The 72,089-nt window shown below is 34.4% G+C and overlaps 3 protein-coding genes and 1 pseudogene across 3 annotated transcripts in view; 2 read left to right on the top strand and 2 right to left on the bottom strand.

Moving 5' to 3' along the window:
- Positions 1 to 12,733, top strand: part of SWC2 (DNA binding protein SWC2) — a 14,251-nt gene extending 1,518 nt beyond the window's left edge. The window contains exons 6-9 of the mRNA XM_047293637.2: positions 1 to 13; positions 3,075 to 3,117; positions 3,544 to 3,609; positions 12,262 to 12,733. The exon at positions 1 to 13 is cut by the window's left edge and continues 56 nt beyond it. Coding sequence (XP_047149593.1) covers positions 1 to 13; positions 3,075 to 3,117; positions 3,544 to 3,609; positions 12,262 to 12,451 — 312 coding nt within the window. The 3' untranslated portion in view covers positions 12,452 to 12,733. The remainder of the gene's footprint in view (positions 14 to 3,074; positions 3,118 to 3,543; positions 3,610 to 12,261) is intronic.
- Positions 8,912 to 12,247, bottom strand: LOC148205960 (uncharacterized; annotated as a pseudogene).
- A 29,756-nt stretch (positions 12,734 to 42,489) lies between the features above and the next one.
- On the top strand, positions 42,490 to 48,015 carry TOM3 (tobamovirus multiplication protein 3). Its single transcript, XM_047293632.2, has 11 exons — positions 42,490 to 42,901; positions 43,029 to 43,119; positions 43,248 to 43,300; positions 43,392 to 43,484; positions 43,588 to 43,659; positions 44,951 to 45,023; positions 45,127 to 45,172; positions 46,556 to 46,619; positions 46,726 to 46,779; positions 46,859 to 46,936; positions 47,530 to 48,015. The coding sequence occupies exons 1-11, from the start codon at positions 42,737 to 42,739 to the stop codon at positions 47,620 to 47,622; spliced, it is 882 nt and encodes a 293-aa protein (XP_047149588.1). The 5' UTR covers positions 42,490 to 42,736; the 3' UTR covers positions 47,623 to 48,015.
- A 13,560-nt stretch (positions 48,016 to 61,575) lies between these two features.
- On the bottom strand, positions 61,576 to 65,577 carry LOC124821706 (CCCH-type zinc finger family protein). Its single transcript, XM_047293631.2, has 3 exons — positions 65,187 to 65,577; positions 63,922 to 64,032; positions 61,576 to 63,793 (listed from the first exon to the last, which is right to left on the bottom strand). The coding sequence occupies exons 1-3, from the start codon at positions 65,310 to 65,312 to the stop codon at positions 61,907 to 61,909; spliced, it is 2,124 nt and encodes a 707-aa protein (XP_047149587.2). The 5' UTR covers positions 65,313 to 65,577; the 3' UTR covers positions 61,576 to 61,906.
- Between the last annotated feature and the right edge of the window lie 6,512 nt (positions 65,578 to 72,089).

Here is a 72,089-nt window from a genome sequence, read left to right as displayed (position 1 = left end):
GGGCCTGTACAATGTGAGTCCCTCTAAACACGTGTTGAAATAAGATTGACAATTTGGTTTACTTTTATGTTGAAAAATATTGTATATAATGTTCCTTTATGCATTAATGTTGCAGTGAGTGAAAATTAAATTTCCAGCGAAATTGTTAAAGCATTGTTTTCATACTACATTGACCAATTAATAGTGTTTTTCTTTTTCTGATTCAATCTAATTTAGTTACTGATGACAACATCTACATGCATTGAGGTTTGAATCGTTACCCATACAATTTTTTGCTGTAATAGAGAAAACTCTCTGGAATTTTGCTGGTGATATCATTTTAATAGTTTAGATTAGAGAGATAGTAAATGCTATGTTGGAGTTGCGAAGAAATGTTTTGGTTATTTGGAGACCAGTGGATTTTGATTCAGTAGCTCAAAGACAAAATATGTGGAGTTTAATCATGATTGGGATAGTGGATGGTAGTATAGCAGTACCAAAAACAGAGTGCTTTAGATGTAATTCAGTTGTAAAATAATCCAAATAGAATATATGAACAAGAGAAACGTTTAAGGTGTTTCTACGACCCTAAAAAGCCTTACGTTGACATTGAAGATTTGCCAAATTATAGTTAAATATGCAATTTTGTATGTAGATCAGAAACCTGGGCAATAAAGTGCAATCATAAACAAAAGTCAAGGTTGAAAAAATGAGAATGAAGCGGTGGATGAGTGGATATATCAATTTGAATAGGTTAGGGAATGAGTTCATTTGGAAGAAGTTGGTGGTGTAACTTCTATAAATAAAAATGATGGCTTCATTAGTGGGAAAATTGGTATGGCAACTAAATAGGGTAATGGACAGTTGATGAAGATAGTTCTGGGATGTGAGAGCAGACGACTGCCACCCACCCCAGGTAAAATGTGAAGTTAAGATAAGATGACACCAATTTATAAATGGGTAGGAGGAGGTCAGAAACAGTGTGATGAGACTTGAAAAACTGTTAAGAAGAATTTTAAGGTACACAGCTTTGTGAATATATGATATAATACGATAGAAATTCAGAAAAAAAAAAGATGGAAACTGCAGAATAGAATCAAAAGAATAGACCTGTATTGAAGAACAAAACAGATATGAAGAACGTAATTCTCCCCAAGGGCTTCTCCTTCCCAAAAGATCATTTGATTCACTCACTGTAACTGTCAAATTCAAAGAATACCCTCCCAAAATTTTGATTCCCTTATAGTTATAAGTGAGCTCTTCTAGCTAACTAAGTAGTCCAACACTCTAACAAACTAATGGGCTAACTAACTAACAGCTTTCCTTATACAACTCTCATCATACATCCCAACATGATCAAGGTCAATGATGGAAACAATGTAGCTGACTTCACTCAGCAGGAATCAAGCTTGGGTATTTTTTGTATTATTATTGCAACATACCAAGAGTTCCTACATTCCACATAAAAGATGGCCATATGAGAATATTGACTAAAATTCAGGCATTTGTGTGAATTTTACTTCCTCTACACTTTGTGGTAGAATACTATCTTAAACTATAGGAAATGGAGAGACATACGTTGAAATTATGTGTTTTTGAGACAACATAAATGGTTTATTTATATTGAGAAAAAAAATCAATACAATAAGTAGAGGAGATTTGGTATTTTCTAATAATAAAGATATTATTCAAGAATAAATAAAAATGTTCCTAATAATACATATATAATCTAGATATTCGTGATTATAAAAGATTTGTACCTTCTTTCTATAATTATAATGTAGGATCTTGTGTAATGAACTACTCTCTAGGATGAGAGCATCTAGAGTCTGATAGCTTAGATGATTTGATAGACTATGTTGCTTATAAGAAGTGTCTATTTGGTTATATAATCCAACGGTATTCATGCTTATTAGGTGGTGTACTAACAAGTTTATGTTTGTATAACTATTTTGTGCAGTTAGTTAGGAGCTATTTGGTGCTTCTATCTAACTTGCAATAGTCTCGTAACACTCTATTTGAGTGCTGCTATCTTGTTGATAGCGTAGAGGATGATACGAGACAAATTCTTTCTTTCTATCTTGCTTTGTGTGTTTTGGATCTTCGTCTAGAAGGTGTGTTTTGCAACCAATGTTTCACTCGTTCTTCCACTGTTCCTGGGCTCATTCTGGCACACTGCGCAACATATAATGATAAGATACTGGGTGATAGGATAGAAGGTAGGGGAGCCAAACGGTAGGAGCAAACGGAAGCAAGCCGAACGATGGAAGGCGGTGAAGAGTTAGAGCCGATCGGTTGAAGAGTGACTATCCTAACTAGGACAACAATTAGGATGAGCGGGAAATAATTATAGTAAATAAGGTCATATCCTAGGGAAATATTCAGTATAAGTTAATTATAGTAAATATAGCTATATCCTAGGCAAATATTCAATATAAGTTAATTATAGTAAATAGAACTATATCCGAGGGAAATATTCAGTATAAGTTAATTATAGTAAATAGAATTATATTCTAGGGAAATATTTAATATAAATAAAGCTAGATGCTATTGTTTAGGGCATGCTTTTGATTATTGAGTCTTGTGACAGGCGGCTATGCTCCTGTGAGGGAGGTTATGCTCCTAAGTAATTGAAGGAGGTTATGCTCCCAATTATCCTTGTTTACTTTTGTTTATTCAGATATTACCATCAATAAAAGAAATTCATTCGTTCATTGTCATTCGTTCATTGTTCTGTTTCGTGTTGTGAGTGTGTGAGAGGTTGTTCTGGTTAGGTTTAGTACTCAGGTACGTAACATATAACATACTAAAAGCACCATTAGATATGGAATATAAATAATTAAATAAAACACTCGCATGTGAGGTTAGTCTCTGGTCTGGCGAGTTAAGGGAAACACCTGGTAGGACCAAAAGTATTAAATAAAACAAATATGAAGAATAACGTGCCTGTTCTTTTTTTTTTTTAGTTTCTTCTATTTTGAAGATAAAGCTTCAATGAAGTATTTTTAACCTTCTTTTTTCTTTATGATCAAGCAAAATATGTCTCTATGTAACATTATTTTACAATTTTTTATGATATTTATAACTTTTTTCAGATCCAGAACAACCTGTTTGTGCGATTACTGGTTTGCCTGCCAAGTAAGATCTCGTATATCGATTTGGTAGTTCTTGCTTTTTCCTTTCCTAATGTTGCATTTCTTTGTTAAAATTTCCATTGGATAGCTTGTATTCTTTTTATTTATATGTCATTAGGGACTTTGGTTTTTTTTTTTGGGGGGATGGGAAGTTTAGAGATGCTTTCCTTGCTGGGAACAATCGGTCTTATGAATTATATGGCAAATTGTTTCCACTTTCTTTTTCTGATCAAATTGGGTCAGATTATGCTTTCTTTTTTATTACAACACTGGTGGTTCTTGCTTGAATTTTCAAATTGCATCATTACTATCTACTACTGTTATGAATAATGATTGTCATTGATTATAATCACATCATTTGAAAGATTTTCTTTAGTCTATTCCCACTTTACCGACATATTGTTAAGGAGTTCTCTCTGGAATAATACAGATATCGTGATCCAAAGACTGGCCTGCCATATGCTACAAAAGAGGCTTTTAAAATAATTCGAGAACGGTATGTCTATAATGAGTTGCAAATAGTCTCTCTTTTTTGCTAGTATTTGTCACATTTACCCTTTCCAAATAAGTTTTTTAACAGCATATATTTCAATTTTTTATTCTTTTAGCAAGTCCTCTGTTTAACAAAGTGATTTGACTAAACTAATATATTTTTTAGAATTCAAGCTAATATCCTGCATTTTGCTTTACTAGAGTGATTTGGTCAATCTAGAATAGATGACTTCTAGACCAGATCCTACCCTTGTGAAATTTTGCTACTGAAGTTGCTATAATATAAAATTGTTTAAATTAAGAATTCCCTCTGAACTTGACATTTTTTTGTTACTCTTTATACGAAAAAAATTCTTTAGTTTAGTTGTTAAATGACAAAATGTTTACAAATTGGTCCTTGCTATTTTTGGTTTTATATAGCCTTTAATTTGGTCCCTATGGTTCTTTACTAGTATACTCTACAAAGTCTCTATGTTTACAAAATGTTTACAAATTGGTCCTTGCTATTTTTAGTCTATGCATTTTGATTGTAACACGTCTGTTTTTTTTTTTTTTTGTTTTGATCCCCACTTAAAAGTAAGCTCTAATGTTGTTATAAGTTCATCAAATGGTAGGACCAATTTGTAGATATTTTTTATGTAGGAACCGAATTGAGGAGTATAGAAAGTAAAAGAAAAATGTGTCAAGTATAAGGATTAAAGTCTTGTATGTATAAATTCTATTTACTAAAAATAGTATACTTTCGCATTATAGTGGAAACCAATAGGTACAGTTCAGGTGTGTAATCATAAAGACGAAATAATATGATTGAAAAATTGATGCTTAAGTGTAATAAACCAGTTCTTATATTTATTTTATTTAATATTTTTCTTTTCATCAATCTTGAAGTTGGTATATATAGTAGTATGATTGGAAAACCAATGGGTGGGTGATAGGTTCTTGTGATCAAGAACCTATGGAAAAACACTCGAGAACACACAAAGACAAATTCTCTGAATTATACAGCCTCCTTTTATTGAAAAGAATCAACAAGAATGGTGTTACAACGTAACCCGAGAGCTTAACCTCCCTCCAAAGAACTACAAGAGTTCCCACGAAACAATAACACTCCAAAACTCCCCTCCACCAACCACTAATCCCCCTTTTATATCACTCACTAATAGCACTAACAGAAACTATTCCTAACTGCCTTGGCAGTTAGACTCTGTGACTTTACCCCTCTTCCTATATACAATTAACTCCCTAACATTACTCCCCTCTCCTCCAACAACCTTGTCCCCAAGGTTGAACTCCGGGTATTGCTCTTGTATAGTCACCTCATCATCCCATGTGGCACTCTCTTGTCCCCCTTCTTGCCATTCTATCAAAACTTGGGGTATTTCCTCTGTTCCCAGTTGTCGAGTTCTCCTGTCCAGCACCTTGGCTGGTCTAAACATTGGTCCATCTGCTTGTAACTCAGCTGGAAGCTCTTTTTCCACTTTCTTCTCCCCCACAGCTTTCTTCAATTGGGAAACGTGGAATATGGGATGGATTCTGGCTGCCTCTGGTAATTGCAACCGAAATGCAACTTTCCCTATCTGTTGTAATACTTCAAAGGGTACATAATACCTTGCCGATAGCTTCGGATGTAAGCGAGTTGGCATGGATGATTGTCTATGGGCCCTAATCTTTAAATAGACCCAATCGCCTATCTTAATGTCTGATTCTTTCCTTTTCTTATTTGCCTGATTACTCATCGCCTCTTGTGCTTGCCTTAAATGCATTTTAAGCTGTTTCAAAGCTTCATCCCTTGTCATCAAATCTTGAACCACCGACTCCACCGCTGTCTCCCCAGGAATAAACCGACTCAAAGCTGGAGGTGCTCTTCAATAGACTATTTCAAAAGGGGAACACCTGGCTGCACTTTGATAACTGGTATTATACCAGTACTCAGCCCAAGGAAGCATCAACTTCCAACTCCTCGGTTGCTCTGAGCAAAAACACCTCAAATACCCCTCCAAAATTCTGTTCACCACTTCAGTCTGGCCATCCGACTCAGGATGGTATGCGGTGCTCATACTAAGCTGAGTACCCTGCATCCTGAAGAGCTCTTTCCAAAATATACTTAAAAACAGGGGGTCTCTATCACTGACTACTGACATGGGGATCCCATGTAACCTCACTATTTCTTGAACGAACTTCTCTGCAACCGTGCGAGCCGAATAAGGATGTTTCAAAGCAATAAAGTGGCTATACTTACTCAGCCTGTCAACTACCACCAGTATTGCGTCAGACCCGTGTGACTTGGGTAGCTTAACTATGAAATCAAGGCTTATTTCTTCCCAAATGGCTTGTGGGATCGGTAATGGCTGCAAAAGACCCTGAGGAGAGGCAGCCAGGTACTTGTGCTGTTGACAAATTACACACCCCACGACAAAATCAGTCACCGTCCTCTTCATTCCTGGCCAATATAGTGATTGGGCAATTTTCCGGTAAGTACGAAACACACCCGAATGGCCTCCTGTACTCGTCACATGAAACTCCGCTAGAAGCTTGGGAATCCAACTCGATTTAGCTGATAACACCAATCGTCCTTTATAGTGAAGGCGATCATTCTCCATCGTGTATGCTTCATGGCTCGTTGGGTCCCCTTTGAGATCATCCATAATCTTTCGCAGCATGTCATCTTCTTCTACTTCTTTTAAAACCTCTTGAAAGTCATGCCAATAAGGCCTGGAAAGTGCCCGTAGTTCTCCCTCCTCTGTACCCCTTTCTTCTTTACGAGACAAGGCGTCTGCTACCTTGTTGGAACTTCCTAATTTATAAACTATCTCGAAATCATACCCCATCAATTTGGCTATCCAATTCTGCTGGCTATGCGTCGTTATTCTTTGCTCCAACAAATATTTGAGGCTGCGCTGATCCGTATAAACCACAAACCTCCTCCCCAATAGATATGGTCTCCAATGCTGGATGGCCATAACCAACGCCATTAACTCCTTCTCATAAATTGACTTAGATCGAGACCCCTCAGACAATGCCCTGCTGAAGAAAGCAATGGGCTTCTTATGTTGCATCAATACAGGGCCCACTCCACTCCCAGAAGCATCACACTCCACATGAAATTCCTGTGTAAAGTCGGGCAGTGTTAGCACCGACGCCGTTGTCATTGCCCTCTTTAGAGATCCCATAGCTGCCCGGGCTTCCTCAAACCACTCAAACTTTCCCTTTTTCAACAACTCCGTGAGAGGTTTAGCTAGCTCCCCATACTTCGGCACAAACCTCCTATAATACCCCGTTAAGCCCAAAAACCCTCTCAATGCCTTCAAATTCTGGGGTTCTTCCCACTCCAGCATGGCCCTTATCTTATCCCGATCACCTAAACTCATCGCGTATGTGGCCGTTTCTGTTACCGGAAGCCTCAGTTCCTCCACCACCTTCCGGCTGATGAAATTATGGCTGGCTCCGCTATCGATCAAGACTACCACTCGTTTTTCTCCTATCAGCCCGATCAGTTTCATGGTTTTGGGAGGCGTTAGACCCTCCGCCGAGCAAGCCGAGAGCTCCATAGGTTTCGTCTCAAGGTCAGCGTTTTCCTCCAACTCGCCCTCCTCGTCCTTTGCCAAAAGCAGTACTCTCAAGCCCTTCTCCGCACACCGGTGACCCGGTGCGAACGGCCCTCCGCATCGGAAGCACCTCCCTTCTTCCCTCCTCTTCAGATACTCTGGATAAGGTAAGTTTTTGACCATTCGATTCTTATTTTCTCCTCCGGCCGAGCCATTGGCCCTCGCATTGGTGCTATTAGCCACCGTCACACCTTCTCTCCTGGTCGTACCCGCTCCTTCTAACCCACCAGCCCTCGTCGTGATACTGCGATCTCCATCAGCCCTCACTATCGCCGTCGCAGTTCGATTACCCCTGTGGGTCATCTTGAGCCCGTTCCAACCTCCTCCGCATGCACGGTTTATGGCGTCCTCCACGTCTCTCGCAACTCTGATTGCGACCATCAAATCAGGGGGATTCTGAATTCTAACCTGGCCTTTATTATCTTCACGTAACCCCGCCAGAAAGAAACCCAAAATCAGCTCCTCCGATAGGCCCTGGGTCTGACCTAGTAGCATCTCAAAACTCCTTACAAACTCTTCCAACGCTCCTTCTTGCGTCAAGGTGGCCATCTGTTCGTAAACCGTTCCCCGGAACCCACCACCGAATCGATTGATCAACCCATCCTTCAAACCCATCCACGTCCGATTTCTGGTTTTATCCCGCCAATATTTGAACCAATAACGCGCGCTTCCCTCCATACTAATGTAAGCGAGTTCGACCTTATCCTCCTCGGCTACCTTCTGAATGTCAAAAAATCTTTCAGCCCGATTAATCCAAATGTATGGGTCTCCGCCTTCGAATGATGGCAGTTCCACCTTCTTCCGCCAGTTGCCCGCGATTCCCCCAGTATCGCCCCTCCCTGGGTTCTCGTTCACCGAACTACTACTCCCTTCAGAACCACCTCCTTGATGGTTCGAAACTCCCCCCATCATCCTCATCAATTGTTGCACGTCGCGTCTGATTGCCGCGGTCTCATCTTTGATTCCCTCGACCGTGATCTCCAAGTTATCTAACCTTCCCTCCGTCTCGCTCCCCATTGCTGGCTCCTCCCCTTCGTGATCCGGCAGGTCGGACCAAATGATAGGTTCTTGTGATCAAGAACCTATGGAAAAACACTCGAGAACACACAAAGACAAATTCTCTGAATTATACAGCCTCCTTTTATTGAAAAGAATCAACAAGAATGGTGTTACAACGTAACCCGAGAGCTTAACCTCCCTCCAAAGAACTACAAGAGTTCCCGCGAAACAATAACACTCCAAAACTCCCCTCCACCAACCACTAATCCCCCTTTTATATCACTCACTAACAGCACTAACAGAAACTATTCCTAACTGCCTTGGCAGTTAGACTCTGTGACTTTACCCCTCCTCCTATATACAATTAACTCCCTAACAGTGGATGTTTGATATAAAAATTGTAATAACCAGTGTTATCGATATCTGACAACGAAAAATATTGGCGACCCAATAATCTTTTATAAAATTATAATGAAAACCATGACGGGTTATGACGGAAACATTGCGCTAAAAAGAAATATAATACCACCACATATAATTCTAATGGAAAAGTAATGATATTATGTCTAAAAATTCAAATAATCATAACATCATGTCAAAACACCACAATGGGGTATATCCCTTCTCTTCCCCATCTGAGAGACTCTTGTCAAAGTTAAGTAATCTTTCAAAATTAGAATCAGAGCTATCATGCAATTCATTCTAAACCCCAATTTGAGTCTTCTCTTTACCCTTCCCTGTTGGTTTTGGAGTTGGAGTTGCACCTGGACCTTTCTCATAAGCATGAGAAGATCCAATAACAATGCCACCACTTGATGGTTGCTTTCTTTTATTGGTTGCTTGTCTCCTTGTATAAACTATTGGTTCTCCAATACTTGAAGCTTCTTAAACAGTTGCCTAATTAAGAGTGGGATCATCATCAAAAACCAACTCATTTCCCCCCTCTTCATTATCATTATCATCATCAACTTCTACCACTAACCACTCATTACATTCATCAATGGCATTCAATACAATAGGGTCTATTTCATCCCTAATATTGTATCTTTGAGCAAGTTGTTGATTATACTGTGTAAACCAAATCATGCAACCTTTTGTGGTTCAGCCTATTCCTTTTCTTTGAATGACTTGCATTATGAATAAGTAAAATGTGAATTAATTTCTTTCTACACTTTACAAATAAGATAATAATGAAATGAGTCATGTCTTATTACTTTCTCAAAAACACTCCAATTGCACTCACATCCCGTGAACTACATGTCAAACTTAAAATCTTGATTGCTAGCTTTTGTAAGTTGGGAGCTGCATGCCCATAATTCTTCCACCATTGAGTTACAAAAGCAAAGAAAGTAACTTAGAATGTAACCATTATATCTTACTGTAATTTAGAAAGCATTCTAAGTGGAGTTGTGGTCTTCCATGATTCTTTGGCAAAATCATTACCAGTGAGACTTGCTGCACATCTTACTTGGCACCAACTTGTTGATGCAAGGATATGATCCATTTGTAACCAGATGCATGCAAGGGGTGATGAAGTTGACATGTCCATCTATTATCAATGATTGTAAATACATCATTTATTTACTTTCATTGTTGTTGAATGACTTCATTATTGTTTCCTTGGCTTTCACCATTGCTTCATATATATAGCCCATACTTGCTTTTCTTTCCACATCCACTAGACGAAGCACATGAACAATAAGAACCATGACTTTGAGAGTAAATATCACATGATTCCAAAATGAAGCCATAAGAACAATTTTTGTGGCCTCCCTCCCTTAGCTTCCTTAGATAGCTTGTTATTTGTTACGTATCCGAGTCGGAGATGTAAATTAAACATGGTCACAATAGGTAGAAAAGACAATGACTGAATGAGAATGAATTTCTTTTATTGATGGTAATATCTGAATAAACAAAAGTAAACAAAGATAACTGGGAGCATAACCTCCCTCACAGAACTGTAGCCGCCTGTCACAAAACTCAATAATCAAAAGCATGCCCTAAACAATAGCATCTAGGTTTATTTATATTAAATATTTCCCTAGAATATAATTCTATTTACTATAATTAACTTATATTAAATATTTCCCTAGAATATAATTCTATTTACTATAATTAACTTATACTGAATATTTCCCTAGGATATAGTTCTATTTACTATAATTAACTTATACTAAATATTTCCCTAGGATATGGCCTTATTTACCATAATTATTTTCCACCCATCCTAACTGTTGTCCCAGTTAGGATAGTCACTCTTCAACTGGCTCTAGCTCTTCACCGCCTTCCGTTCAGCTTGCTTCCCCCTGTCTCCTAGTATTCGATTCCAACTCTTCACCACCTTCCACCGCTCGGCTTGCTTCCCCCTGCCTCCTACTGTTTGGCTCCAGCTCTTCACCGCCTCCCACCGTTTGGCTTGCTTCCCTTTTCCTCCTACCGTTCAGCTCCCCTGCCTTCTCTCCTATCACCCAGTATCCTATCATTATTTCTCCATTCATTAGAAGTGAACATCTTTCTCAAAATTTCCCTATTTTTGATGCAATTTGTAATGATAAATGAGAGATAGCAAACCATTTAGAACAGGTGTTAGTCATTGGTGTATAATAATTTTTCTATTCCTAAACTTTAGAATAGGTTTCGTAAGCACGAAACATTTGTTTTAAAGAAGAGTGAATGGTATTCTTAAGGACCATGCATAACTTAGCATCAATTTTCTTCCAACGGGAAAATTCTTCAAGAGGAGTATGAGTCACTCTAAGTAAGATGATTAAGATGCCCCTGACTCTCAAACCAAAGTTTAATGTCTGATGCTCAAGTTGTTTAATTAGTTTCATCTAACTTATCAATAGACAAGTGTACATTGACATATTTAGTACAAACTGATAGGTCAGACACTATGTTGGCTGAAGAGGTATCAGTAGAAGTAGCAGAAGAAGTTATGGTTGAACAGGAGAGAGAAAAACGCTAAAAATTCAAGATTCTCTAATCAAGGCAATAAACATAAATCTTGGAAGAGGAGAATGAGGTGACCCTAGTGTAGGTGATCATTGTTGAAAAGGAACAGGGACGTGCTGCCATGCGCAGTGGGAAAGCATAAGATTGCGAGGGGCATGTGAGGGCGCATGGGAGCTTCGATGAGGATGGTCTCGACGTTAGGATATAGGATGATAGAATAGATGAGTTTAGAAGTTAAGGGTATGGGGGTGTCGGTTGTAAAGGGGGGAGCGGGTGAGAGCTGCTATAAATAGAGCTCTTGTAACTCTGTAGGGGGTATCAAATATACTTTGTGTAAAGTCAGGCGTTTTAGCTTGTAAAGAGGGGTTATGCCCTCAGCCAGGGAGGTTATGCTTCCAACTCATTCTTGTAAAGAGGTCTCTTTTACTGTGAATAATACAGGAAACCCATTCTTTCTTTCTGTCTCCATCTTTTAATTGAGTTCTTGTTAGGTTCCAAACCCAGGAACCTAACAAATTGGTCCGACCTGCCGGATCGAAGGGGGGGGGTGAAGGATCAAGAAGTAATCAAGAAACTGCCGGATCCGAATTGGGTGTGAAGCAAAGATGGAGGGGTGAAGGATCAAGAAGTAATCAATAACATATGAACTGATAAACTGAAAATAAAAGATAAAATATAAGATATCTAATATATCTAACAAATATCAATGTTTTGTTTCTAACAAATTTAGTTTTAAATTTGTGTCATATATCATACATGTTTCTTTAAGTCTCATGAGAATAATTCAATTCAATTTGAGAAGATCAATCTATGAACAATTTAGCTTTTAAAAACTGATCCATAAAGCAATTTAGTTTAGCTTTTACAAAAAGAAAAGGATCAAGTATCTTAGTTAAGTTCAATTGAGTTTAGTTCAGGTATTGTTGAACAGCTCTATTTGGGACCATCCTGTCTAACTGTAAGGCGAAGTGTCAACTTAGATGTTCTTGTTCATTTTGGTATATGTTTTGAATATACTGTAGAGAGCAGGTAATATAGTGATTGTTTACTAATTGGTTTGGATTGATATTAATGGGGGATGAGGGATTGTTTTGCAGCTTTCTGAATGAAAGTGCTAACACCAGAAAGGAGATGAGCATGGGGGGCTTATATGATTCTGTTTCTGGATGTGGTTTTTCAATGAAGCAAAAGAGATCAGTAATGCCAGATAGAAACGTCAATCCAGATGTTCGCTCCTTAGCTCGTTTTCGTAGAATTCCTGTTTTTGAGGATGAAGATTCTGACTAGTTGCCTTGGTAATTAATATTTTTTGCCTGGCATAATGGTCCATCCTGTTAATGTCAGTGCCTCATAGTGAAAGATGTCATAATATTATTTTTTTCCCCAAATGACACTCTTTGGTGTTAAATTTATTCATGTAGCATATTGTATAGAATATTTACATCATTAGCATAGTTATATGTACATTGCCAGAATTTGATTTTTAGGAAGCCAAATTCTGGCAATTTTCTTTGTATTTCCCCCTGGAAAACCAGTCCAATTCAATTCCTAGAAAACTGAATTCTGATCTGGCATTTCTTATTTTATTTTGAAAATTATTTTTAAAGAGGGGAGGAAAATTTTCAAAATTAAAAATTGAAATTAAAATATATAATAGAAAGTGTTTAATATAATTTAAATTTGGATTTGTGGATAATAAAATAAGTAATAGAATAAAGTGTCTTAAACTAGATAAATTTTAAATTGGCTTTGTAAATAATATATAGATTGTTGTTATAATTATTTTAATAAATGTGTATGATGTTAATTAATTTTTTAAATGATGATGGAAATTAAAAGGAGTTCTTAAAGGTTTTAAATAATAAATTGGAAATGTGAATATATTTTAAATAATTGTTAAAATTATTTTATGTCATAAATTTTGTTATAAAAGTTAAAAGAAATTATTAATAATGAATATAATTGGAAAAATATATTTTAGTATAATGATACATTTATGTAATAATATATGGAATGACTTATTTAAATTATATATAAAATTATATTTAATAAATAAATACTTTATTATTTAGTTAAGAGTAATTAAAATTTTATTTATTTGATCGTCAAATATGTATGAAAAGAAAGTACACGAAATTAATAGAACATAATATAATTGAAATAGATAGATACATCTTTGGAATTTAAGATGTTGGATTGGTCAATGTATTATATTGTAGGTCAAAAATCATTTCATCATATGTTGCATCATATAAATATTAAAGTAGTTTAATGTTGTCGCATGATTCTTCAACGTTGTAAGCTTAGGTGAAGAAGTTGAGTCTATTTCCAGTGGTTCATCGTTTGTTCGGTATCATTGTTAATTTTTATTTGTAAGGAATTGTAGATGATGTTTTGATTAACAATTTCAATTAGATGTAATTAGTTGATTTACATTACTTATTTACGGTTTTGTATTGTAGTGCTTTCATTGTGAAACAGTTTATTGAAAGAGTGGTTGTGTTGAATTGTCATTCTTCCATAGTTGTAACATTTGTAGGTTAGATTGTAACTATTTTTATTTTTTTTATTATGGTACCTTGTTAGATAAGTCATTTGGTGTAAAGTATTGTTTTTGTGGAAGTTATAAAGTTAGGATGTGTTGAAGGGCTTGAAGTAGGTGAGTTTACGAGCCTCATAATTTCTTTTGTAGATCTTCTAAACTTAGTGTATAGTTTAATCATTGTATTAAAAGGAAATTAAGACTTATAAGCTATCATTTGACATACATGAACATCTATTAATATTTCAGTAGCATCATACTTAATTAATTAGATCTGTAACTCTAAGCTTAGGTTGGTGGAAGTACAACTTCAACGTTGAGATACTGGGAAGATCCAAAGTAATGCTCATTTTTGCTTCACAACTCAGAGTACAATTATACGATATCTGAAACAATTTAAGAGATAAACACTAAAAGTGGACACCTTCCTCACTTTATGTAATTTGACCATTTGTAAACACATCAGCACAATAAAAATTGGAATAATTTTGTGTTTTCTATACAAAATTGGTTTGTGTGAAAATGAATATGGATGTTGTAAACATAAAGACCATTTTCTCTAGTTAGTGTATGAGATTTGTTTTTTACTCAACGATTTTGTTGTCATAGCTAGAGTCATTGTCATCGTCATTGTCATTATCGTCAAGATATAAGTTTTAATTGGCATCTACGATTTCGCTCGTCTCGACCAAGTGACCACAACGCTATCAAGATCGTTACCATCGAAGTCCATACTCGCTCTCATGATCACTTTCGCCATATTAATCAGAATGTGATAGTTTTTTATTCCAATGCGATACTTGTTGGTTGAAAATTGATGCTTAATTACGAATTGTTCTCAAAGGTACCGTTCACTCCTCTTTAAAACAAATTTTTCGTTCCTACGAAACATGTTTTGAAATCTGGGAACACGCCAAATTATTATATATGATTGATACTCAACATCTTTATGGTGTTTGTCATGATCTTTTCAATGTTGTTGCTCCTCGGCATCAGGACTCTATGACTGATTATGTGGGTAAAATTCATGCTCTTTTTCATGAATGTAATGAAGTAATGCCTCCTGCCTCTACTCCTGCCCAAAAAATAAAGCAACGGTCAAAGTTCTTCGTGTTATTGGCGTTGCACTGCCTTGCTGATGAATATTCTCATATTCGTGATCAAATTTTGGGTTTACCTGTTTTTTCCACTTTGACTTCTACTTGTTCTACTCTTTTTGCTTGTAACTAGTAAACCCATCAATGATATACCTATTTCCTCTATGTTGGCATCTCAACGTCATGATCGTAATCACTCTCGCAAGTCGATAAAAGGACGTTTCAAGTGTGGCCATTGTGGCAAGCTAAGCCACAAGATTGATAGGCGTTATGCATTACATGGTCGCCCTCTTAGATTTGCTGCTACTGTTCAAACTGCTTCTCCCTAACAATCACCTACCAGGGATCCTCCTTCATCCGATATTATCGATGATTGTGTTATCTTTAGTAAATTTCTCAAATTCTTCTTTGTTCTGTGTTTGGACTTGATGCAAAGACTATCGCGAACAGAGGGGTGGGTCTCATGGTCAAAGATGGCCTAGCCGTGGTGGTTTCCATCTTCAGGAAAAATAGTGTGGTGAACACAATTTCTTTTCGGTGACAGTTGGTTTCGATTTTCCTTTGCTCGCGATGAGGAGCCGCGGTGGTTACCGACGACGTTGGACCTTGGGCTGGTTCAGTCTGGTCCTAAATAGCTCGGCCTGCGGGGCCTAAAGTTTGGACCTAGCTTGGTTTGCCGGACTCATAATTTTGACATTAATTAATAAAAAAAAATTGTAAAAGGAGAAAGACGAAAACATTAATTTATAATAATAATTTTTATAATATTGAAAATAAAATTATTATTATTTATTTAGCTAATAATGAAATGAAATTGGAAATAAAATTAATTGGAAATGAAAATGGAAATAAAATTAATTGGGTTTGAAAAGGAAAATAGTGAGGCTATAATGAGTAATTGGATTAATAAGTGATTTATTGTTTTTGACTTGATATTGAGTAATATATTTTTGTGACCTATTGTTTTAGTGGAATCTTATATTGAGATCACATTGGAACATAGATGACTTTTTATATCTTGATGTGTGATTGATAAGAAAGGTGTAGATAATATTTCTTTTAACTATTGTATGTGTCTCGTTGAAGTTGTTATGATTTTAATACTTAAGGGTGAAGTTGAGGTCTTGTTAGTGGTATATACACCTCAGGAGAGGGACATGTCTATCTTGTTCCAAGTAAATCCTGAGTTTGGACTATCTAACATGTGATACGGGATATGTGTTCTCTTTGGCCTTGCGTGCGAAAAGAGAGTGACATTCGAGTGTTGCACCTTCTTTGTATTGGAGAATTGATGTTTTGTCTAGTCTCCGTCTTGTTGCTGAGTATAGGACCTAGTGCACGATGTGCCGACATTTTTACTTGTAAGTCTTTGCGGAGCAGGGAAACATGTTGTTTAGTCGTGAGGGTGGGATGACTTGAACAAACCTATATGGGGAAGCTACAAGTGGCATGGTTATGAGCCTGTTTGGGGAAACTACAAGTGATTTGGTTACGCGCTTTTATGGGGAAGCTACATGTGGTATGGTTGGGTACAACAGATATACCAAGGTTCTTCATGATGAGGTTTGGGATTTGTAACGACAATGTGTTTGTAGACGGTGTTGATAATGATAACATTGTTGGTAGAGTTATGATATGACTGATGAGGATGCTGACGATGATCATGGTTTAGAAATGATTATGTTAGTAAAGATAGCATTATAAATGACAGTTGTTCTTAAGTTGTGCTTACTTGTTATGTATATATTATGGTTATTGGCTGTGTTAATGGTAACTTACCCATATTTGTTTGTGTTTGTAGTTGTGTGTGTCTTGGTTATACAGGAGCATGGGTTGTTGCAAAGGCTCCAGATACATGATAGAGATGCGAGAATAGGGAACAATCTTGGTTTATCTAAAGTTTTGTGCTTTAAATTTTAGAACCATTGTAATTGGGTTTATTTTATTTCTTGGTTTATTTTATAAATTTCTGGATTTTGTAATTGGATAAGTTATTTGGTAAAGTTAGAACCTTCTTTTAATTTCGCACGTTCTAAATGTTGAAATTTTTAATTAGTATTGTGTTTCGTATTAAAAGGATTTTGAGACATTTTACTTTACATACGATTCATGACACCTGATAACGGTTTAAAATACTGTTATCTGTGATGTAATTTTGATACTAAATACACCCTTTTTGACTTAGAAACTTGCTTGGACTCATGCTTTTTCATTAAGTTGTGTGAATAAGAGAGTTGAGGTTAATTTGATGATTTTCTGACTAATTCCCTTTGTTTTGATATAAAATGAGTTAATATAGGAAGCAGAGATGAAGTGCTAAGGATATAGAAAAGCACTAGAAGAGGGAACCGCATGAAGCTTGGGTGACCTGCAGGAGGCTTGAGCGTGGAAAAATCGACGTATGCCGCCTAGGCGCCCTAGGCCGCCCAGGCGTCGGACCTTGAAGCTTGGGCGAAATTGAAGGCTCAAGCCCTACGGAAATCAACGTCCGCCGCCCGGGCGCCCTAAATGGGGCGCCCGAGCGTCGCGCGTTGCTGATCCGACCCAATTTTTGCTTTGTTTCGACTCTTTTGGACCGGACCCTGTTTATACTTTGTTCTAACTCTTCTTAAAGGACCCAGGCGCTCTAGGTTTTGTATCTCTGGCTGGAGCAACACAACAACACACTCTTCTACTATCTGAAGGTAGATCTGGAGGCGCAAGCTTCCTCTTCTACTCTTAGGGTTTTAGTATCTCATGCTTTTCCATTGTTCATATAGTTTCTCCATGTCTATGGGGAACTAAACTCTATTTGTTGTGGGGGAATGGTGTAACCTTGTGAACTCTCATTTATTTGAATTGATTCTTAATCATATATGTTTTATTCATTAATTGTTAGGGAATTCATCTGTTTTAATGCTTGCTCTATTTAACTCATTTAGTCGCATGATTTATGAATTGCATGAGTGCTGGGAGGTTCCTTACAATTCAGGTTCTTGTTGAATTCTCCGAAGGGTAATATTTCTCAGGGATGAGGGTATGAGTACTTGGTCGTCTTAAGCTCTTGATCTTCAAACTTAATTTTCTAGGAACGCTAGGAATTGCACGAACTAGGAATTAAGGCAGACTTATTGCTCCAAGGGATTGGGTTCTAAGTACTTTAGTGAGTGACGTTAACATTAATGCATAAAGAGAAATTCTTATATACATGAGAGGGAACTTGGTGAAATCTAACGCCACCAACATATTCATCTCATATTAAACAACATACGTTCATCTCTGTGTTACTCTACTATTGATCAATTTGCATTCATATTTTATTTTATGCTTTTGCATCTCAAAATGATCTCGTTTATTTTAAGTCTTCATTAATTAATTTATTACACGACTGTTTAGTGCCGAGAGTCCTCTGGGATACGATACTTGGTCTTACCATTTTATATTACTTGTGCGATTTGGTACACTTGTCAATCTGTTAGCAACACCCTAAAATCGGGGCGTTACAATGAATGTCTTCTTCCTCAAACCTTATCTTGAAATAGCTCTCAAGTGGCATAACACCACTAATATTTGGTTGGTGAGCTTTAATGCCTCCCTAAGTGGTGTGGCTTCATCAAGAGCTCCCTCTTCTATCTTCCATTTTTTTCCCATCTTCCTCCTCTTTTATTACTTTTATGTTCATTTACTTTTGGCCATTTACGTTCCTTTGTGTTCTTGTGATAATTTTCCATTAACTGAACTTCTCCTCTTCTCTTTGATCCTTGGAAATGAATCTTCACATCTAGATAACATTAGTTATCTCAAAATCTAGTGGAGATCTTCCTTGTGCTTGTTTAATCAACATCACACCATATATTGCTAATTCTTAAATAGGTCTTTATCATTTGGTATCTAGAGCCTAGGTTATTCTAATATATCATGTTTTCTTATGCTAAATTTTTTTTGGCTTGTGTTTCTTTTCTTGAGAGCTTGAGTGATAGTCTAGCCTATTACAGGTTGTGAGGAAATCCACACACTTGACGTTGTTGTTTTGGTGTAGTTTTTTGTCTTAGTTTTTATCAACTAACCCCCTTTTTGTGTTTGGTTGTCTCGACCTTAAGCTTTTTCTTGTAGGGAATCATGAATTTGAATGATATTATTAGAGAAGTGGAAGAAGAATCACCATTAAATTACACACCTAGCCAAGGAGAAGCCTTGATTTAACAACACAACAATGTATCGACCTTGGTGAAGTTGATTCAACAATTGAAGGTGTCTAGAAGAGAAAACATAAATCAAATCCTAGAAGTTAAGCAAGAAAGTGAAACACAACTCAAGGACCAAATCGAAAGGCTTGAATTAGAGAGGCAACAAAAAGAAACGAGGGACTAGCTAGAGAACAAGATAAAGAGAAGGCTAGAAGGAAGTCCTCAATATGAGGAGTCCTATGGTGGAAGGCAAAGAAGGCATTATCATGGAGATGATAGGAGGCACAATTCTCTACCAAGGAAGCCACCAACATTGATCCATATCCCCAAGTTCAAAGGATATAATGACCCTAATGTTTACCTAGAGTGAGAGCAAAAATTTCACCAATTTTTTGTTATACATCAACTAGAGGATCAAAAGCAAATAGATTTAACATTGGTAGAATTTAAGGGATATGTCATGACTTGATGGCATCAGTTGTGTATGAGCTTACGACGAGTAACTCGTGGCTTTTTGGATGGATAATAAAGGATTAATGTGTGTGAATGACTATGACAAGTTGATGGAGTCTTTTGAAGCTCTACAAGCTTCAACAAAGATCTATGTGTGTGAATGACTATGACAAGTTGATGGAGTCTTTACTCCTCAAAGTGAATTTATAATTTGAAAGTGAAGAGGATAAGGTAGCTAAATTTTTAAGTGGATATAGGAGGGAAATGCAAGATGTAGTAGAGTTTGTAAGAAATGTTATGCTTTGTTTCTCAACACCAAGATAGAGAGAGGAGGGGGGGTTTTGAATTGGTTTTTAATAAAAATGCTTTCTTTTCTATCTTTTTGGAAATATTTAGAATAATCTTTAACACATAACACAATAATGAAAATAATGCAGTAAAGGAGTTTAAGGATAGAAAACAAACACAGTTTTTTATATTGGTTCGGCCTCAATGCCTATATCCAGTCTCTTCCAATCAACCTTAGATTGAAAGACCTTCCACTATAAAGAATTGAGTTTTTACAGCAAGGCTTTTAGAGAACACCTCTCAAATGTAATCTTCTCTCTAACTCACCAATCTAATATAGTAAAAACACACCGTGCAGAGAGAAAAATCCTCTTCTCTGTAGTACTCCTATGAGACCCTTCTCAAAGTCACAAGAACAACAAGTTCTTCTTCCTGGAAACACGCACAAGGACACCATAATCTCTTGATTGCAAAAAAAGTTCTGATCAAGAAAGTAAACACCTTAACGTGTCGTAGTTGATTAACCAATAAACGTCCAAAGCAATTAATGTAATCAATTGCGCATAAATTGTAAGTTAGATTATTTGAAAATATGACCATTGTGACAGTTAGAACATCTCTTAAAAATTGTTTTCAAAGAATACCAGACTTAACCGATTAAGTAAACAGTGTAATCGGTTAAGTATTACACTTAGACAATTCTGAAATCTTTTTCTTCTCAAAACCCATCACAACACATAGCAAACAAGTGTTAGAAAAGACACAAATTTTAATCGATTATACATATAATGTAATCAATTAAAACTTTGTAGTTTGTCATAGTTTAAGCATTAGCTATCTGATGAACTTAATTGATTACATAACCACTGTAATCGATTGCTTCATACAGATCTACTTTGTGAAAGTGGTTTTAAAAAATAAAAACATGAGTATGCATAACAGATGCAAACACTTATATGACCATACAACCCAAACAGTTCAGGCAATATATGTCTTAAACATAAAGAAACATTTATGTTGTTGTCATGGAAACATATATGTGTTGTTATCATCAAAATCCAAACACATAAGGGATTGGGTTTAGCATTCACATTGCTCCCCCTATCAACAATCTTCACCTTTTTTTATTATGCACAACCATAATGTACAACACAACCATGATGCATAACCATAAATTGTTCTACCAGTTATTTCAGTTTTATCAATTTCTAATTTCACTAATTTCTCCTTATTTGGGCATTAACAAAAAATGTATCTTGAATTTGAAAAAAAATAGCATCTAGAGATACATCAATATGTATTTTTACATATCAATATCAGAAATTGATGCTCCCCCTATCATTATGCAATAACTCTAATTTCACTATTTTCCCCCTTAATAGTAGTAGTGCTAACAGTAATGAATGTATCAGGTATGTAACATATTAAGAATTGCTAAATCAGATTCAAGCATATAGCAGATTTACTAAAATGTATCAGAGTAATAAGTAATGCTTGAAGTCAATGGACTTTAGTTCGCAACATTTAGAATACTCAAAATGATTAACAATGGATATGATATAATGAGTATAAGAATGCATGAAATCATATGTCATCAGAATGAATGTGACAGAATATATGATTTAGTAGAAAAGAAATTCAAACCACATTCTCGAGGATTAATCGATTTTACTACTTTTGCAGTCGATTAATATATGCAGAGCCACTTATAGTTCATTTCAGATCAATGCAAATTCATCTAAGTATATTATGTTCAGTAACAAACCTGCATATAAAATTCTTCTCAACTTTGTTGAGTGTTAGTACAAAGATAAAGTACAATTGTGAAATGATAGAATCGTCAATTGAGTATGAGTGTGTAAAGAAGTATTTGATAGTGAATTTTTTAATTTTTCACTCATACAACTCATTCAGCATATATAATCAGTGTTATTTTATGTAGTTTTGATAAAGTATTCCCAGTTCATTCCTTATAGTATAAAATCTCTCTTTATTCAGAGGCTTTGTAAAATTATCAGCTCATTGATGTAAGGTATCCACATATTCAATTTTGATTTCTCCTTTCAAAATGTGATCCCTTATAAAGTGCCTTATTTCAATGTGCTTGGTTTTGGAATGAAGTACATGATTTTTTGTTAAATTTATGGCACCTGTGTTATCACATTTCAAAGGTATATGATTTAAAAGTATGTCATAGTATTCTAGTTGACTCTTTATCCAAAGAGACTAAGCACAACAACTTCCTACTGCAATGTACTCGGCTTCTGTGGTGGACAGTGCCACACAAGAATGTTTCTTTGATTGCCAAGACACTAGAGAACAACCTAGAAGGTGACATATTCCACTGATGCTTTTCCTATCTAGTTTGCAACCACCAAAGTCATAATCACCACAACCTTCTAGAAAAAGATTTGCACCACTAGGGTACCAGAATTCAAGACTTCTAGTTCCCTTTAGGTATTTCAAAATTCTTTTTACAGCAGTAAGGTATGATTCTTTTGGGTTACATTGAAACCTAGCACATAGGCAAATACTATGCATTATATCAGGACGACTGGAAGTGAGATAAAGTGACGAACCAATCATACCTCTGTATAGCTTTTGATCGACAGAATTACCTTTCTCATCCAGGTCTAGATAGCAATTTGTTTCCATCGGTGTGGCTGCTTCTTTGCACTAACTCATTTTAAACTTCTTCAGTATATCAATGCAGTGACTAGTGTATGAAGATGTCATTCTCATCTTGTTTGACTTGTAGTCCAAGAAAGTAGGTCAGTTCTCCCATCATAGACATTTCGAATTCATCCTGCATAATTTTTGAGAAATCCTTGCATAAAAGTGGATTAGTAGATCCAAATATAATGTCATCAACATATATTTGTACATATAATTGATCTTTACCAAAATTTTTAATGAAGAGAGTTGAGTCAACTTTACCCCTTAGGAAACCCTTTTTGATTAAAACTTCACTCGATATCTCGTACTAGGATCTTGGTGCTTGCTTTAATCCATACAAAGCTTTTCTTAGTTTAAACACATGATCTAGAAATTCAAAATCCTGGAAGCCAGGGGATTGTTCAACGAATACTTCTTCCTTGATGTAGCCATTCAGGAAAACACTCTTCACATTCATCTGGTATAACTTGAACTTCATCATTGATGCAATAGCTAAGAGAATTCTCGCAGCTTCCAGTCTAACCACAATAGCATAAGTCTCATCGTAATCGATTCCTTCCTCCTGGAAGTATCCTTTTGCTACTAATATGGCTTTGTTCTTGACAATCTCTCCAAAGTCATCCCTCATGTTGTGAAAAACCCATCTTGTACCAATGACTTGTTGAGTCTTTTCCCTTGGAACAAGTTCCCAAACATTGTTCCTCTAAAATTGATTAAGCTCATCTTGCATTGCAATGAACAAGTTCTCGTCTGATAGTGAACGTTCAATGTTTTTGGGCTCAGTCTGGGACACATAAGCTACATTCATGCAAAACTGGTTGAGTTGTCTTCGAGAAGACACACCTCTAGAAATATCACCTATGATATTCCTCGTTGAAACATTTCTTGGAGTCTTTCATTCCTTCACAGGCTCAGTTCTGGGAGGATATTCAGTGACTTATGGACTTTGATCCATTTGAGTCTCTTCACTTTCCTATTCTTCCCCTGTAGAATCACCTGCATCTATACACTTTCTAGAATGCATTTTGTTAATAGCATTGTCAATATATTCATCAAATGCAACATGTACATATTCCTCAACACATAAGGTTCTTTTATTATATACTCTATAGGCTTTGCTAGAACTAGAGGAACCAATGAAAATAGCCTCATCGGCTTTTGAATCAAATTTACCAAGACTCTCTTTACCATTGTTGAGCACAAAGCACTTGCTGCTAAATCAGATGTGTGATGTTTGGTTTTCTCCCTTTGAACAACTCATAAGGTGTAAGCTTCAATATTGGTCTAATGATTGTCCTGTTGAGCACATAACAAGCAGTGCTGACAGCGTCTGCCTAGAAGCACTTTGGCATATCCCTCTCATTTAGCATAGTCCGCGCAAGCTCCTCCTAGGCTCTATTTTTTCTCTCTACCGAGCCATTTTGCTAAGGAGTTAAGAGAGTCGAGAAGTTGTGAGATATCCCCATTTCAGCACAATAGTTGTCAAAGCTTTCATTTGGGAATTCCTTGCCATGATCACTCCTGATTGACTTGATCTTGAGGTCTTTCTCATTTTGTATCATAGATGCAAACTTCTTGAATATCCTGAAAGTTTCACTTTTGACAGCAAGAAAAAAAGTCCAGATATATACAGAAAAGTCAACTACAATTACCAAATCATAAAGATTTCCACTAAGGCTTTTGATTCTTGAGGGTCCAAACAAATCCATATGAAGCAACTCAAGAGGTCTAGTGGTAGACATTTGTCTCTTAGTTTTAAAGGATGCTTTTGTTTGCTTTCACTTTTGACAAGCATCACAAAGCCTATCAGAAACATATTTTATATTTGGTAGACCAATTACAAGATTCTTAGAGACAAGTTTATTTAACTATACCATATAAATGTGAGCTAACTTTTTATGCTACAACCAAGCATCATCATATTTAGACAACAAGCATACAACCAGTTTCAAGGATGTTTTTCTAAAGTCAATCATATAGATATTGTTACACCTTTTTCTAATCAGTAGAAGTTCATTTGTTGCACCATTACAAATAAAACAATGGTTAGGCTCAAAAGTTATTTTCAGAGCTTTACCATAGAGTTGACTTATACTTAGGGAATTATGTTTTAAACCTTCAACAAGCAACACATTTTCAATCACATAAAAGGATGGTGTTTGGATTTTACTAATTCCAACAACTTTACCCTTATTGTTGTCTCCATATGTAATGTGGCTGCTTGTTTTGTGAGAAAGACTAATGAATTTGGTCGGATCACCTGTCATACGTCTAGAGCACCCACTATTCAGATACCATATCGATTGCTTTTTCTCTTGTTCTGCACATGTTTCAGCAGTGGTTGATTATACCATCATACTAAGACCAGTTCGATGTAGATTTTGGTCCTTGCGCAGCTCTCGAACATCCTTATAATTGATATCAGTTTTCTTTGCCTTCAAGAATCTAGTAAACTTTTCTGCCAACATATTTAATCCCTTATCGTCAGATTTTAGAGTGTTGGTGCTACTTTCTCCTTCTTGAAAAGATTTTCGAGAAGTTCCTATTTTGAAAAACTCACTAGAATTGTTAATGATAGAATTGCATTTATTTTTACAGGTAGCATTAAGGAAATCATCATTAAATTCACTCTTACTTCAGATCAGAGAAACAAAGGCCATCAAAATAAAATTAATTGATTTCATAGAAAACTTAATCGATTCGTTTTCGAGCAATTTTTGAAAACAGCTCTGGTGTCAATTATAAGAAATGTTATGTCTTGTTTCTCAACACCAAGAGGGGGTGAATGGTTTTTAATAAAAATGCTTTCTTTTCTATCTTTTTGGAAATCTTTAGAATAATCTTTAACACATAACACAATAACGAAAATAATCCAGTAAAGGAGTTTAAGGATAGAAAACAAACACAACTTTTTATACTGGTTCGGCCTAAATGCCTACATCTAGTCTCTTCCAATCAACCTTAGATTAAAAGACCTTCCACTATAAAGATTTGAGTTTTTACAGCAAGACTTTACAGAGAACACCTCTCAAATGTAATCTCCTCTCTAACTCACCAATCTAATATAGTAAAAACACACCCTGCAGAAAGAACAATCCTCTTCTCTACAGTACCCCTTTGAGACCCTTCTCAAAGTCACAAGAACAAAAAGTTCTTCTTCCTAGCAACATGCATAGCGAAACCACAATCTCTTGATTGCAAACAAAGTTCTGATCAGGAAAGAAAACACCTTAACGTGCAGTAGTTGATCAGCCAATAAACGTCCAAAGCTATCCTTCAAGAATCCTTCAAAATCTACACATCTTTTGTATCTTCATTCTTGGAGCAATCAGCGCACTTGCAATTCTTTTCTTGACTCACTGATATCAGATATAAAAGTTCAAATGACAAAAGTTGTTAATGTAGAGTGCAACGCGTCATTATATAGATTTTCTTATGCTTGACGCTTTTTAATCGATTACGAAAATAATGTAATCGGTTACACTTTTAATAGAGTTACACCAGAATTACAATGAAACAAATTTAAGTAATTAAGCAATTAATGTAATCGATTGCACATAAACTATAAGTTAGATTATTTGAAAATATGATCGTTGTCATAGTTAGAACATCTCTTAAAAATAGTTTTCAAAGAATACCAGACTTAACCGATTAAGTAAATAGTGTAATCGGTTAAGTATTACACTTAGAAAATTTTGAAAACTTTTTCTTCTCAAAACTCATCATAGCACATAGCAAATAGGAGTTAGCAAAGGCACGAGTTTTAATTGATTATACATATAATGTAATCGGTTAAAACTTTTTAGTTTTCCACAATTTAAGCATTAGTTATCTAATGAACTTAATTGATTACATAACCATTGTAATTGATTACTTCATACAAATCTACTTTGTGCAAGTGGTTTTAATAAATGAAAACATGAGTATGCATACGAAAGATGTAAACACTTATATGACCATAGAAAGTATGCAACCCAAACAGTTCAGGAAATATATGTCTTAAACATAAAGAAACATTAATGTTGTTGTCATGGAAACATATATGTGTTGGAATCATCAAAAACCAAACACATAAAGGATTGGGTTTAGCATTCACATTGCTCCACCTATCAATAGAGTTGTATGAGTATTCTTCCTTGAAAAAGTTTTACACTTTGTTCTCAAAGTTGAAACATGATTGAAAAAGAAAAATGAGGCCAAGAGGTGAGCTATACAATCATCTCAACACACATAAAAAATAAGGGTGAGCTACCATAATAACCACCCAATAAAAGGACATAAACAATAAACATTAGTCACCATAATAATACTATCAACATGACACACCAAACAATGACTACTATATTTGTAAGTTATCCCTAAAAGCGTGCCTTAACCAAACAATTCTAAAACATGTGTCATTTTCTCGTACCCTACCATACAAAACCTGTTCACCAAAGTAGGACATAAGTTCACCAAAACAGGTCAATTCGAGTCGTCCTCTACAGCAACTTTTGACCTATCTTCCTTACTTCTGAAGGACTTAAGAGTAAAAACTCCATTATTGCTCACCATAGGCAGTATACTCTACATAAGTTGGAAACCATTGGACGAGACACCATTCCCTTTCTAATCTCTTATATCGCCTTTTATAAACGAAGAGAACTACCTTTGACTTTACGAAGTACGACAAGAAGACACAACATACATACATCATCACATACATTCAATCAACTCAGCACACAGACCCATACAAGGTAAACAACTCGACAACCACACAGAACATCTCAGTCAGCATCTGTAGGATTTAAAAACACACAAAGACAACTCGACCTTACACACATTATTTTGGCCACCACGAGAAACAACTAGACAATCTCCACTAGAATTTGGGTCATGGTCTAAAACCCTCAGGTCGACCTATAGACCACCTAGAAATCATCTCTTGAGCCCCGAAAACAGGTCCCAAACAACTCGGATAGATAGCCCGATCAACCCATAAACAACTCAGTCAACACCTAAAATAACTCAGCCAACATCACCAGTACCTTAGTTAGGGTCAGAAACCCCTCATACCACTCTTAAACTCACCCAAAAATGAGCTCTAGAACCCCGAAATCGAGGTCCCAAACAACTTAGTTAGTGAATTGTACTATTCACTTAGCTTTTCGCACCAAATTGTATTAGTGAATTGTATTTAATTCTCCATTATTGTTTCATTTTCACTATTTGGGTTTAATTTGACTAATAACTCTTATTTTAATTAATTTCAATATTCAGGCTTAATTATTCCAATTATTATTTGTAGGACAATTTTGAAATTATTATTGAAACTTCAAGAGGGCTGCTACATCATTTAATTTCATTTGTAATTTTTATTATTTTGATTTTGGACTAGATTCGATTTTTGGGCCTATTTTTGGTCAAATTTTTTGTCAAATTTAGGATAAGCCCATATGATGAACATTTTCGTCTAAAGGGGTTTTAAATATCCAAAATCAGATTTTAGGTTCCTCTCTCCCTCACTTTTGTTTTTCTTAGGTCTTAGGAGCTTTGGAACATTTCTAGCCCCCCTCCCCCTCTCTCTCGCCCTCTCCCCCCTCCACCCTTAGGGGTTTAGGTTCTTTCTTTCTTTCTCCTTTATTGTATTGAATCCTGTTTTTAATTACAATTTCATTTTCGTTTTGTGTTCTTCCTTCATTCTCGTTTTCAATTACATGGTCTTCTCTGCAGTTTCGTTTTTCTCACTTTCATTGCTGCCCATTTAGGTTTTCTAATTCCATTTACATTTTCCAATTGAATTTACGTTTTCTATTTGCGTTTTATTTTATATTTTCATTCCGAAATTCCATTGTATTGTTCTATTGTTACTATGTTTCATGAATTCAATTTTGTTTTGGTGTTTTAATCTCGTTGGTGATTAGGGATATTGCTTTGCATCCTTGAGATTTCTAGATTGTATTGATGGTGTTGTTCTTACCTTGCTCAATGTACAATTATGTTTTGTGCTTGCAATTGGGTATACACTAAGTTGCCTAATCTATGTTTAATTTTCTCTTAGTTAATTGGACTGTGGGTGCAGAATTGATTAAACTTGTGCAATCTGTTTGCTTAATTTACGTTTTTGAAGGCCAGATTAACCTTCGCTTAGTTGGTTAATTCGTGTTGGATTAGGGGTAAGAGTAGTGTTTAATTGTTGTTAATCCATGATTGGAAACATTGCAATTGATCTAGAAACCATTTTGTTTTTAATTTGTATTGAATTTGTGTTTTAATTTAGTTAAACTCAAGTCACAAAACTGTCCACAAAAACCCCCACTACGTGTTTGACCTATTACCTGAACCAAAGTTTGGTCCTTGAGAGACGACCTAGGAGTCACTTCTTAATCTATACTGCACTTAATTGTATATTAATTTGATTCAGGTACAACCTCGATCACCAGTCTAGGCTGACCACCTTCCAGCTCAGGCAGCTTGACACCCTAGAGCCTGATCAACCCAGCCTGGACAGCTTGTCCCCGACACAATCAACTTTAACAGCTTGGCCAACGTAGCTCAGACAGCCCGGCCCTGACACAACCATCTCGCACAGCCCGACCAACGAAGCCCGAACAACCCAGCCAACGAAGCCCGAACAGCCCGGCCTTGACACAAACAACTCAGATAGACTCACCTCAACCATAAAACACAAAAACCACTCATTATACATGAAACAACACAATTTGATCATAGATGCATAATCAAAGTATACATAAAGTTCATTTTAACACAACAAGCTTCATAAACACACATTATAAACCATACCAAGCTCTTAAACTCCTTGCCACTTCCCAAGCTCTACTACAAAAACATTCTATTAAGTAAAAATATCCCAACCCAGTCTTTGCTTCACCCACTTGACACCAATCCAATGTATAACTCATCCTCGAATGACAGTAAATAAAATTTCACCTAACTAGATCACTACATCATGTTATAACTAAATCAGTAATACCCATCTTTAAACCTAATTCAAAACTATCCAAACACCATCAACCAGCCACTACCTAATTTAGAAGTCCCTATAATATATAAATATAATACTTCAGTACTGCAAGATTTTGTCCCAACCAATATCAGTCACCACGACCATTGCATTAACCCCAATAATAGGTTACACATAACAATAACTATTAGACTCAAAATCCTACCTCAACCCCGACTATACTAGAAATAGAAACCCCCCATTTCAATCCAAAATAAATAGTGATCATGACCTAATATACAACACGGCTTTTAGTAAAAAAACAAAAAAAAACTAATTTAAACAGTATGGCCTTCAATAAAGGCCAAAGTTAACAACATGACATCATCACATAGTCATTGATTTATATCCTGACATCAAGCACATAACCCTCCCCCAATACACCAATTCCTACAAGCACCCTAGTGAATAAAAAGATCAAGTTCCCTTAAGCTAAAAGGAGTAAACCACTTACTTGGACCAAGCTCTTCATACATTAAACTTAAACATTACCAAATCAAAGTCAAATCATGTCTTACACTAAGGAACATCATGTACTTATATTACTACTCATCACAACCCAATTCACGTATGTCAAGACAGTAAAGAGATAAGCAATATACGATTAACATAGGAACATATATTTGTATCACCACTCATGATCATCATATCAAAATGCACAAGACAAATACAAAGATTAGCTCCCCTCACCTTTAATTTAGCAAAGATTACAACTCCAAAGAGGTTCCAAAAAGCACAACATAAAACTTCTTCTAGCCGACCTCTAAAACACGTTTCTTTCTCACTCTTTGACTGAACAAAGCAATGAAAACAATTATCTCTTTCACTCATGGCAATAGGGTTTTTTGTATAGGACTTACCCTAATGTTATTAATAACTCACATTTGTTCTCACCTCTTAACCTAACTGTCCACTATGATATTTTCCTAAAATCTCTCATGTTCAAAAAAACTATCAACTCTAGAAATTGCCTCGAACATATTTTTGTTTCTCTACTTTAAACTGATTCAACAAACATGCAATATAGAGTAACAATCACATGGCAACTACAAAGATAAAAATCAATACAAGCAAATACATAAAAACATTGGCCAAGGTTTAAACCACGCACCTAGAACACTAATTAACATGCCACACATTTTTCTCAAACCAACTAGTCAATCATATTTATCTGTTGTTACAACCATGCATAATAATTCACATAAGCATATGTTAAATCAATTATCCAATGGAAAAAAATAATTAACTAAAACAAATCATAACATACGTGAGAATAGGACACAAGACCACTAGATCTACAAGGATCTCTCACCAATTGAGCTACACAACCCTTGTGTAAAACATACTTTTCTTATTAAAAAAAATCTAACACGTTCACATCATCCTCTTATTTCATTGAATTTTCCCGAGTCTGACATAGGATATCCGAAAACATTATTTTTTCTCAAGGTTCAAAGTAAAGATCCATAACATGCGTAAAATGTTTAGGGTATGGAGACATAGCTATAAATTATCCTACCAAAAGAACTATGACCATGAACAACAAAGGAGAAGTAGAGAGTGAACACTTTTCCCCCCTTCCTTTAAGAGTTGTAAGAGTTCTTCCTCCCACACTTCTTCTTCCTCTTCAAGTGAGTATGAAATTAAACCAAATGAAGTAGACTTGCTAGTGATAAGGCACATGTTAGGCCAAGTTCCCAAAGAGCTTGAGTCTTCTCAACGAGAAAATATTTTCCATAAAAGGTGCTTTATCAATAACAAGTTATTTTAAACTAATAATAGATGGTGGAAGTTGTGTGAATGTAGCTAGCATAAGAATGGTGGATAAGCCTGACTTAAAAACCATCCCTCATGCCAAACCATATAAGTTATCATGACTTAGTGAGGAAGGTGAAATAAAAGTTTCAAAGCAAGTCCTCATCAACTTCTCAATAAGAAATTATAAAGATGAGGTATTTTTTTATGTTGTGCTTATGGAAGCTAGACATATTTTATTAGGGAAGTCATGGCAATATGATAAACACACCTTTCTTGATGGCTACTCCAACAAGTTTACCTTCCTCTTCCAAGGCAAAAAGATCACACTTTTACCTCTCACACCTAAAGAAGTCAATAAGGACCTAAAAGAAGGAGGAAATGGCACAAGTGGCGCAAGGGCAAGGTAATGAGGCCAAGAAGAAAGTCATCATGATCTTCCACAAGGGAGTGAAAAAGTTAATGCTTGCCCATAAAGAGATATTAATAGCTTATCCTAGTGGGTCTTCTCCATCCTTCCAAAGTCCACACTCTAGATGCCCTCAAGACCCTATCATTAGTCTTAAATGAGTATTAAAAAGTTTTCTAAGATCCTTCTTTGGGGCTTTCACCTCTAAGTGGTATAGAACACCAAATTGACTTTGTACAAGGGTAACCTTTGCCTAATAGACTATCCTATAGGACCAATTATGAGGAGTCCAAGGATATTCAAAAGTAAGTAGGAAAGTTGTTACAAAAGGGGTGGGTGAAACATAGCATGAGTCCTTGTACCATGCCTTTGATTCTTGTCCCTAAGAGGGATGAGAGTTGGAGGATGTACATATATTGTAGGGCTATCAATAACATACCTATAAAGTATAGACAAATCATTCCTAAGTTAGATGACTTGCTTGATAAGTTACATGGTGCCACCATACTTTTCAAGATAGACTGGAAGAGTGGAATACAATCAAATTAGAATCAATAAGGGAGATGAATGGAAAATTACTTTCAAGACTAAATTTAGTCTATATGAGTGGTTAGTCATGCCTTTTGACATAACCAATGAATCTAGTACCTTCATGAGGCTCATGCATCATGTGCTTAGAAAACTCTTTAGGCAAGTTTATAGTTCGATGACATTCTCATAAGTGTACTAGAGACCTTACAAAAGGAGTCATTGTATGATAATAGGAAGAAATGCATATTTGGGATGGATCATGTGATCTTCCTAAGGTTTAAAGTTGATGTCAATTTCCTTAGCTAGGTTGGACCAAAGCTAAAACAAAAAGTCATAGTGATAGGTGAAGGGTGAGTGTTTGCGGAAGTTGGTGGACATAAGAGCTAAGCTCATAGTTTTGTGATGTTATATGACGATGGAGGTGGTATTTAGTGATTCTCTAAGAGATGTTAGGTCAACTCTTAGAGGAAGGTGGCTAAAGGAGGCCACTTGGGTTACTTAGCCTAGGGTGACCTAATAAGAGCAGTATGGCATAAAATCTCTTCTTTAAGGAAGTTGTGAAGCTTCATAGCATACCTAGAACCATAGGAAGTGGTAGGGACACAAAGCTATTAAGTTATTTTTAGAGGACATCGTGGGGGAAGCTTGGAACCAAACTTCTCATTTCTGCAACTTGTCTTCCCCAAACCGATGGCCAAAATAAGGTCGTTAATAGGACTTTGGGTCAAATGTTGAGGTGCATGATAGTCCATAATTCTAGGGAGTAGGAAGATCTTCTTCGTCATATAGAGTTTGCATTCAATAAGGTGGTGCACTCCACTACTTCCCACTATTCTTTTGAGGTTGTCTATGGGTTCAATCACTTAATACCTCTAGATCTCCTTTCCCTTCCCACTCATGAGGCATGGGCTTGCCAAGATGGAGAGCATGCTAAGATGATCCAATACTTGCATGCTCAAGTCAAGGATAATATAAAGAAGAATGTAGGGCTTGCCAATAAAGGTAAGAAAGAGGTCACCTCTAAAGAGGGTGATTAGGTATAACTTCACTTGAGAAAGGAGAGGTTCCCTACTCAAAAAGGAAGTCCAAACTCCATCCTATAGGAGATGACTCATTCAAGTATTTAGGAAAATAAACAATAATTCTTATGAGTTAGATTTACTCCCTTGCTATAACATGAATCACACTTTTAATGTAGGTGATCTTTCTTCTTTTAATGTAGGGTTTAAGAACTCGTGGACGAGTTATCTCCAAGAAGGGGAGGAAAATGAGTCCATGATTCACCATGAAGCAATGAAGAACCTTTCAAGGATATTGACTATAAGCATGAGTAGAAGTGAGGCCTTTTTATCTTCTTTTTTTTCTATTTCATTATGTTGGCTTGACTTTGGTTGATTTTTTTTTATCTTAGTTTACTTAACTTAAATTGACATGTTAACTCTGTTAAAAAATGGGTGCAAAATGATTACGTAAAGAAAATGATTACTTTCAAAAACTTTTTCGCAAAATAGGATATCTTTAGACTTTTCTTGAATCGCAAGTAAAATGGTATGTAATGTAGTAGTTCACTTAATCGAATACAAAGAAAGGTTAATCGACTATAATAAAGAGTGTAGGGATCAGAGAAATCAAACATTGGTTTTTATACTAGTTCGGCCAACCTGCCTACATCCAGTGTCCTTCCAACCAAAGGAAGCAAATGCACTATAAAGATCTAGGTTTCTACACCAAGGTTTTTACAGCAACCTCAGGTCAAAATGTAAAACACCTCTGTAACCCACTAATCTAATATAGGCAATACAACAAACAAGACACGCAGCAAGAACACCCTTTTTTACTGTCAAACCCTTTGAGACACTCTCAAAGGCAAGAACACAGTTCTTCTTCCTGTAATCACCATAGGGAATACTAGACAATCTTCAGGATTGCAGAGTTCCTTATCAAACAAAATACACCTCGTTGTGCAGAGAGATCAGACGTTCAAACACAGTAAAACTTGCTACTCAAGAAACCTTCAAGACTCTAACTCACCATGGTAGATCTTTGGTTCTTGGAGCTTTTCTTTTCTATGTAAGATATCACAACATTTGCCTGAAAGATATGAAAGTGTAAAATCATTATTCTTTTTTTCAGAATTCAAATCATGCGTCTATATATAGTGTAAAGCAATTCAGACGCTTTTTAATCGATTTGATTATTAATGTAGTTGAATACAATTGACAGTTGTAACAGAATGATAGCAGTCAAATGCATTGATTGAATGCACATTTAATATAATCGATTCATAATAAATGATTGGTAAACATATTTAAATATATGATCGTTGTGACAATTATGTCAAGCATTTAATCAGTTTTCAAATCAATAACAAACTTAGTCGAATACAAGTTACATGCAATCGATTAAGTAGAAACACTTAGCACATTTTTGAAAACTTTTCTTCTCAAAATATCTCACAGCACACTTGAAAAGTATTTGTGCAAACATACGAGTTTTAATCAATTTCACCAATAATGTAATCGACTTAAAACTGTTATTTTGTCACACTTTAAAGTTCAACTATAGTGCTTGTGGTTTTTCATTTCCGAAAACATACGTTATGCATCCACAGATAAAATCACATATTAAACACAATGGTATGCTCTAATCAACACAATAATGTTCACACATACGCTTTTATAGATATAACAAAGTCAGCATAAACATATGATATGTATAACACAGTAGACACATGTGCTATTATTAATTATGTGTTCTCATCATCAAAAACATATGTTATCACTTAGATTGTGGGTTCAGCTAAACAAGTGCTCCCCTATCAACAATCTCAACAAACTCTTTGGTTGTTTGTTTTGTAGGGTAAACTTATGCCAACAACAAGGAGGATTAAATTACTTAGAGTGGAGGAGAGGCTTAACCTTAGGACCACTCATGAGGGGTTCATATTTGGAAATGGGAGAAGCTTGGAGTTTACCTTTTCTTTTAGAAGTCAAGGACACACAAGAGAAGGCTTGGAGACTAAGCTAAGGTTCTCTCATTTTCAAGACACCTCCTTTAAACCTAACTTATAGATGCTCAATTTATCTTTTTATGTGCACACCCTTTGGCTTTGTATTATTACTAAGAGACTCCTCACACTTAATTATATAAGGGGATCTTCAAGACTCTTTAAAGAGTTGAATATTTTGAGTAAAATTATTTATATCTGACCACCTTTGTGAGAGAGTTTTCCTTGTGAGTGTCTTTTTCCTTAAGCCTTATCTTGAGAATAACTCTTAAGTGATGGCAACACCATTAATCTTCAGTTAGTGAGCTTTAATGCCCACCTAAGTGGCATGCTTTAATCAAGAGCTCCCCTCCTCCTCTTCTATCTTCCATCTTTTACCATCTTCTTCCTCTTATGTTACTTTTATGTTCATTTACTTTCAGCTATTTATGTTCCTTTATGTTCTTGTGTTAATTTTTTATTAAGTGAACTTATCTTTTTCTCCTTAAGTCTTGAAAATGAACCTTTACATCTAAATAACCTTAGTTATCTTAATGTTTAGTGGGATCTTCCTTTTGTTTTCTTGACCACCATCACACCTTATATTGCTAATTCTAAAATGGGTCTTTATCATAAGTTAGAAAAAAAACCTAATGTTCAAAATGAGGACAAAAATAAATCAGTTGGAGCAAAGACCCTAAATCAAATATAAAACAAACATCAAATGTCTAAATAAATGGAAAACATAGAGAAAATAAAGAAACCACCATGGAAAGACTAAGAGAGTTATATCAAGAGATGAAACCATATAACAAAAGTAAGAACAAGAAACCTAAATTTCGAAATGAGAAAAAATTTAGTTTGAGTAATGAAGCATAAGATCAAATGGGAAAAAACATACCCAATCCATACATACAAGAAATAACAAAACAAAAATATCTTCAAATCTATAAAAATGACTTGAAAAAGGGGAAGAAAAGAAAAGAAAACCATTGAAACGCACAGAAAGCCAAAGCGAAAGATGTGTGCTACAATGAGAGCAAAAGAAACAATGAGAGACTAAGAGCGAAGAAAGTGAAAAGAGATGACGGGAGATCATGAGATAAAAAGGGTGAAAGGGTGAGTTTGAAAACAAAAATAATAAGGTTTGAGAGAGAAAAAAATGAAAGGCTTAGAGTGATGAAAGTGCGAAGAGACGACATGAAATGGTGAAAAAAAAAAGGTGAGATGATGTATCTAAATAAAAAAAGAATAAGGTTTAAAGTTTTAGAATATGAGCGATGATGTTTGAAAAAATTGTACATGTGTCAAAATCATATGATATTAGTTGTTTTATACTTGGATATTGAAAAATGTTATATTTTTGTGACTTTTATGTGTTATTTAAATTTTCAAGTCGCATGCTTTTGCTTTTTATGTTTATTCTATTGTATTTTTTAATAGATATTATTTTTAAGTTATGATATAAAATTCATACAAAAAGAAACACAGATTAAAAATGAAAAAGAAAATAGTATATAAAATATTTGAAAGTAATGGAAAGATACTCCTTATAATTAATAAAAAAATAAATAAGAGTATAAATGTTTAGAATATTGGATTTTGTATAATTAACTTTTTTTACTAACATAGACAAGATCGTTTATGAATCATTTATTTTATAGTTTAACAAAATCATCTAATGAAATAGTGTTTATCAAAAAGATTGTTTAGATTACTCGCAATAACATTATCCTAAAAGATATAGAGAATAGATCATATTAAACGTTATAGTACATGGACTACGCTAAACTCTATACTAAACGTCGAACGTTTTAAATCCAATTTCAAATAGTAATTTTTGTCTGTTTTGTAGTTTCTCTTTATCTATGTTGATCATTCACGAGCAAATGCTTTATTCAAAAGTTTTATGCTGATTCAGAAAGACATTTAAAAATACAAAGATATTCTAAGAATGTTTCTTCAATGCTTTATGTTTGACCAATCCATGACCAATCCGTACAACAACACAATTTCTCTACACAAGCAAAGTAGCATCTGACAACGTACAAAAGGCTACAACAACTTTTTCAAACTCAATGCTCTAGAATAACGAATCTTTTTCAGTGTTGCCTATAAGTAGAAGATTGCATGAAAAATAGGATAACAAGAAAACAAATTTAATTGCACATATTCTTATGTTGCCAAAGTTCTCTATCTTTAATAGTGCGTCATCTAATTTTAAGAAAATCTCTTTGTAAAAAGTTTTTTCAGATCTACTTTGTATTGATCAATATCCTCTTTAAAATGGTTTTTCATATGTACTTGTTTTAAAAACACTCTGTTGTTTTTGGATAATCAAGAGTGATTTAATTCACTCGGTTTGTTTAACTCAAGGGGAGTTAAATGGTTTTAGCCAGCTAAGCTATTGTAAAACAGTAGTGAAACTTATTATAACTTGTTAAAGTTAGTGCAACCTTTTAAGAGTATATAAAGGAGAATTGGATGTAGCTCAAGTTGAGTGAACCAGTATAAAAAAAATATTTCATGTTTGTTATCTTTTGTTGTGTTTCTAAACGCTTTTCAGAAATCCTTAAGTGTTTAACACTATGTAGACTATCTAACCCCTACAAAACCTCTCCCTTCCCTCACCCCCTCGCTTTCTAGAGTTTGTCTGTTACTTCAGTTGGTATCAAAGTTAACCTCTTAGGGTTAGTTCATGGTTGGACTAGATGAACAATCCAAATTGCAATGAAAAACAAATGATTCACCATCAATCGTCGTCCTCTATTCAAAGGGAAAAAGTTTAATTATTTGAAACAAAGAATGATAACATTCTTTAAATCTTGCTACATTGATATATGGGATGCTGTTGAAAATGACAACTATATACCCCTAAATAAAGAAGAAGAACCCTTGATAAGAAGTCTATATTAAGATGACTAGAAATAAAGATATCTTCTTAACTCAAAAGCTAAAAACTCTCTAATATGTGTTGTTTATGAAGAAAAGTATAAGAAGGTATACACATAACTATATAAAAAATGTGGAACACGTTGATAATTACTTTCAAGATTCTAGTGAAGTCAAAAGGAATAAATTTAATATACTCACCAAACAATAAGTTATTCATCATGCTGGACATAAACCATTAAAGCTATGTTAAGTCACTTGACAAGTCCTAAAAGCCCCTGTTTCTACAAATAATATATAACAATGTACACATATTATTTTTCTATTTTAAGTAAAAAAAATTATAATAAAACATACAGCGAAAAAAAAACAACAACAGAAACAAAAGGATATTTAAAAGTAGTGGAGGAAAAATATCAAAGAAACTAACAAATAATAAAGAGAAATCCTAAAATTGAAACAAAAGACAACTGCTCATTCAATTATATATAACCTAAAAGTGTTTAGAAATATTTGATTCTACATACTTAATTTTTTTAAAACAACTTCAATATAATGTATTATATATATATATATATATATATATATATATAGTTAACTAAATAAACTATATTGTATTTGATAAATTTAAATGTAATAAAAATGGTTTTACATAAGGGCCACCGAACCTATGTTTCTGCTAGTTAACTTGGTAACCGGTTACCGCTTATAGTTTAGAGTTTCATTTAAATTTATCAAATACAATATAGTTTTTATTTAGTTAACTATATATATATATATTTTGCATTGTGTTAAGGATAACGATAATCGGGACCATAGTTTAGGCTTTGTTCACTTGAATGGATTTGGAAAAGATGATTTAAGGGAGAGTGATGGAATGAATTTGAGGGTAAATTTTTTGTTGTTTATTTGAGTGGATTTGAAGGTAATTGAGAGTGGATTTGGAGGTAAAGTTTGTGAGAATTAATGTATGATTTGTTTAATGTGACAGATAAAAAACATTTAATTGATAGAAATGAAAGATTACCAAAATACTCCTATTTATTAAAGTAATATAAAATAATAATTGTTAATGTTATATTTAATTATAAAAATGTTTATAAAGAGTAAGAAATTAACCTTAACTATTTAATTATTAAAATTTAAATTGAAGAGCCTATTTAATATTATCAAATTGTCTTAATTAGTTTTTAAGGTAATATTAAATGTTGTTAAATATTTATATATTAGAATTTAAATTTTAGAAACAATTTAATACATCAAATACATTTTATAGGTTTATAATAGTCGATTACAATAGAAGAATAATAATACTGCAAAGAATATAATACTACATTAATATTGAAGAATAAAAGAAAGATTAAAAAGAAAACATTAAAAAAGCTTCTTCTTTCTTCCACATGTCCTTTGGATAAACAGACACATTAAACGTTATTTCGATGTTAAAGCATTGGGTTTTTTTGTTTAACTCAAGAGAAAAGAAAAAGGTGTGTGAACATTTCCTTCATATATGCTTCCTCTTCAATGTGCTCTCTCTCGTATCACATACATGCCTTCTTACTCTTGAATTTTCAACCACCTACATCTTTCCCTTCCTCTCCATCTCTTTCGCAACAAACACCAATCTCTTCCTCCAACCACTACCCTTGCATGTTCTTCCCGCTCCCTTTTCGATTGCGCCACTCTCCATGAGTTTTTCTCTGTATTTTTGCGTTTCTGAAATTCGATTGTCTAAATAGTTTGATTTAATTAATTTCGTTATCGTTCAATTCCTTCTATGCAGTTACTCAGAGAAAGTTTTTTGGTTGTTGTGTTGTGTTTGCTTTTCCTTTTCTTTTCTTTTTTTATCTTGAGAGAGTCCTTCTTCCCACCCCTCGAACCGAATAGGGATGGAAGAGAACCAAATACATCTCCAAGATATTTCATTTCAGCAACTCTTCTTCATCTTCTTCAGCACAGTGTTATTATGCATGCTTCTTCGATTCGATTATGAAACTTTGAGATCGAATAAAATTGTGGTATTTTTTAAACGAGGGCAAACATGACATTTGCATATAAATCACTACAAATCTTCGCAACACAGCGAGATGCTTAAATTGAGCTTATCTCGCAAATCACCGCATTTTCATCTTCGCAAATCTACGCAAATCCACACAAACAAACAAAAAGAATCTCGCAAATCATCGTTCACAAGTTCTCTTCTAGAGTGTTCTCCGCTCAAGTGAACACAACGTTAGTGATTTCAATTGTGTATTTAGGAATGATTGTGATCCAGGAGTTAGGTCGAGCTTCTATTTATACAATCCAAACCAACTTAATTAAGTGAAGTGGGTTAATTAATTAAAAAAAGTTTTTTTTAAATTTAGAAATTAAAATCTTTTAATTTTTTTGTTTTTTAAATTTAATAATTAATTTCCATTTTTTAAAAGTATAAGCATACTCTTGTATTTATTATTATTTATTTTTAATGTGGTTGGCCATTTAGTAAACTAATTCAATTCAATGCGACTCATTTATAAAGGATTCATGATTGTTGAACTAATCGATTGGTCTATTAACTCACTTAATTAAATATTTTTTTTAATTTCAAAAAATAATAAACTTTTTTTAATTCAAATTTAAATAAATTTATGTATAAAATGATGTTATATATAAAATGATATTAAAAGTAAGAAACAATTCAAAATAAAAGAATTATATAATCCAAAATCTTATTAAATTTTAAATATAATATAAAGCACAAAATACAAAATAAATAAATATATAATATTAATAATGATTTTTATTATTTATTTATTTATTATATTAAATCTTAAATGAATAAATATATAATATTTTGTTCTATGTTATAAATTATTTTTTTTATTTATTATTATCTATAATATAATAAAAAATAATAATAATTAAAAATATGAAATACAAAGCAATAGTTAAGTAGATTGATGAGTTAATCTTATTCACCACATAATTTATTTGAATAAGTTGATTTTTTACATAATTTATTTGAATAGTTTGAATAAGTTAATTTTTTAATCAGATTTAAAATTGATCTGATTTAAAATTTTAATTTTTTTTAATCCAACCCTTCTTAAATATTTGATGGGCTGGCACACTTTCAACCCGCTTTGACAATATTTAATGTACTTTCAAACATTACCACCAAGTTATTGTGAGGGATTAACACTAAGATCCTTCCAAATTTCATTCATTGTTTTCTCTTTTAATTTACGAAAAAGTTGTCTGATGAGCCAGAAAGGCGCCAACGCAAAACACAAGACACAAATTTTCTATTGCTTAAAATATATCATTGGGACCACGTGACACATGCAAATATGAGTTGCCATGGTTCATCGATAAATTAATAAATAAATATATGTTATTATCATGGAAGATTAATTTTATTTGATGTTAATTAAAATCAATTTTAGTTGAATTAAATGTTTGTTCACATTTATGTTAGATTATTTATGATTTTACTCCTATGGTACACATGCTAACTTGTTTACAAAACATGTTTAAAGTTAAACACTATTATTTAACAATAATTTCTATTAAATAAAAATAATAATAATAAACTATATAATATAATGATAATTGAATTTAGTTAATAATATATTTATTAAGCATTTAAATATTTACGATAAATAATTAATAACAAATGATTGTTATTTATTTATAATTAAGAATCAAACCAGTTATAGATTTAAAATATGCAATATTTTCAAGTATTTATATAATTAATCATATCTTATAACATTAATTTTTTATTTTAGGGTCAAAAAATGTATTAATACATTAAAAAGAAGCACTCATTCAATCTTTTTCGATTGTCTTTTGAACTCTAGAAAATCTTCTACAACAGTATCTTACTCAATTTTCTATCATCTTTTGGTAGAAACATAATTTCCACTTTAGAAGTACATTACTTCTTTTCGATAAGAATACACTATTTATTTAAGAAATATTTGGTTAATAGTCTAAAATTTTTAATTTGATAATTGATTGTATTTGTATTTGTATTTGTATTTGAAAATGTATCTTTCATTTTTTAAATGTCAATTTCGTATATATAAATTATTATTTAAGAAATATAATTTAAATAAGTTAATTACATAATATATATAAATAAATTATTAATGATTATATATTCCATTTTTATAAAAATAAATGTATTCCAACAGAATTGTTTCAAACACATTTTCTGACCACAAATAACTTTCATATCATTTTAAAAAAATTACAGTAAAATTTAGTATTCGTCCAAAACAAATGTGTTTCAATTTAACATCTATTTTTTGTGAAAATAATTACTTTCAAAATTAATTTTCTTTTGGGAAAAAGTGATAAAAGAAACAGATGCAGTGGTGAGGTTTGTTTATTAAATAATTGTGGATAAAGATTTTTATAGGAAATAAAATGAATATTATGAAAGTTCTATTTACAGGGATACGTTAGACAATAACGTGTAGCCAGCACGACGTTTGGATTTCCGTTAATCCTTTCTCTCTCTTGTGTTTGAATCCAAATTATTTCAGAATCGCCGGCCACAAAAATAAAACCCAAACAACAACAATAATAAATAATAAATTGTAAATGGTTCCAGAATAGGGGAAAAAAGACTGGAATATTAGGGAGAAACGATAAACGAAACAATAATAATAAGTTATATACATTAAATTGGATTCTGTTACTCTCTTTCTTTTCCCACAGAAGACGAAGATCGAACCAATCTCCTTCCGTTTTGTGTAGAACCAACCATTCATCCAGCGATTCCATGGTGGCGAGAGGCGTGCCGGCGATGACGTTGGCGGCCGTGGCCGCCCTTGACTTAACGGAATCCTCCAACTGGTGGCGGGACATCAACGAGTCTCCGCTCTGGCAGGATCGCATCTTCCACCTCCTCGCCATCCTCTACGGAATCGTCGCCGCTGTTGCTCTGGTATTCCTTCTACGACATCCTTTTCACGTTTCTCTGTCCCAGATTTCTCTTTCGAGTTCCGATAGGGTTTTCTCTAGGCATGTTTTATTATTTGGTGATTGTTGTTATTGTAATCTTTCAATTTTAGGTTCAATTAGTGCGAATACAATTGAGAGTGCCAGAATATGGTTGGACCACGCAGAAGGTCTTTCACTTTCTCAATTTCTTGGTGAATGGGGGTTTGTATCATTCTAGTCTAACCTTTTTCTTTCGTTTGTATTTTGTAAGTAAAAAAATTGAATATTTTCCTTTATACGATGCTTCACGATTTTCTGGCGCAAAGTTAACGCTCTTTCTGGTTTTGCAGTTCGGTGTTTTGTTTTCGTCTTCCGTCGGGATGTGCAGAAGTTACAGCCAGAGGTAGAAATAATTTGTTTCAGCTTTCTTTTTTTTAATTCCATCATAAATTAAGTTTTTTATTCTCATAGCTAATGCTCAGCCTCGTGTGTAGATTGTTCAACATATCTTACTCGACGTGCCTAGTCTTGCTTTCTTTACAACCTATGCTCTATTAGTACTGTTCTGGGCTGAGATTTATTACCAGGCAAGTTCAACTTGCGGTGATGTGCTGCTTTTCTTTTTATTAGCGTGGGATATTGCTATTTCGGTGGGCTGATTATTGGTCTATGATGTTACATGTTTTGCAGGCCCGCGCTGTATCTACTGATGGTCTCAGACCAAGTTTCTATACTATTAATGCTGTGGTTTATGTTATTCAGGTGAAAAAGTCTTGCCCATATTGCACTTGTTACTGTTCCCACTCATCCCAGTAGGATGTGCTTCTTTTTGAGACCATGGATTTTGCCTGCGGTCTGTTTCCATTTTTAATTGCATTTCTTGAATTTTGTAGAAACTACAATTAATAGTGTGTCAATCAATACGATACTGAAGCTATAAAGGTACAGCTAGAGCTGTATAAGATGTGTTGGCCCTCCTCTCCTTATGCTTTGTAGAAATAGTCCTTCATATAACATTTCTAGCTGTACCCATTTCTGATAGGAGCTCCAAAATCCTCCAGAGTTGTTTCTTTGTTAGATCTGTTTCAAGTTGAACCCATCCATCTACTACATGTTTTTCCTCAGAAGAGAACTGTTTGATGCCCAGGCTTGTGTGTTAATCTTAATATCAAATGTATCTATGATTAGTTAGAAATGGTGGGCTGTCTTGGAGGTTATAGAAAGTTCTAGCTTTCTTTAATTATTATGGATGAAGAAATCATTGCTTCTAATTACTGCTCAGCTTCCACCTAAAACTTCAAATGACTGTTACTAGAGGGTTTCCTAGCCTAGAAATGTGTTCTACATCATAATCTGTTGATTTTTTTATTTTTTAGGTTTGGGGTTCAAAATACAGAGAGGTTACTGCTCTGATACCAAGTTATATAGTCATTGGTTCAGTGTTGGGGAAGAAGCAAAAGAGAAAGACAAGTCTAAAAACTATAAACTGAAAATATTATTGACAGATATAACGTGTTCTAATACAACTAGTACAAGCTCAAGTCTACTAACAATATGCATAACGACTTTGTAACGGCAACAATCCATTCTAAGATAATATAAAATATTTTCTATTGATTAAGAAAATATTTTAAGTTTGTGTTTTTCACTTCATTTCTGTCTTCAATTTGATGTTTCGTTACTGAGTCAGCATACCTTTATTATTTTTTCAACTTTTCTGTGGCCAATGTTTTGGTGTTCTATGATATCTATTTGGAGTTTAATGTTGACTGGTTTTGAATTTGTAGATTTTTCTCTTTTTTTATTTTTTATTTTGGTAAATGCTAGAGTATGTCTCAGTCAGTTAGAACTTAGAGCTGTCCACATGCATTCTGTTACGTTTCTGTTCAGACTAAGTGGCAGTTGTTAGATTTAATTAACTGTAGTGATCTATGAATGGGAATCTTCTGTACATCACAGATTATCAGTTCAGATATCAATTATTATTATTCAGATTTCTCTCAATCTCTCTGTCATGGCATTCTAACAGTAAATTCTTTTTCATGCATTACAGATTGCTTTATGGTTGATATTATGGTGGAAACCTATCAGCGTGCTTGTCATCCTGTCTAAGATGTTCTTTGCAGGTTTAACTATATTTATGATTTATGAGGGGTTAACTATCAGATTTTACGGATCATGATTTTACGGATCATGATTTTAATCATGTTTTCCTATGCATATATGTAGGTGTCTCTTTGTTTGCAGCCCTTGGCTTTCTTCTCTATGGTGGGAGGTGATTGTCTATTTCAATTTTCAATTACATCTGTTGTTATTTGTTTATATTATGCAATGAAATTAATGTGTATGGATTTAAGAATTACTCTAAGTTTGGAATTCTGCCATGTCTGAACTTATAAGAGAAACACTTAAAAAAATCAACTCATTATTACTAGATATAGCCAATGGAATTCTTCAAATATTTACCACCTTTTTGAACGGATGAAATTTAAATAGTGCAAAATCATGGCTGCCCTACACATGTTTTGTTGTTAGGATTTTGTCTGTATGTTGGCCCCTTCCGCGAAATTTGTATGGTCATAACTCTCAATAGCAGCTAAAATGTAAGTTAATAACCTTTTAGGGGAAAATGAAGTTGTAGACAGTCGTAATGGTTTAATGGGCTCCTGTATATTCTCTTGCTTCTCTCTTATGTCCTCTCTCCTGACCATCTCAAACTACAATGTTTCTATTTTTATTTGTATATTTGATCCTTTTAACCATCTTTCTTTCAATATACTCTCTTCTACTTTCTATCTGTTTATTGAATTTCAGTAGTTGTATTTTTGAAGTGTCACTGTTAAAAAGTCTTATATTACTATTTATATTGTTCATTGTAAATCTAAAGTTTAATTATTATGAATTTTCATTATAATTAGTTTATATATTAAATAAATATTTATTATGAATTTAAATTACAGTGTAGTTTATGTATTAAAAATATTGACTATGGTTTTTAATTACATAAAATTAAATATTTAGGTGGCATAATCAAGCTAAAATACTAGTTTTTATATAATGATTGTTAACCAAAGATCTATACAGAAAAAAGTTAACATTTTCCCATTGACAGTCATGATTCTTTTTGTGATATGATGTGATGCTAAGAAGATTTAATGTCATCAAATGGCACCAAAGAAGAGGCCTTGGAATGCAATTCAAGCAAGTGTAAAGAACCCTTGAAAACAAGTGCTTTCTGCTTCAAAGCACCAAAAAAACTGCACATATCACACTCTCACACTATCTAAGAACCTTTTTCCTTGACAGCTCTGAAGTACTTTCTCATGAAAAGCCCCAAAATGATCATTCCTGAAGAAAGTAACTAATTTAAAATGCTGAAATTAGTGGGTCGTAGTTTCGGAGCTTATGTTGTACATAACAGGGTTGGCTACAGATTATTTGAGAAATAACTTGAATCGATAATATCCAGTACTTAACCCCAAGCAAAAGATTTCTGAATGGGACAAAGGGTAGCTTTGAGAGCCTGGTGAACTCCTCTGAAAATGAAAGGGGAATTTACTAGCCACTTGTTATATTCTAATTTCACCAGTCTTGTATTAGTATGTTTCATCTCCTCTTCCATCTTTTGTATTTCTTTTCTGACCTTGTTCTATGACAGACTATTCTTGATGCTGCAACGCTTTCCTGTTGAATCCAAAGGCAGACGGAAGAAGCTGCAAGAGGTGTGTATTCTGTTTTACAAGGAATTTTTTCTATATTTATGTGGTCTGCTCCTCACTGCTCCCCTTCCTTTACCCAGAGTTAATCTACCTGATCTTTCTAATGCAGGTTGGCTATGTGACTACCATATGCTTTTCATGTTTCCTAATCAGATGCGTTATGGTTAGCCCCTTTTTCTTTAAAGAAAAAAGTGATTCCTATTATGGTTCGTAAATTGAGTTTGGTCATATTTTGTTTTCAGATGTGCTTCAATGCATTTGATAGAGCTGCTGACCTTGATGTCTTGGACCATCCCATTCTGAATTTTATATATTACCTGGTGAGTTTGTATGTTTGTGTGTATTTCTTCATTGTGGTACTATGTTTTTCTATATTCCCCACTTTTTCTCATAGTTGTGCTCTTCAAGTTGTATCGTTTCTATATTTAGGTCTATTTTTGGCTTATATGGTTCATCTTGGTTTGAGATTAATTCTGTAAGCTCTACACATTCCCTTCTTATTTTGTTGGAGACTGTTAAATTCCATGCATTGGTTTTATGAACCTATATAAATTCGTCATTTCTTTTTGGAACGTAATTTTAGTTTAGACTTGGTTCTCAGTAGAGGCAAGGGAACTGATAAATTGGATAATCAAGTAATCGCTCTTTCAAATCCTCCAATTTATGCTGTTGTTAGGGGTGTGTATCCCGAGAAACTTTTCAACTTCTGCTGGAATTCTTTCTCTTGGAAAATGGCTAATTAATTTTCTGAAGTCAATTTTAAAAGGAACTGAAATGATTTGTTATTGTGATTGCAATTTTCTCCGCTCTACATAGATATTTTATGATTGCTCTCAAGGGTGAGTAATCGAAAAGGGGGTTTGTTCTACTTGTCCTTGGTCATTTCCCTCATCCTTTTTACATTTTTGTGCAGTTGGTGGAAATATTGCCTTCTTCTTTGGTCCTTTTCATTTTGAGGAAGCTGCCACCAAAACGTGGTATCACACAATATCATCCCATTCGCTGAAAAGATAGCATATGGAGAAAACTCAGTCAGGATTTCCTTGGTGGTTCTGTGATTTCTTTGAAGTTTCTCGCACCCCAAGGATAATTTCTAGAGGCACAGAAGTCAGTCTTTCTTCTGTTGAGTGACAAAGCTAATATCATTGTTTTAATGTTCTCCTAAGGTTTGTAGGTTTTCAAACGTGACATTTTTATGGATTGTCAAACATGGTAGATTGTTATATAAGTGATATTTGCATTGTCTTTAGGAAAATGTGGTTGCCGTTTCAGTCAGATTCAGCAATTCAACTCAATGAGCAACCTTTTTTGGGAGAAAAGGACACTGATATATTGTATAATAGTTTTCAAGTCTTGTAACTGCTACAAGTTGGTGAAATGTATTGTTCCTTTTCAGTCATGCTCCTGCTAATTCATTCAATTCTTTTACATCCCTACTTCCATTTCTTCGGTGAATTTGGCGAGGGCTAATTAAATTTCTATTTTCGGTGATATTACTATCCTACTTTTAAATTTCAACGATGTATCTGATTATCCCTAAAATTTTAACCGCGACTGAGCTAAACGGAATTTTCCTTATATTGGACGTTCTCTAGCATTCATATTTGAATCTACATCAACGTAGCCGTTTACAAAATCCAAAAATTTTAACAGTAGCAATACATTAATGAATTTTCAAGTTGAATTGTACCTTGATAAACCATCATGAAATATCCACACTAAGATTATTAACATACCCAGAAAACCAAAGTATTCAGAATTTGGAAGCATGCACGCAATAATCTTAGACGATCAGAGTTCATACCTGGGACAAATTTGCTGGAATATTAATCAAAATATTGCATCTGGTTAGAGTTAATTGAAGCTCTTGGTTGATGAGGACTCAGTATTGTGGATTAGCCATTTTAGCCAATCGTGTCGTCTCCAAATAGCATTGGTATCAAATATATGCCGGTTGGTATTTGAATGTTTGGTTTGACCTGGTTCATAGTTAACGAAAAGAATGACAGGTTTGAATTATTGAAAGAGAAGCACGTTCGTAGTTAACGAAAAGAATGGTAGGTTTGAATTATGGAAACAGAAGCACGAGAATATCAGGAAAGGCGTTTGGTACGTTTAAAAATTAGTTTAAAATTTGTTCATAGAGTGTTTGCATATGTAGGTGTATCATCTGGAGTTCTAATCAGCCACCCAAAGCATCCTTCGTGCAGAGGGTTCATAGGCATGAGTTTTTATGCTTTTTTTTAACATGGGAAGAATATGGGTGAGAAATTAAACCTAAAACTATTTCAATTGGGTGGTGCCACCACATGAAGAAGTTAAAGATTGGCACTACAATTAGTCTAAAATAGAAGAAAAAAAAAGAAGTCATTTACTAAATCACAAATTTGGATGGTTTTTATATTGAAAAAGTGAGTTTAGTATAGTATATTTCTTTAATCAAGTACTTGTTTGTTCTAAGTCATACTAAAAAAATATAGTTACTAGAGAAAAAATTTAATTTTATAACTTCACTTACCATAAAAGTGATAACAAAATTATAAATATGATAAGATCTTATATGTAAGTTATAATTAGAACCAACATAACTAGAATCAACATAGAAAATAGGAGCGATGACAATTTTATAATAAAATAGAAGATGTGTTATATAGATTATACTTAAACTGACATAGAAAATAAGAATGATAACAATTTTGTAATAAAATAGAAGACATATTATGCCCTCTCATATCTAGAATTTACATAGAAAGTGAAAGCATAGATTATTTTAAATTTAAAATAAAGATATTATGATAGTTCTTCTCTAAGATTGTCATAGAATCTTTAATTTTCTTCTTTTTGTTTCTTCCCTTTCCTTGCACTTGGTACTCTTTTGAACCCTTGCACTTCACCAAGCTATCGCCCTTGTCTTCTCCCATTCACTACACTTGGCATTCATTTTTGTGGTTGTTCTTGCCTTTAATGCTCTCACAACTATCTTGTAGACGTTGTGTTTAAGGTTTGGACATTTCCTATCTCGAGGGTACTCCTTTTAGGCTTGGTCCCCTACTTGGTTTTAGTCTTCACCTCAGTAGTTTCACCATTATCCTTCGTTGTTGTTCTCGAACCTCTCCTTTGCTTTGTTTCATTTCTTCTTGTTCTTAGGTTAGGAATTTTAGTTTGAAGGTTATTTGATATGCATTTTTTTTTTGAAATTAGTTGTATAACTTCTATTGAGTTTCATGTTTTCTATTAGTGTATTTGAATATTTTTAGTGTTGTAAATGTCTACATGAATCAAGAATAGGTATATGTTTCTCACAGTTTCTAACTTAATAGATAATCAAGAAAATTCCAAAATTTTAGTCCAACTCGATGGCCTTAGAAGCAAGCCAGGAAATCATTTTACTCTAACTCAATGGAACTTGCTACTACACTTACTTTTATTTCTTTCAACCTCCACCTCTTCGTTTCACCTTGATTATAACTTTGCACATCTCTTGTCTCTAGATCTATTTGTTGCTTCCTTACATGAAATCGAGATTTAGGTTTCCAATTAAAAATTTTGGATTTTGGTGCAAATAAACAAATCCATTCATTAATTATTTGTGTTGTGGTTTGGTGGTAAGGCTAAGTTCACAAATTGGACTATGGTTGTATCTTTGCTCCAAATAAAAGTATAGGAGTTGGTTTATAAGCACAACAATGGATCAGAGTTGGATAAATTTTATATGCACAACAAATAAATATGAGAGTGGAATAGAATTTTTTTTTGAATTTGCAAAGATGAATGTTTTGGATAATAACGAAAGATTCTTTTGCTCGTGTATTAATTGTTTGAATGAGTGAAAACTACCAACCAAAGTTATTTGAGAGCATGTTCTTTGTGATGATTTCCTAATGAGATACACAAAGTGGACATGACATGGTGAATTAATAGACATGCCAAGTATGCATGAGTCTCAAGAAGAAGTAGAAGAAGTAGAAGTTGATTTAGAGATCGATCATCAGTTAGAGGAAATATGATGGAAACTCATCCAAGGAGTTACAACATGAATCATGGCTATGAGAATGGAAAAGGAAAAAAGGACTTCAAAGAACTCTTGTTTTGTGGAAGATAGTGTTCTATCTTGTCTTTCCCTTCTCTTAGCATTATAAAAATGTAAATAATTATTTTCTTTAGGTCTTGCATTTAGGCCAAGCTTACATTTCATTTGGACTTGTATTTTGGCCATTTTTGTTAGCTAGTCTCTAATTTAATCGATTATGTAAATCCCATAATCAATTAAAATAGAAACCATCCTAAAAAAAAGTTTGGTTTTTTTATTTAATTGATTATGGGATTTACATAATCGATTAAAACAGAAAGTTTTCTACAGAAATTAGAGTTTTGAATTTTTAACTTGATTTTTTAGTGACTGTGCGAACTCAGATATCTTTGGGCTTGCTTAGACCTCAAGTAACCATTATAACCTTACTTAGAGCATAAGGCACCTTGAAAGGTGCATGCATCCTCACTTTTGAAGGTTTTTAAAGATTTTAAATTCATTACACTTTCTTTCATTTGGGTTAACTCCTCGATTCTATAAAAAGGAGTATCCAAGCTTTGTAAATTCAACTTGAAAATAATATAGAAAAATTCTGCCAACTTTGCAACTCTCCATTTCTAAGTTCACTAGGATAGTTGTCTTCTTGACTTCTCCTAAACCTTTTCCTTGAGGGTTGGCCCAACCTCCTTCAAGATACACATCCAAACCACTTTCCAAACACATTCTTTGTAATATCTAGGAAAACTTATTTGAGCACTTTGGTAAAAGAAGTTTGTCATGTCTTTTATTACCATTAATATATTTTAATCTTATTAAATATTGTTGACACAAATATAAACACCTCAAATGGAGACATACATTGTCATACAGAACTAACACAAGCAAAATAAAGTAGTAAACCCACAAACTAAGTAATACAAACGAGGGAAGTTAAAACCTCTGTAATTGTCAAATTGAACAAGGTATTAACCCTTAAAAAAGTGAAAAAATGGAGATAATTTCTATAATAAAATAGTTGAAAATAAAGGAGGTTTAAAACCTCCACAAAATAATAGTCACTAATAAAAGAGGTTAAAACCCTCCACAAAAAACATCAACAATATAAATCTAATATCAGGAATCACACTAAACCTTTGCAAATAGTTTGTGGCAACTCTAACTATAGAGAGTTAAAAAAAACCCCGCAAATTAAAAAAAAAATATGGATAATATCAATTTTATTTAGTGAAAATTAAGAACTTGTGATATCTTTGTGATCTCTTCATTTAATATCTGGAATCAAAATTCTTTTTATTTCATTATTTTCTTATTGAGATTGCTTAATTATATAGTTGAACTTTTAATGCATTAAGACATATTTAAACACATTAAATAGAATCATGTGAGTTGTCTAACAAATTTAATTAATTAAATTACAACTTCAACATGATAAAATCACTAAATTTAAGTCACTTTAAGAAATTCAAATAGATTAATTATCATTTTAATTAATTAAAGGGTTAAATATGTTTTTAGTCCCTAAACTATTGGCCGTTTCTGGTTTTCGTCCCTCCTTCAAAATAAGGTACAATTTGATCCTCATTCTTTTCGAAACTTTGGTTTTAGTCCTCGAAAACTAACACCGTTAAAAATGTGCTGACGTGGCTAACGGGAGACTGACACAATTTTTTTTTTGTCAGAGTTTATCAGCTTTTCTCCAGTGTCACCTCTCTCTCTTCAACTTCTCTTTCTCTCTCATTCCTCCAAACCCATTCCAATTCTCACTCTCATGGATTGTTACCTCTCCGTCATTCCTTGTGCCCTCTTCTACTTTCTTCAACTCTGAGGGGGTGCGGCCCCGGTTACCGATACTTCAGCGCGGCGAAGAAGCTTCCCGGCGTCAAGGAGCTCTTCATACAATAAATATGAATGGACATTTGAAAAATCTGAGTTGTATTTTACCTGAAGCCTGAATTACAGTTCTAATATCTCAACCATTAACTACATACACAACATACTCAAGAAAATAAAACATTACAGTGCTACACAACATTCTTATGCTAAAATCTAATTCAAAGCGACAACCATTTTGAATCTCTTCATGTCCAAAATGTATTCTCATTTTATTATTTTGCTGTCAACATGGACATGCAGAATTTCATTTATAGAGCTCCATCACTGCCAAGAAAATCAACATTTTGCACAGGTAACGAAACTATGAACATTTTTTATCTATTAATGTCCAGCAATTCCACACCGTAAATAATCCTCCATAACAACACAAGATCTAAAGTTTAAATCATTCTCCTTGAATCACGAGAAGAGGTCATATGGTCCTACAAGCATGAAACAATGTGGTCATGTTAATCCACCAAAAGCTAAACAACAGATATCATCTCGACAAATTCTCCACGCAGCATACGTTTATCATTTAAACTTAAATATGTTAAATATTCAAAATTACTCGTCCCATGGCAAGCATGGGGCCCAACCAAGGACTTGTGAAATTATTGTAATCTAGTTTATTAATGAAATTGTATCATATTTTAACATGAACAGTACTCTACATCATTCATCTATGAAAAAGCAAACCAATAAATGGCACCATAATCTAACAAGGTAAATTATTCTTGTGGAGCTCCGGGGGCTTCTCGAAGAGCTCCTTGACGCCGGGAAGCTTCTTCGCCGTGCCGAAGTATCGGTAACCGGGGCTGCGCCCCCTCAGAGTTGAAGAAAGTAGAAGAGGGCACAAGGAATGACGGAAAGGTAACAACCCATGAGAGTGAGAATTGGAATGGGTTTGGAGGAATGAGAGAGAAAAAGAAGTTGAAGAGAGAGAGGTGACACTGGAGAAAAGCTGATAAACTCTGACAAAAAAAAATTGTGTCAGTCTCCCGTTAGCCACGTCAACACATTTTTAACAGTGTTAGTTTTCGAGGACTAAAACCAAAGTTTCGAAAAGAATGAGGACCAAATTGTACCTTATTTTGAAAGAGGGACGAAAACCAGAAACGGCCAATAGTTTAGGGACTAAAAACATATTTAACCCTTAATTAAAATAGTGATAGGTGCACACACTAACATGGTTAAAGTAAAATTAATATATTAAAACAAAGTGCAACTCAATTAAAATGTTTTTTAAAGCATTAAAACTAAAATCAACATTTCAAATAACTTTAAAACACTTCCAAATGAACACTTTGATTCAGTACAACATTTATTAGTTTTAAGGGTTAAATATGTTTTTAGTCCCTCAAATATCATGCTATTTTGGGTTTCGTCCCTCTTCCAAAGGTTTGTTCATTTTCATCCTCTTCCTTAGGAAACTCAAATTTTTAGTTCTCAAAAAATAACAACGTTAAATTTTCTCTGAGGTGGCTAACGGTGTTTCACGTCTAATGCCAACTTCTATGTTAAGTGTATGCCACGTTGCTAACTTTCATGTTAAGGGTGTGTCACGACATCACCAAAGTTGAGACAGTAAGATCTGCGTTTGTCGTTTGCCCGAACGACGCTCGACTTCGACGGTGCTATTCTCCTCACACTCTTATCAGATCATGATTGCACTTGCTCTTTATGCGTACACTAAGCAAGAAACATCTCGCCAATATGATCCCAAGCCAAAAGTAACATCATGGCAGATATAAATCTCAAAGGTTGTGTCAAGACACAAACATGATCAAGTTTTGTACGACCAACACTGTACCACTTTTAAAGCTTAACGTTGTCACGAAGAAGGTGTACAAATCATGTGACTTAAACTTTCCTTAAACATGAAGAGACTGCAGACACTTTAATCATATTACAACCTTCACTAACCACGCTACAAACTCGTAATGAAATGTTGACCTCCAAAAATGCTTATAGTTTATAGCTACAAAAAAAATCTCCTTCTCCTCCTAAACTCCCTCACTGAAAACCAACCCTTTTCCTTTCCCCTTTCCCTCCGACCTCAGTATCCTCAATTTCTTCCCAAAATCCTCCACGTTGTAAGTCTTCAAGAACCCTGCCGAAACTATCACCGTCGACTCCTCATCTCTTTCCCGAAAATGGCCTGCGGCAAGGTGTTCTTGCCGCCGATAATTGTTGTTGCTCTCGCCATGGATTTCAGAAACACATAAAATATCCCAACATTGTTCTTCTCGAGGTTCTTTCTCACTACCCAATTTTTCGTTTGATTGGAGATAAGGAAAGAACCCTAATTTTTTCAAGAAACCCCTATTCTAATTTCAAAAAGAAAAATTGAAACGTGGCACACACTTAACATGAAAGCTGACATCATACGTGGCACACTGTTAGCTACCTTAGAGAAAATTTAACGACGTTGCTTTTTTAGGACTAAAAATTCGAGTTTCCTAAGAAAGAGGATGAAAATGAACAAACATTTGGAAGAGGGACGAAACCCAAAATAGCATGATACTTGAGGGACTAAAAACATATTTAATCCTAATTTTAATAACATTTTTCTAGTTACATTTTAAAATTGTTATTATGTATAAATTTTATATGTTATAGTAAAATTTTTTAAAATATGTTACTATGAATAATATTAATAATAGTATCGTCACATTTTTACACAAATGTTATCGTAGATAAATTAGTGTATGGTATAACATCCTTTTAAAATCACAAGAAAACACTAGAGGAGGTGGATAGTGTTTTTTAAAAAAAATTGTAAAGCATAATGGATTGTAAGAGATATGTAATTCAAATAATATGTTTAGGTGTTGGTTTTTATGAAGTGCGTATATGAAAAATGATTCAAAGAATAAAACAATAAAACACAAATTTTATAGGTTTAATATCTTTTTTTGTCCCTAGATTTGTTGAATAATGTCAATTCAGTCCCTTGTTTTAAAAGTGATTGAAATTGGTTCTCATTTATTAAATTTTGTGTCAAAATCGTCCCTTCCGTTAAATAGAAATAAACAGAGTTAAGAGATTGATTATCTAGCAGAATGCAGTGGTAACGTGTAATTTTTATATTATTTTTATATTGTATGCGGTGACATGTTATGTTGTCAAGGGTTGAGCTGGATATTGTCATTTTTAAATTATCAAAAATTATATTGTTTGTTACTCACCCTTCCAAATACAACATCATTCGCCCCGCTTTCATCACACTGCTGCCACCACCCACTACCGTTTCGCCTCTGCCTCCGTTCGCCCCCGCTTACATGACAATCACTGAATTTGTCCCAAGAAGACGGGGCAGCCAAATCTTGTCTTTGATTCACTTCCCAATTCGGGAACCTTCTCTTTCAGCTTCCCCTTCCAAATCCAAACCTAGAAAAATTCGGAACCTTCTCTTTCAACTTTCCTTTCAACTTTCAACCTAGACAGGGGTTGATTCCACCTGTGCTCAATGGGCCACACGTGTCCCACGAACACCAGGAAAAGTGACAGCAGAGAACCCAGTTCGTAGATCCGGTCGCTCTTCTGGATCTCCATCTAGCTCTCTATCCTTCTATTGTAACTTAGTTTTCGTTACCACACTATATTTATCACCATCACACCCGTGTTCCGCAATGTCGTCTACAACAACTAGATATGAATTTAGATATATAACCCCTCATGCAGCTCTCAAGAATCAAGGTATTCTCGGGAATGGAGGTTCGATTAGAGGCACATTATCGGCAATGCAGAATGGGGTGGCGCGACAAAAGAAGAGTGGCGACTTCTGGAGCGGGAGGCGAAGGACGACGTCAAGGTGGGAGGAGCCACAACATCTCCTTGGGTGTGAAGGGAGAAGATAGAAGTTAAGGTTGGGTTTATGTGAGGCAGAGTGGGGATGGGAATGAGAATCAATGTCTTTCTCAATTGGAGAGTGGATGATGTCGTGGGGTCGAAGCGGGCTAGGAGAGAGAAGACGATGGAGAAGAATCCATGCTAAGGTGCGCACTATTTTCTCTTCCTCCCTTCCTATGCTTATGTTTCCTCCCTTCAGTGGTTCTCCATGAAATGTGTGGCCTATTGATGATCGTGGATAGTTCAAGAAGAGAGGTGAAGAGAATTTTGTGTGTGGAATTGGGAAGTCTACAGCTTTGATTAGTGATTGTGGAGGTGCTTTGTGAGTTTAGGGTTTGGATGAATGGAGGTGATGAAGTATTTGTATGCTATTAGGGAGCGTGGATGGTTTATGAAGTGAGGAGAAGGGATTTTTGTGTGTGGAATTGTGCAGTGTGTGTGAAGTGATGAATGAGTGCTGGAATTTGTGGAGGTGGGGGAGACATCACTAGTGCACTCAAGGGATATGGCCTCGGTTATTTTCGTTTATAGACACCGGTTCTGTAACCGAGGCATATACAGACGAGGTAAAAAGTCTACCTCTTTTTGCCTCGGTTGCAAGCCGAGTCAAAAAGCAGTAGGATTTTGCCTCGATTTCTGCTGAACCGAGTTAATATCTCAGATTCTACTGCCTCGGTTGGGATCTGAACCGAGGTAGTATATTGGTTTTCGAGCTACATTTTTATCTCCATTATTCTTCTGATAATGCACCAAACCTTTCGGGAACACAACAATTTCACCTTTCTTAATGGACTTTAAGATGAGCTTGTTGGCCGTGGTGATAAACCCCACATCTAATTGACCATCCAACACAAAAAAAATCTAATTACACACCTTGCAGGCAAATCCATTCACCTTCACACATGAACACAATTAATTACACACCACTGGTTACTGCACTATTTTCCTAAACACAACTTTGGCATACTTATTTGAACTATAAGAGCAGAGACAAAAAACTAAAATGGCGGTGAATGCAACACAAAGGTCTTGAAGTGTGCGGCACAACAGAAGGTGGACTTCCTCACGGTCTACTGCCATCAAAAATTGCATAAGACCCAACTAAGCTCAATCCGCCCCCATCCCAAGAGTCTACTGCCATCCAGTCTGAACCTGTTCGTCGTCACTGGCTACTGGCTACCTCGAAGGTGGACTTCCTCACGGTCAAACCCAACACAAATGCAACGAAGCTCTAAGCTCTCAAAGAAACCCAAATGCAGATCAAACAAAAATCCCAAACCCAAATCTCACCTTCTCAGACCAAGACATTCTCCGCTGCAGAGACGCCAGCGAACGAATCAACACGAGTTCCCTAACGCCCCCGTCCCCGTCCCCGCACCGTTCGTCTCCCTTACAAAGCCGCAGAGACGTCATTCGCTTCCTCCTCCGCCACCTCAATCGTTGTTGCCTCTGTTGCTTCTCCTCCTCTGCATTTGCCTCTGCCGCTTCTCCTCCTCCTCCGCTGTCATCAAACCCTAATTCGCACCACAACCATCAACATCAGAAAAACCCCAATCGCAAGTTGCCGCACTCACCTTTTTCACCAGAAACCTCCATTGACGCACCATCTAGCACTGCCGCCAACCTCCATGTTCGTCTCCATGGCGCAACCCCGTTCAACCTCTATGGCCGCCGCGAATCAACAACCTCACTTCACTCTCAACGGCCACCGCTTACTCTTCCCTCCAGAGGCGACGCACTCGCAGGCGAGGTGAAAGCTGCGCTCGCAGTCGTCGCACGACGAGGTGGAAGTTGCGCTCGCAGGCAGCCGTCGCACGACGAGGTGGTGGTGGCTCCCGGCAGTAGGGTTTTGGCGAACAAAGAGGAAGGCGAAGGGATCTCGTTTTCGGCTTCGGGTTTGGTCACCTTGAGTCTTTGCGTGGAGGAGATTTTGGAGCAGTAGGTTATGTTTTTGGAGCAGAGGAAAAGAAGAGGAAAAGAGGAAGGGGTCATTTGTTTCTCGAGGAAGATGGAAAAATGAACTGCTCTAGGTTATGTTTTTGAGGCAGAGTGAGGTCAAATTTCAGAGATATATGCCTCAGGTTCTAGTCTCCACCGAAGCAATACTCTCCACCGAAGCAATACTACCTCGGGTCAGCCGAAGCAATACACATATATGCCTCAGTTCTACTCTCCACCGAGGCATATAATCCTCAGAAAAAAATAAAAAAAAAATATGAAATGGTTATACGTACCGGTTCTGAATGAACCGAAGCCATAGACTTTGTGCAGACTTCAAAGCGGATTTTAGGCATCGGTTGTAGTATTAATTGAGGTAATATGCCTTATATGCTTCGGTTCCCCTTAAACCGAGGCGTATAAGTTTGCTTAAACTACAAAAATGTCACCGTGTTTTGATAGGCTTCGATTTCACCTAAACCGAAGCATATAACGCAAGTTAAAAAACAGTTTTTTTACTAGTGCATATGTGATTAGCAGAAAAGAAAATGTCCTAAATCGATTTTTCTCCAATTTCAAGTACTTAATCTTTAATATCCAGTTTAACTTCTAATACGTCATTGTGCATATAATATAAAAATAACACGTTATCATTGCATTATCTCACATCATCATCTCATTATCCCATTAACTCCGTTTGGTTATATTTATCGGAAGGGACTAATTTGACTCAAAAATTTAAAAGTAAGAACCCATTTCAAACACTTTTCTAACGAGGGACTAAATTAAGATTTGCCAACCAAATTGGGGACAAAATTGGGTATTAAACCAATTTTATACTAATTCACTTAACCTAAGCTACGTCTAATTCTTCCTTAAAAACTCTAAAGGGGTTCCACTAATCTTCAAGAAGATTACACAAGTTTAATCTCTCCAGGTTTACAAAGAGTATTAGCAGCACTTCTGGTTCACCTAATCAACACGATTAGTCCTAATTTAACCAAATCTTGTTTTGTTTTCAAAAAATCTTTTAAAATGAAATAAATTGTTTAAATATAAATAACAAATTGTTTAATCTTTTATTTAAAATAGTTAACCACATTTGTATATTTCTCCTAATTATTAAAATTTCTAGGATCTCACATTCTTCCACCAAAACACTTTTCATCCTCAAAAACATACTTACAAAAATAAAGTATTCTTCTCATGTTTTTTTATGATAAGACCAAAGAGAAATACTTAAAATTATAGTTAAACAAACACGACACATTTATACTTTAACAGACAATACACAACTGTTATTATAAATATTAATGCACATCATATTTGCACATAAAACAAATAATAATAAAAATAAACATATATTATGTATATAGCAATAATCAAACACATTAACTTCAATCATAAGAAGAAGCTCTAACCAATGATACTATTTTAATAATAATTATCTTTTCTTATTTGAAATAACGACTCTCATGCTACCCTTTCTAAATATTTAATTTTTTTGATCTTATATTTCCAAACCTATAACAAGAAGCTCTAATCAATTTTGTTATTATTCACTTTTATAATGATTATCTTTTCTTATTTGTGGACTCCCGTAACTACCATACTTTTTAAATATTTAATTTTTCTAGAACTTACACTTATAACTTACATAACTACACAAAGTTACTTTTGGTTATCTTCTCTTTATTAAGATAAATCACACAAATATTATTTTTTTCACTATTTTCATGATTTTTAAATTATTGTCATTATTGGCAATAACAAGAAAAAAGTGTTATTTTGAAGACATGAGATAAACTATGTAAAAGAGAATATAAAATCTAAACGCTATCTGAAGTCACAACAGGATTTACATATACAATTCACTCCTCTTTTTTTCCCTATCTGATTATATAATGAAGTAGTGTAACACGAAAATGTACCTAGTATCTTTGTTGTTTCTACATGATAAAACTTCTATTTATAAGTGAATTGAATAAGACTGTTGAGCATTGTCTACAAATCCTCAGTTCATGTGTGTTATAGCTTTATTAGGGTTTGATATATTTTAGTTTGTATAAAAATACCTTTTGTTTTAAACATCATTTAGCATACATTTTCTTTCACCATTTAGCATACATTTTTAAAGATTATATGATTATTGAATGTTTATCACACTTATGTAATAAACATTAGTTCATAAAAGATTCATGTTACTTGTTATGATCAACACGAGTTGTTTTATCAACATTGTTATAGGCTGTAAAAACTAGATTGTCACGAGTAGTATACTATTGACGTCCAAGTTAAAGATTGAAAACAATGGTCGTAGTTGTAACAATGATAATCCTAGTAGTGAAACGACGGAGACAATATTGACATAATATTGATAGTAATGATATTAAATAATGAAATAAAAATGATGACAATATCTATAACAATACTAATGACAATGGCTAAACAACAATAAAGTAATATAATTACGGTGAAAATAATATTAGTAAAACTGACACGATAACAATATTATTGATAACAATATTATTGATGATAAGTAATTAAATATGATAATACCTTTATTATGTTACAATATTGATTTAAAAAAGATCAACAAGGAATTTACTTTTTTATAGAAATAATCTTCTTAATCGTGAGAATATTTTCGTAGTTGAAAATGAAATCAAAGAATAGATATAATCGTGAGAATATTTTTGCAGTTGAAAATGAAATCAATGAAATCAATGAAATCAATATACTCTGTACATGTTTGTAGAAACAATCCTAATATGCAGGATGTTTACCAAACGCTAAATTGTTCACTTTAATAAAAACAACAAAATTATATCCAGTTGTCTAGTTAATCGGATTTTTATTTTGCCCGACAAATTTAATAAATATTATCTTAAACTTTGGTTTTGTGAACTTAACATTAAAGCCACCAAGTGCCCATTGGATCCACCTTAATTCAAAGCTAATTCAAAGCTATTTCAAGATAGCCCAACCACAAGCAGGAGTCTAGAATCCGAGGTTTATAAAAAAAGTCTTATTGAAACATTAATATAACAATTTAAAACATTGTATCTCAAGATTCTGAATCATAATATAATATATATGAAACAAAGTTAAAACAAACTTTAAAAAATAATATAATTTACGAAAATCTACAAAAGAAGTAAATTAAGACATTGTGATATACGATGAGCAAAGAAATATAATTGAAGAGTATAAAGAACTAACCAATGATTTCTACGGTGCTAATTGAGCAGATGAATTAAAGTATATGATAAAACTAGCACGTGAATGCAAATGTTATTAACTTTCTAAGGTTAAAGGCCTGCACCACTCTGCACGACATTTATATGCGGAGAGCACAGCAAAATGCCCCACTGATCACATAAAAATATCCATTAAATTTGATGAAAATACAGTAAGAGTAAAAAGGACTAATTAATACAAGAAAACAAACTGATAGTGATAGCTGTTCTGAGTTCTACAACCAAATTTTAAGCAGAAATGCTGCCCAGTCAGAGAGAGAGAGAGAGAGAGAGAGACCTGTATGAGACTTGATCATGAGTAGGACACGCTCCCTTTTTTCTCAGAATTTCCACGCTTATGAATGAATGACACCAATCTTCTTAGCAAAATCATCCCCATCTTCTTCATCCATGTACTCTTCCTCCTGATTTTCACCCTCTTCACCTTGTTCATACTCGTAGTAACCCTCATCACCTTGTTCATACTCATAATCTCCTTCTCTCTGATCATCACCTTCGTAATACTGATCTTCACCGGCTTCATCGTATATTCCCTCCTCGTATTGACCATCAGTTGCACCAGTCTCTCCTCCAACTGCATCAGTGACCTCAACCTTGGATTCTTCATTATTTTGATTGTTGACATATTCCTTGATCTCAGACAGCACACCGTTTTGTGTGTTCGTGACCTGGGTAGGATCTGAGCCATTGGTAACTTCTTCATTTTTAATATTAGATGATTTGCCATTCCCCGAGTCTGCATCAGCTCTGCCTCCAGGTCCTCCTCTTTTCTTCTCCTTCAAAATTTCACTGAGAGGCTTTGGACCATCAAACTGAAGATCATCTTCAGACTGTGGGTGATCATCTCTTAAAGTTCCTCTCTTTCCCAGTGGTTGTGGTTCCCTATTTTCAGGGTTCCTCCCATTTTTAAGCTCTGCCAGACTTTTTGGCCCAGCAAAATCACTCCTATCACCACCTATTAGTTCTCTCCCCATTAATCGATCTTTTGAGTTTCTCCTCTCATCATCTTGCAACCTTCCTCGCATTCTATCATGGATCCTTCCTTGCTGAGTGGCCTGCAACCTTCCAGGCAACAACCTGCCTCTAATTCTCCCTCTGTCATCCCTCTCTAGCTGATCAGCACCACCATTTCCAGGAAGTTTTATTCTACCACGGAAGCGATTACCGAGGGAGCTCTCATTCAGAGGTAACTGGAGTGAGTCCTTCCTAGAGAAGGATCGATGACTTTGTTCCTCACCATGACCCTCAAGGGCATAATCATGACTGACAACAGATTTCAAACCATTGACCTTTCTGCGCTTGGATAAGTGATGTCGGAGATCTGAGACCTCAGCATTTTCAGGACTACCAGATCTGCGGCGAGTCCTTCTGTCTAAATGGGCCGAAGCCTTCCTGTGCTGCTCCCACAGATATGGTTCCTGCGTGTGATCATATGACTCATAACCTTGGGGCACACGAAATCTTTCCCGATCAATATCAGCTGCTAAACCATATTCACCAGAATGCCCTAAATCATATTCGTTCAAAGAGTCTAAGTTCCTTTCATCTGGACCTCTTGCTTTACCAAATTCATCTTCCCCATGATAGTAATCAGAATTCCTAAGTTCATCGGCTACAAGGACATCGAACCCAGGAGACGATTCTCTGAGAAACTCATCATTGTCCTTGCCACTGTGGAAAGTGTGATCATCTGGCACACGAGCTTGATGCAGACGGCTTGACCGGACTACAGTAGGGCCATTGGTTACTGGTGGAGAACTTGTCTTAAATCTAGAAGCCTCATTATCAAATCCTACTGGTAGCATTTCCTTCTCCAATTCAAACATATTTCTTTTAGGAGCAGATTCAATTTTTGGGGCAGGTTTAGGTTCAGGACCCCCACCTGACTTTGCAACACTTCCTTGGGAAGTTTTCCTTTCCTGAGTATATTTTTCATTGGTTCCAAAAGGCTTCTTAAAACCAGGATTCTCGGCTCCTTGGCTGGTAACTGGAACCTGAGCAGCTACTTTATTACCAGTGCTAGGAGCAGGAGGTCCATGCATGAAGGCACATCTGTCACCTTTTAAGCAAAGCCCCTTTTGGAAGAAAAAGCAAGGGACAGCTTGTTTAGTGGAATTATAAGATGCATGTGTTGCGGATGCTGTTGGAATCTGTGATGGGGGTGCAGATACAGATGGTCCACCAGCTGTTGCTGCCTGTGTTCCTAACAAGCCATCAAGAGGCTGAATACAAAAACAAAATGCAGTTAGCAAAGTCCATACAATGAGACAATAACAGAGAAAAATAGACAAGTAGGCCAAAAATTGACATGAAAGTATAAAATTTGGTTTTCATGAATAGAGACTCTCACCGGATGACGAAATGAACATTTGGGATTCAAACAGTTGCCACTCAACCAATAACGACAATCCCTAGGATTAACACGTGCATACTCACTATGGCGGTACTCACATTCATTTCCCTGTTCCAACAAAAGGAAAACAAATCAAAATGCGCCAGCAACAAAATCCAGAGTTAAAAATGTTTAGATGACAAGACAGCCTCACATTCTTGATAACCAATGCTTGCTCTTTCGGATATGCAAAAAGCATATATCGGAAAGTTGCAATGCTACATACAATAGTATACTCACGACAGAAAAAAACAAACAAACAGCATCACAACGGCCCAAAAAGAACAGGATGACAGTAAAATTACTCGATTTGTTTGCCAAGAAGAAATGGCACGACACATTTAGAAGAACTAAGCAAACAAGTACTCGCATTTAACAGAAAAACTATGGAAACAAATATCAATTTCAAGTAAAATGTTGCAGTCGGTTTGATGATAACAGTAAAATCTTCAAGGATTATGCAAAACAGTGCCAGCAACAGTAGTGGACATCCTAGATCTTGCTAACAGAACACTATTGAGACTAATCGATCAACATGACTCGTATACGCTCTTGTCACCACGTAGTAGCACTCTGTTAAACATTTGGTTGTAATGAAAGTTCATTCATTATGCAAATTTCTTGCTTTGCTTTCAGAAACAACCAGAACACATTGAATAACACTTTAAACCATCCAAAAAAAAAAGACTAAACTTGATTGATCCAACCTTATTTTTTTCAGCGGGATCCACACAATTGACCTAACTAAAGAAAATTAAAAAATTAAAAAAAAAATATTATATCTAATCGTAATAGGGTTCAAGAACTCCGTTCTCCCTCATTCCCCTCACCTTATCAAATAAAAGAGAAAGGAGCGAAAAAATACAAAAAAAAAATAAAGCCAAAAAAGATCAAATTAGTAAACAACGATCAATAATAACAGTTTCACAAAAACTATACATCAAAAAACGCAATCCGAAAAAGAGAAAGTAAAATAAAACCCTCTCAATCCACAGAATTTCCTATCGCCATCCCCAATTTTGAAAATTCGATAATTCATACACAGACTTCCACAACCCCTTTTCCACAAAATTCGATTTCCCCATTGAAAATAAATAACCACAAAAACTATTTGCAGAAACATACGAATCTGAAAACCCTAAAGCAGAGAATTCCGAAAGCGGCAAAAAGGAGATTTCCCCCCCTCTTTCCTGTAAAAACAAAAAGAAAGTGCCAGAAAGAACCTTTTTGCATGTCAAAGGAGATGCAAGGAAGTAGACACAATCGGTGTTCCTCTTCAAGGCCTCATCTTGCGAAGAGGGTGCGGGCTGTTGAGGCTGAACCTGAAGCTGTGGCTGTGGGGTAACCATAGCTATCGTTGAAGTTGAAGCTGAAGACCCCAACCCAACCGGATGAAAAAAAACACGAAGAGGAAGGAAAAGATCAAATCAGAGACAGAAAGAAGGAGAAGAAGATGGATCCAAATCTCAATCTGAGAAGAGAATAAGTAGAGAGAGAGCCGCCACAGAAATTGGGGTCAGAACTTAGAGAGAGAGAGTGGGTTGGAGTATGTGAATGTGATGGGCTTATATGGAGCATAGAGGAGAGGGTAAGGGTGAGCCTAGCCTGGTTTCGGCTTCTGTTTACATTTTTATTTATTATTTTTGTAGAAATTCGTATTAATATGTCTGTTCTGTGTTTGTGTGTTAATGATTCTTTTTCGATGTTTCATACCAAAAATGTAATGGGACACTTGCCTTCTTTCTGTTGGTTCATCATCTTTTCTATCTCTCTCTATATATATTTTTTCAAACTATAATGCCAATGGGATAATATATTTGAGTTTGGATAATAAATTTCAGTTTGAGTTTACATTTTCATGTCTTAACCATAAATAGTATTAATAGCACCAAAAAATTCCATTGAAAATTAAAAGAATTATTTTTCATATACACCAAAACTAACATAACATTATATTAGTCGAGCACTTGGATATACAATCACCCTTTTAGATTACAAAGGGGAAAGGATAAAATATTCCCATCAAAATTTTAATTAATTCTAATGGTGTTATTACTTTATCATCATTAATGAAGTAAGTTAGTGTTGAATTTGAATTCTCTAGATTTTATTTTTATATTAATTTGTTCAGTGTAGTTTGTGTTTTTGAAGTTTGGAACTTTGGAGTGGATATTTAAAATGTTTTTGTTCGGGAAAAAATTAAGAAAATTTTCGTTGTTACTGGACTAATGTTTATAAGAAAAGTTAATTATTACATCTAAAATATTGTTTGTTTTAGAATTCAAAAATCTTTCGCATTATTTATAATTTTGTTTTTAAAAATTACTTTGAAAAATTGAAAAAAAAAACGTATTTAAACTGTTATTAATTTTGACCCTTATATATCATAAGACTGAGATACCGAAATAAATTATAATATATCAAAATTAATATATTTTGAAGTCATACCAAAAAATATATTATAAGAAAAAACTAATAACTTGAAGTAAATAATGTTGATTTTCAATATATTATACAATGTTTTGGTGATCGATATACGTATTTTTATGTAATATTGTTTTCATCAATAGGTGGTGTGAATCATACTTTACTTTTGAATAGATTTTTGAGTTATTGAGATAAGCTTATTGTTGAAATCTTATTTCACAACTCTCTTTATTTTTTAAATTTTAAGCAGAAAAAAAACACAATAGTTTATTATCTTGAAATATCAATTATGATAATTAATATGACTTTACAAATAATTGATGTCATTTATAATAATTATTAGATATTTATTTAAAATTTATTAATAAATTTTCCCTCATAATTTTTATATGATTTAATAAATTGGTGATCTTGATTCATAATGATAGATTATCACTTATGATACTGGATTAAGTATTTATTTGAAGCTTATTAATGAATTCTCTCTGTTTCTTTATCTAGTTTAATAATATATTATTTTTAATTATTTTATTGATTTTTAAATAAATTGATGTATTAAGTATATTTTCTATTTATCAATTTAACGCAAATTTTAATATGCGATTGGTCTATTTAAAACATGTATTTTACTTTGAAACAGTCGTTTTCATAATTATATTTATTTTATAATGTAAGAAAATATGAAAATAAATTTAAATGAAGGAAGATTGAAATTAAATTTTAAACTTTTGGTCCTAATCTTATATAACTTTAACTTTTGTTATAACAATTAAATAACTGTTCAGATACACATAAACGTAATGTGTACATTTCAAACATCAATAAGATTAATATTTACATACACATAGAATTTATTTTTCAAAGTAAAATTTAACTAAATCATGTACTCAGCAGATTCCTACCAATTCAAGACGATGTAGAAAACATTCCACAAGCTTAATTCTTATCAATAAAATATTGCCTCTCGGATCTCGTCATTTGATTTGATTTTATTTTTTTTTTTTTGTAAAAATTAATTATATGGATGAGTGTCTTCTACTAGTCACATTTTCAAAAATACATAAAAATCACGACATCGTATATTAATTTAGAAGAAAATATACAACAGACTTTAAATTAATTATATTATTCACATGCATAATGTGTAAACAGGAATTTTATTTCTTTTCTTTTTTATATTTTGCAAAATCAACTGTTTTTGTTAAAACAGTAAGACAATGTTTAACTTGACAGACACATTGTCATCAAGCTTTTGTATGATCAATTTTTGATAAAGATAGTTACATGCAATTTTAAGTTGATGGACGTATCATAAAAATATTTCGTATGTCTTGTTTAAGAACATTTTTTATTATATGATTAAAGGACGTTCAATAATATATAAGTTAAAAGTGTTAGAGAAGAGAAACATTCACGCTTAAAATTTCTATATTGACTTGTTTGTAAATTCAAATTAGATTCAATTGTTAATAAACATAATAAACTTTTACTAACAAACTATCCTATTGTTATAAAGTATATATACTGAGTATTGTTTGGATCTTAGTTATTTTTAGCTAAACTTTAGTATTATATGGATCATTATAATTCCTCATTAAGATATAATATTATTTGAATTACAATTGTTATGGTATAAAATTAAGTATTATCTTAATCATAACCACTTCTAGCTACACAGACGAGTATTGTTTGGATGTAAGTTATTTTTAATTAAATATGATCAATACTATTTAAAACTCAACTATTTGTAGCTATACAATTTTGCTTTTGCAAAAAGGGTGTGATCTAAATTATCAAATGTTTCTGACTAAAAGAGGTAACATCCTAAGATAAATACATGATTTAGAATATTTTCTTAGGTTTTCAATGAACACAATAATGTTCTTTTTCACAAACTAGAAGTTGAAGACTACTTAAATAATGTAAGGTTGTTAAGAGTGTTATCATTGTTGTCTTTCCTTTTTTTTCTTATAGATATTTTATATATAGAGGTTAAGGAGAACAAATTTATTACAAATCCTTTTTTAGATGTTGTGCATATTGGAGTTCTCTTTCTTGTGTTTGTCCATGCACAGGTATAGAAATGCATTAAATGTTTTTCCTACAACATCAAATGCACATAACTTCTTGTCTTGATGCAACATCATGATATATAACATGACTTATAAGGCTTAGCTCAATTAAAGGAGTTAAACATGTGATACGAAAGATTAATAGTGATTACTAGTGTCTAAACAAAGAATGTGATAAAATAAGCAGGGAAGAGGTGGGCAATGTCATGGTTGAAGTTGATTGAGTGATAAAAGTTGACAAATATTTGCAAGATACTCTTGTAAGATGGAAAACATGAACATATTCTTTGCATAAATAAAACAAGCACTTATAATATTTGAGATGTAGCATAAAAATACTTAAAATTACACATATTTGTTGTTTTTTCAAGTGTTAACTTACATGATGAAGATATGTATGAAAGATGTTATGCATTTAGTAGTAGATGGAACACTTCCGCCTATGATGCAATGCTTCAAAAAATCACAATTTATACTTTCTTGTGCAATAGACTTAATAAAAATAAAATTTGTTGGACTTTACTTTAACAATCTCTCTTATTTTATGGTGATTAAAACAATAGATTTTAAATTTACATATTTTCAAAAAGGTATTTCATTAGATCATCTTCTTTTATGGTGATTAAAACGATAGATTTTTAAATTTACATATTTTTAAAAGGGGTATTTCATTAGATAAGTTTAAACCTATTCAAATAAATAATATATATACTAACACAAGTTTGATGAGATTTCAAACTTTATCACTAGATTTTCATTATAGTTTATTATATCGGAAAGATATAAATCTTTGTCTATCATTATAAATTATAATGAACAAAAAATCATTTTATAAATTCATCCTTTATTACTCAATCTATTACAAATTATCAGAGTAAAAACAAAAATTTATAAACAAGAAAAACTAAAGATACAAAATATTTATATTCTTCTTTTTCTTCGTTACCCATCGAATGGACAACATACATCTTTAAGCTTTATCTATTATCCCCTTAAGAACCACCAAAAGATGACCTTAGTCTAACTTTTATTCATATGACAAGAACAATTATTTCTTTGGTTAAAAGACTCTGGAAGACTCTAGAAGTGCAGAAAGGGCTTTAGACGTCCGATATTTTGGCCTTTTGACGTCCGGCGTACGTTCGACGTTTATGTGGGTGACGTCGTTCAGACGTCCGTTGTGTCAGGACGGACGTCTATATAAACGTCCGCCCTGACACAACGGACGTTTATATAGACGTCCGTTGTGTCAGGACGGACGTTTATATAAACGTCCGTTATATCAGGACGGACGTCTATATAAAAGTCCATTGTGTCAGGACGGACGTTTATATAAACGTCCGCTGTCTGAGGACGGACGTCTATATATACGTCCGCCCCCTTCCCCCGGACGTCTACCTTGCTGAATTGTTTTTGGTAGGGGCTGGGGGGTGGACGTCCGTGTGTGCACTGATAGACGTCTATAGATGTCCGACTGTACACTAACGGACGTCTACTGGGCGTTTTTTTTTTAAATTAGTTTATTTTTTCAATAAAACCACACCTGAAAAGCAGAAAAATGTCCCAGAACAATTTTGCAATAAAATAAATATGTGTTTTATATAAACAAAATTCTACTTAATGTGGAGTTCAATCCACTACCAAACTATCAACATAAAACTTAAACTAAAACTAAACAATGTTCAAGAAGAAATATAACTATTCCTAACTCCATCTTTGCAGAAGATAAGCGGTCCACTCCTGCCTTATCTATTTAATTGTGTCCTCTGTAATAGGCGATGTAGTCTTGAAGCGCTGCAAAATTCAAGAAAGATTCATTATTGTTTCATATATAGTTGAAGATGAATTTGATTTGTAATGTATTGAAGGTATACATCATTACCTCATTCCAGTCATCTGTAATGACAGCTCGAATGATGGTCTTAATCCAACACATCACATAGAAGCCACATTCCCATGAATCTAGCTGCTGGTTACACTAAAATAACAAACTAAATAGTTAAGAATTTAGATCATTCAATAACATAAATGAATTAAAAACTATAAATGACTTACAACCTTTGGATACAAAATTTGAACCAGTTGACCACGAGATTTACCAATAACTCTGTACAGATTGAAAACACAAAGTATAATTAATATGACTATTTTATCATAAATGTTGAAGGTGAACATCAAATTCAAAGTCATTTTTGGAGAAACACTTACCCTTGAAGCATGGTTCTCAACTCAGTTTTCATCCTCCTGTGCAACGAACAAAACCATATAATTTTACATTGTTTGGGAATGATGACCATCAGCTGCCAGTGCGACCTATCACGAAGGACAAATAGTTATTCAACTAATTAAGGAAACTATAATAATAAACTGACCACATATAACAACACCTACCCGTCAATGTATGGCACAAGGTATACGTCTCTTTTTGACTCATCCATCCATGTTTGCAAATAATGTTGTCTGTTTTGAAGTGTGTTACCAGACGGTTGAATGGTCTGAGGTTCAACAAATCCGTACATGGAAGACCAACCTTGGTCTACAACGATTGTGTCCATGTACCTAAAACAACAAAGTTAAGTTGTTAGAAACTATATAACAATGTAAATAAAAGTAATATGAAAGACCAAATTGACTAACTTACATGCACCACAGCTGAATGATGGAAATATTCAACATCCTGTCTCCCCCAATCACCTCCAATGCATCAGAAAATGTGATATAAACTGGCACATGTGGGGGAAGACCAAATACCCTCAAATCCCAGTATATTTCTAATGATGCTTTCTTCAATCTGGGTAATTTTGTCACTAACTTTGATAGAGGATCATCCTCCGCTTCAGCCATCTCATCATCTTCATGTATGACTGTATCATGAAATGGCTGCTTCTGAGGACGTGTGAACTGAAGATAAGAATTTATGTCAAAGCTTTATCAACAATTATATGAAGAATAAACATAGAAATACTAAGGAAAAAGACATTATACCTGTGGAGTCGCGATGTGGGACATGATCAATGCTCTAGGCCAGGCAATAAATGATCCTATGGCCTCCCCCACAAAGTTAATTTCTGGAGTGGGTACAGGCACCTGAGCCTGGGGATCCCGAACCTCGTCAATGGTCACACGCACGTGCTGGGGTAATATGGCAACACCATGAATGGTCTCCCCTCCCTCAAGCACTCGTCCGACAGCCACAATGCGTGGGGGATCCCCATCAACCAACAGCTCATATTGACCGCTATACTGAGTGGGGTCTACAGCAGAGCATGATCCTCTAGTGCTGACACGAGGTGGTGTGGGAGTTTCATCGGCCCCCATGTTGCCTTGCGTCATGGAATGCAGCTTTTCTTCAAGCGCTCTTTGTATTTGTTTTTGTTCTTGTAGCTGCTCCATGAATCGTTGCTCCATTGATCTCATGCTTTGGTTGAGTCTTTCCTCCCACTGAAGATCCATCTGCCTCAGTGTCTCCTGACTCATTGATTGGGGGGTTTTCTGTGTAGGGCCAAAATAGTCACGAAGACCAATCGCCCCAGGAACTCCACGTACACGTCCTGGGTGCTCGGGCCTTCCAATGGCCGTTGTCAGAATGTCGTCCCTACCTTGGCCAGCAAATGTGCCCTGAGTCTG

Source organism: Vigna umbellata, chromosome 1 (assembly GCF_029865625.1).
Source record: "Vigna umbellata cultivar VRB3 chromosome 1, Vumbellata_1.0, whole genome shotgun sequence".
NCBI lineage: Eukaryota > Viridiplantae > Streptophyta > Magnoliopsida > Fabales > Fabaceae > Vigna > Vigna umbellata.
Note: the sequence above shows the minus strand (reverse complement) of the source record. Positions and strands in the feature narration are given on the sequence as shown.

What these genes read in the sequence shown, in the direction of transcription:
- TOM3 (XM_047293632.2), top strand. Translation starts at nt 42,737, where the DNA reads ATGGTGGCGAGAGGCGTGCCGGCGATGACGTTGGCGGCCGTGGCCGCC. An exon ending in TGCAGAAGTTACAGCCAGAG is followed by an intron (nt 43,301 to 43,391) that starts GTAGAAATAATT and finishes CCTCGTGTGTAG; the next exon opens with ATTGTTCAACATATCTTACT. An exon ending in GGGCTGAGATTTATTACCAG is followed by an intron (nt 43,485 to 43,587) that starts GCAAGTTCAACT and finishes CATGTTTTGCAG; the next exon opens with GCCCGCGCTGTATCTACTGA.
- LOC124821706 (XM_047293631.2), bottom strand. Translation starts at nt 65,312, where the DNA reads ATGGTTACCCCACAGCCACAGCTTCAGGTTCAGCCTCAACAGCCCGCA. An exon ending in CTCCTTTGACATGCAAAAAG is followed by an intron (nt 64,033 to 65,186) that starts GTTCTTTCTGGC and finishes TTGTTGGAACAG; the next exon opens with GGAAATGAATGTGAGTACCG. An exon ending in AATGTTCATTTCGTCATCCG is followed by an intron (nt 63,794 to 63,921) that starts GTGAGAGTCTCT and finishes TTTTGTATTCAG; the next exon opens with CCTCTTGATGGCTTGTTAGG.